Here is a 72,089-nt window from a genome sequence, read left to right as displayed (position 1 = left end):
GTCAGGGTGGGAAGGATCCAGGGGTAGGGAAAAGTGGATGTGATCATTGATTCCAAATTTTCTATTTCTCTTCCTGTTTCTGGGGGAAGGAAGAAGATAAGGGGAAAAAACATACCCAGCCTCCCCACTTCCCCAATACCTGGGGATGGGGAATAGCCACCTGTTATCCACCCAGGGTCCCAATGTGGTTCGCACTCTGAGGGCTCTGCCCAGGTGATTTCAATAGTTCTGAAATGGTATTGATCTTGCATATTCATAGATGAGGAAACCCTTCCGTTGTCCATTGGCTAACATAGTTGACCTTAGAGTCTCCACTTGTTCAGATTTTTGTTGCCTTAGTTTTGCTGGGGTAGTTGTCCAAATTACTCTGTTCTCCTTCCTCTACTGTGGTACCAGATGTCCTCTGCATGCTCCAACGGGATGCCATATCTTCCATGTGCATCAGGGCCTGACATCATTGCTCCATCTTTTCCATTTAGGAGAGCCAGTTCTCACAGGTGGACCCAAGGACCCGAGCAAGATGGCCTGGGGTCCTGCAGGACCCTAATTCCCAAGACTCACACACCCAGCACCCATTAGGCAGGTGGGGCCAAGGACCCAGGCCATGAATTTCCCCATCCCCCACTGTCCCTGGGCCAAGGACCCAAGCCATGAATATCCCCACCCCCCACTGTCCCTGGGAAGCATGAGCCTTTCTATAGACAGCTTCAAATTATACCAATGGTTGTTTTTCCTGTCTTACAGTGATGCAAATTTGTACCCATACAACTCTTCATTCATCACTTTCAGCATTGATATATCCTACCTGAAAATTAAGATAAATTTTCTGAGCACACTTAAAATAGTTTATCTTGGCCTATGATGCTTAGTAAGTTGGATATATTAAATGCATTTTAAATATTTCCAACCTACAATAAATTAAAGGAGCATGTGCATATATTGAGTTGGTCTGTTGCTGCAGTTGACACTACTTGGACTTCCAATCCCTTTCCTAGATATTCTTAACTAGAGAGGAGTTTTGAGACCATGTAACAGCCACACAGGACAAGAAATAGTTGGGAAAATTTTTCCAAAATGGCTAAGACAATTTCACCCATCTACCCCCATTGTGATCTCTGTCCTATTCACTTCAGCTTGCAAAGAAAGCAGGGAATCTAAGATATCATCAGCTGGATGAACTCATGTGTAGATGTGTGACTCACAAACATTCACCCTGATATTTACTGGAGGAGGCAGACACAGGAAAAATTACGGTTCATCAGCATTCATGGCATAGAGGTTTGGGTCCATTTCCTTTCAAATCAAGCACAGTGCTATAAGTGATCACCATCACTCTAATTCCTGTGGAGGGGAGGAAAACGTAAAAAAAAAAAAAACGGTTGATGCCCTCAAAACAAACGGAATAACATTGCCGTTTAGTGGGCTTGCTGCTGGGGGTAAGTGCTTGAACTGGCGGCAGGAATGCATGTGGGGATGCCAATCCACATGCTGAAGTGGTTCATTTTCAGCCCTGGCTTGACTTTCAGCTTGAGTTTGAGTTCCAGCTGTGACTAGTTTCCCCACAGTGCAGACCATCAGAAGCAGTGAGGACAGTTCCAGTCATTTGACTTCTGCTACCCGCCTCACATCCAGTGCCACCTCTCCCTGGCATTTTGGAAATGAACAGGTCAGTTGGATCTCTCTGTCTCTCTCTTTCTCTTGCTCTCTCCATTCTCTTTTTTCTCTCTCTCTCATCAATAAATTTGCTCAAAATATTTATTTAGTTATTTGAAAGGCAGGGGGAGTGAGAGAAATGCTCATGTGCTGGTTCACTTCCCGACTTGCACACTTGCCAGGGCCAGGCTTGAAATGTGCTCTACAATTTCTTCCAACAAGTCCCGACAAGAAGACCTCTGTCTCCGAGTTCCTGTCCCACGCTCTTGCTGCCCAAGTGTTACTATCAGAAATGGGTCCTCTTTCTCAGCCAACTTAAGTAAAAGTTTGACCTTTACGAATGCATAGGTGAGCTGTGTTTTGTTTATTATTTTATGCCATCTCTTTTCCCAGGGATATTACATTTTTCTGAGGAGCCTTAGAGTTTGTGTCAGCTTTTCAAGCTGCCAGCAGCTCCATTCCACTTCCAATGAAGCCCTTAATGTGGTCTGAATGGTGGAGCTATTTAAGTTAAAGAGCCAGACAGAAGCCAGAAGTTTCTTCCAAGTCTCCCACATAGATGGTAGTACTCAGTCATCTTCCGCTGTTTGTCCTTTGTCTTCCACTGTTTGTACATTGTCAGAGAGTTGAATCAGAAGTGGAGCAGCCAGGACTTGAACCTGCACTCATATGGGATACTGATATTACAGGTAGAAGCTTAACCCTCTGCACCACAATGCCAGCCCCAATAATTTTTTTTATACTTGTATTCTAATTAACCCATTTTTGGTGAGATCCCGGCAAAAGTATTTCAATTCTTATATGCTTCATTTTTAAAGAAATGAAGTTTGAAATTCAAAACTACTTTTGGGTGCATTATTCATTTCACATAACGGGTCTTGAGGGGAAGAGAGAGAACTGTTTCCCAGATTTTATCTGAATGTTTCATGTGTGATGACAGTTGCATACAGGGGTTATGAAAATGTAACCTCCCAGTTTAAGCAGTGAAAGGGCAAGACAGGGAGACATAAAGGAGAAAGTGAAGCCTAGTCCCCAAACCAGTTACAGAACTCAAAGGATAAGACTAAAGTGATTAAAAGTCAAAAGTGACTAAGCAGAATTTCTTGTATTTTTTTTTTCTTGAACTGAAAGCTAACATGAGATTTATCATGATCAAACATGTGAAAACCAACAGAACTGGTAAGGTGCTACAGCATTCAGTAAGCTGTTAAGACACAAAGGAGTGCTAGCAGATACATACACACACACATATTTATCATGATACATATTTACACACATAGGGATCATCCCTCCTGTCTCCTCCTCCCTTCCTAATTATTCATGGAAATCACCATCAACTGGAAATCAAAAGCCAAAATTCCAGACCCATACTGTAACCAACCTCAAATTTGACCTTGGACAAGCACCGCAGACCTTTTCTGCTGATCTGAAAAATGAGGGTATGATTTCTAATTACTTTTCCCTTCTTAATGGGTAATTCTATCCTTCAATCTGACTTGCACTTTTTCAGCAGCTGCTCCACTCCATTTAGCCTGAAGGGGACAGTAGACCAAGAGTTTGAAAACCTGATTTTTCTCCTCTGCTCTGCCACTGACCAATTGCATGACCCTGGGCAAATTTTTCAACCTCTCTCTCCCTATCTCAGGTCCCCATCCATAAAACCAGAGGGATGAACAAACGCTCCTCCTACCACTGAGGGGTGTAACCAGAGTTAATACTCTCAGCGTCCTTTGAGCTCAACAGATGAAAGGCACTAAAAAAAAGTACAAAGAATTTTTATGTGCTATTGACTTCATTTTATTTTCTGTGGGGGAGGGAGTCTGCCCCAGCTGGAAAGCTGCTTTCTCTGAATCAAAGGGCAGAAACCCAGCAAGTTTCTCAAGATTAAGAGCTGACACTGGGCTGTGTACACGGACAGTGCTAGCCAACCTCAGTTCAGTTTCCTTTCACCAGGTTGCTCCAGGCAATAACTGTGCAACTCTGCAATTTAACAATGTGTTCTTTGTCCCACAACTGTTCTCATTTCGAAACTGCCCAGGTAATACGTTTGGACCTGTAGGAAGAGTCAAGTAGTTAATGAGGGAAGGGCTTAGCATGCCCTGCATGGGTTCTTCCAGCAAGTCCCAACAAGAAAACCTTCTCTCCCAGTTCCTGACCACATGCCCAGTGTCAGTACCAGGACCAGTCCTTTTTCCCAGAAGGCTGCTGTACCAGTCTGACCTTTATGAATGCATAGGTGAGCTATGTTTTGTTTATTGTTTTATGCCATCTCTTTTCCCAGGGATATTACATTTTCTGAAGAGCTCTTGAATGTGTGTCAGCTTTTCAAGCTGCCAGCAGCACCATTCCACTTCCGATGAAGCCTTTAATATGGTCTGAATAGGGGAGCTATTAGACTAAAGAGCTATAATCGCCCCCTAAGGAAAACATCCATCACCAACCTTTATGTGGTCTCTGAACCTCAGAAAGGTGTCGCCTCTCTGGGGTGTAGCTTATGGGAGCTGACACTGGGAGATGCCAAGACAACACAGCATTCGAAGGGGCTTAGAAGGGCACTTCCTAACCATTACAAATTGCCTAGTCTAGCATCTCAATTTCATCTATGTGATGAACCTTAATTAGATTTGTCAGGATTTGATTCCTTATCCCCAGATGTGGCACTGACAGAGATTACTGACATAAATAATGCGTGCTGGAAGGACTTGCCAGGCTTGGGGCTCAGCTGGGGCAGCTGGGGCTTTGTGATTTTATTCCCAAGATATCCTAGCAGTGTTCAGCTGCCCCTTTTCTACTCTGGGACGAGAGCTCTGGGTAATATCTGTGCAAATGATGCTGATGCATCCTGACGAGCATTCCCACAGGACAGGTGTAGTACCTGCCTTCAGAGCAAGCATCCACTGTCAGCAAGAATGGTTTCATTGAACTAAAGGGATTTCTTGCACAAGTTGTGCAGCTGAAGTATTTAGATGAGGCTTCTCTTAAAACTACACACACATACACACACACACATACACACACACCCTAAAACGTTATCAAGTATTGCCTTATTTGACTATGATATTCCAGGAAACAATCCAAACAGCAAAATCTCCTGGTGACTTCCTGGTTCCTCATTCCTGGCTTATTTTCCTACTGTCAACTGGAGCCAACAGAGAGCATTCCCATTCTGCCGAATGTTAGCACATTATAGCCCAGACTGATCTCAACTGGCTCTGGTGGGTTTTCTTGTGAGAGGTGGTGCCTGAAAGCCGAAGCCAAGTCTCCACCAGGGCACTGACCACTCTGTGTTGGCTTCCACCCCAACCTTGATTTTAACTTAACCGACACCCCTATCCAAATGCTCAGAGGCTGCTGCAGGAAGCTGAAGAGTTGAAAAGCACGCAGGCAGTCAAGCCCCACAGACTTGGGCTCCAATCTGGCTCTGGGACGCGCACACTGGATGGTATCATCTGAGTCTCAATTTCCTTTCCTGTGCATCAGGGATATTTAGACTAACCTCTCTGGACAGAAGGAGGGACAGGCAAGCTCACAGTCCGTTCTGCATTTCAAGTTACTTAGCCACATCAGGACTTGTGGGGCTGCCCTGGGCTGAGTTCCCTTTAGGATGCACAAAGCATTTCTATAGCTGGCTGAGCAACAAAAGAGAAACTTTGGCAAAGCAATTACAGGACATAACAAAATCCTTGATGAAACACAAAAGCCATTTTCATTATTTTCCTGGTAGAATTCCATTTATAGAGGAGAGAGCTCTTTCACTTCATAAGCTACAAATATGACAAAAGCTAGGAAACTAATGCTTGCCTAACACCTAGAGCTGGAAAGGCAACGCTGTTTGAAAACCAGATTCTATGAGCAGCACTGAAAATCGTCCCCACCTCAGAAATGAAGAAACTGAAACTTACAAGGGGGCAAAATAACAGTTCAGAATACTTGCAGATCTAAACGATAGACCAAGAGGTCATGTACATGAGTCAGCCATTTGGGCTAATGGTGAAGAAGTTCATTGCAACACCCCTACACCACGTTGGAGGATCTGGGTTTGGCTGTAGGCTCAAACTCCTAATTCCAGCAGCTTCCTACTCATGCAGAGCTTGAGGCAACAATAAAGACTCAAGTAATTGGTTTCTATCATCCATGTGGGAAATCTGGATTGAGTTTCTACTTCTAGGCCTTTTCTCCCCATTTTTGGGCTGACATTTGGGGAGTCAACCAACAGGTGAAACACACATTCTCTATCCGTCCCTCAATCACATACGGGGCGCTTCCCTCTCCACATGTCTCTCTTGCCTCCATTAGTAGACAGGAAATCAGGATGTCTGCCAGTTGTCAACGACATAAGGAAGGTACAAGAAGCCAACTGATAACACAAAGCAAATAATCAAAATTCTAGTTCTATAACCTGCTTGCTGGCACAAAAAGGATACAGTAGCATATTCAAAGCTAAGGGCACTTGCCTTGTTAGTCTCTCCTCTTCCATCTCCTTTGTCAGCCTCTTCCTGATCCCAGGGGAAACCAGCTCCTTTTCCAAGGATTCCAGGCCTCCTGACTTCTCTTAGCCCCAATGTGCTGTCTATAAATGTCCTTTCCCTTTTTAAGTCTAGCACTTCCTATCTTGGCCTTCAGCTCACAATCCAGACCTCTGGCAAGGCTGCATGCAAAGCAATTACTGAACCTCTCTGAGCATGAAGGGAAATAATATGTCCTTCCAACAGCACTGAAAGACTGAGCAAGCATGCTCAGAGTGCAAAAAATGTAACATTGCTATTCAGAAGACACCCAAGAAACACTACTCCATTCCTTCTCCTTTCTCTGTCCCCTTAGAGAATTCTTTATGTCCACTAATTATGGTGCCAGTCACACTGTATTGAAGTCATGTGTTTGCACCCTTCTTGTTACACTATTAGTAAGCTCTTCAGAGATATGAGAGCAGCCATTTTTATCTCCATAACCCAGTGCTTAACCTGGCAGACGCTAGCCGTCCAATATACAATAAATTAAGAAGCCATAATAGAGCAGGAAGAAGTCAAGAAAATGGTTTCTTTGCATAGAACATTTTCCCCACCACTTTAAATCAGCCTTACCTAAACTGTCTGAAATTCAAGTGATTTCGAATGATAGTTCGATTGAATTGATTGAACTACCACAGAATATTCTTTCCACACCTGACAAGCATCAACACTTATATACAAAACAGAAGGGTAAAAAAGCAAGTAAAGTTCAAGACTTCTGTATCTGACAGCTCAGCATACATATGGCTAAATATTTCTTCAGCTTTGTCCAAAGTCCATGCATTACAAAATGACATGAAAGCAGGAACTAGCCAGATGGAGTGGAAATCAGGCAAAAAAAAAAAAAAAAATCTAAGACAAACGGGATGGAATAAAAGACACAGTTCTCTACTTGTTTCATATCTTTGCACCCATCCATCTTGTTGTGAATATACAAGTTCAACTGAGATCATTAAACTTGGATGAACGTAAAGCTACACATTGAACCTATTTTCATCACTTTTTCCATCAATAAAATGAGGAAGGATTGCTTTCCGTCACACAGCGGGAACAGTCTCACAATGTCAATTATCTGTGTGGATCTGTCTTCCCTGTTGAGATTCAGGTTTGAGGGATTCAAAGTAATTGCAGAATTACTTCAAAAGTGACAATGAGAAGATGTGTCATCATTGATTCCTGCACAGCTCATGAACAGGGCAAGTGTGCTGTGTACCTGGTCTTACTTCTTCACGCTGGCTTTTGTTCTGTCCTTCCCTCCTAAGATCCAATGAAGCAGGATAAAGGTGTACCACCTTTTCATGACCCAAGGATGATGAAATTGCTTCTAGAGCAGCAGAATTCTGGGAGACAAGGAATTTCTTATGGGCCATAGAATATTAGTGCTTGAAAAGATGTGTAGCATCAACATATGTTGTATGTGCACATTATGTCCATTATAATTATTTTCCAGATAAGGAAACAAACAGCAGTGTTGTCTCACTTGAGTTCACAAAAAACCTCCCTGGATTTCATGTCACCTTCTGACTTGCCTTGAGTGGAACAAATTTTAAAACAGAGTCATCTTTCAGAGAAGCTACTTTCAGGATTTCATCAGCTTTACTTTCAGATACCTTAAGATTCTAGAATTTCATTTGTCAAGTCCATCTATAAAGGCATATTTTTGAAGTCTTGTCATGTGCAGGATACGAGACTAGAAACTGGCTGGAATAAACTGATTAAAAAGTGCTACAAATCTGCAAGACAGACAAGACAATGTGAAAATCTCCTCAAGTGATGAAAACCAACATAGAAGTGCACCAATGGAATGATGGAAAAAGACATTCTGATATATTTACAATGAATATTACAGAGCAACAAAAGGAAACAAACCACTTAATGTGTTCCACAATAGGAATGAATTTCAAAACTAAATCAAGCAAAAGGAATCATACTCAAAGGTGAATAATGTATGATTCAATTTATATGAAGTTTAAGAGTAGAGATGCGTACTGCAACATAACTTATTTCCTCGTGTGCTAGTTAGTCTCTGTTAAACTATTCATCTGTGATAATATATGCACATACTCAATCACACATCTATTTATTTTGTAATTTGTATAAAGGCTGTCTTAAATCAGACAGAACATATTATATTTGGAACTGGCTTATTTCACTAAGCATGATGTTCTCCAGTCAAGACCATTTTGCTGCAAATGGTAAGGTTTTATTCTTTTTATGAGAGTAGTATTCCTTAGAGTAGATGTGCCACAGTTTCTTATTTCTTTATTTCATCAAATCACAAAGTGAATATCTTCTAATTCTACTTTCCATGAATTTTGAAGTTCTGCTTTGCTGATAAAATGTGCCCACATTTGTATGCCACCATAGGGCTTACACAGTGAAGAGCACTCTTTGCAGCACTGCCCTCCCGGTAGTCTCCCCTGCTTTCCTGAGAGCCCTTGTGCATGTAGACATGGTTGCAATAAAACAATGATTTTTGGTAAGTGACAAGTTTGTCGCTTCCTGGGTCTGAACTCGCTGGACATCAGGGACACATGATGACTCTTGCCCACATGGCTTGCATGCCCTCCTAGTGTTCAGATCACTGATCGACCTCACTGTCACGCTGTGTGTGAGTTTGCTGGATGGGGTTGTAGATGTCTGGTGGGGTCATTACTTATGCCTCACCCATAACCCTCATGAGGCTGACCTGGGTTGTTCTCAGGCCAACTATGCCAGAAGGCAAGAGATGAGGCCCACGTGGTATCTGCCAGCCAACTGCCTCCAGAACAGAGAATTGATCTCCACCACAAATGTCACAAAGCCTGCACACCAAGCATTGGCTGTTAAAGCAGGCCTCTGCAAATGGAGAATCCTTCAGCTACCAACCTGACATTAACAAGCAATTACAATGCAGCTCTTGTGTTAGCAACACTCAGAGATATCAGGATGATTGCTTCAAGTGGAGAAGGCAGAAAAAAAAAAAGCACTGTCAGTACAAAGTGTTCAGTAAATTCAGTGAGGGTGAACCCAGTTGGTGAAACAGAATGAGCACTGGATCCAGAGTCAGGGATGTAAACGTACCTATATCCAGAGATCTATATACACCTCTTTCAGCTTTCTCTCTAAAGAAATTTTTCTCATTGATGGTTGCACATCACAACCACTTGAGGGTCTTTGGCAACTCCCAGTAATAAAACAACAATGTGGACTAATTATGTCAGGGACTCTGAGCATTAAGATCCAGACAGCTATGGTTATTAAGACTCCCCTAAGGACTTCCAAGGTGCAGGTCAAGTTGTAAGCCATGAAATCATCGGAAGAGATGTGGCTGAAGTTAGTGATACTTACTAAATCTTGGCTTCCAATGGCATGAATCCTTCAGAAACAAATCAACAGAAGACCTTATTCCAGTCCAGGTTCTGACTCAAGTGGTCTGAGGTTAGGTATTTTAACAACAGAAGCAGGTGATGCAGCTGCTATACCAATCTTGACAAAACATATGGAAAACAAAGCACTACGATACTTCTGTCTCTCAAGCATTTGAAAAATCCAGACCATCACAGGCTGGTGGAATGTCCCCTAGTAATGGAAATGTTCCATACCTGTGAAAACAGGAATCACTTATACAGGGCAAGAAAGGTAGTGTCTGTTCAGGATGGAAGGTTTTTCAATTTACTTGTCTCTACTAAGGGGAAAAAAAATCTTTGTTTAGCAAGAACAAAGATGTAAGGAGGATTGATATTCCCACCTTCCTCTCCATTTAATTTCAAGAGATTCTGCATGGCAGACAGGAAAGAGACTAGGCAGGAAAATGAGCAATATGATAAATAATTGATGATAATACTGACAATGAAGACAAACAACGGTGATAAATCAGACAGCAGAACAAGGAAATGGTTCAACAATAATAACTCACTGTTGGCTCTATACTCATGCAACATAGTCTCTTCAATAATTACATCAATATCGAAGCCCTTGGATACCGGTTTTCAATGTTTTATCAACAGTGAGTTCCTGTCTGCCTGTCATTCTCTAGAGACAGAAATGATGGATTGTGATGGGCATCATGCCCTTCTCCTTTTTAAAAATATTTGTTTACTTTCATTGGAAAGGCATATACAGAGAGAAGGAGAGACATAAAGATCTTCTGTCTGCTGGTGCACTCCCCAATGCCTGCCACTTCTGGAGCAGAACCAATCCAAAGTAAGGAGCCAGGAGCTGCTTCTGGGTCTCCCATGCTGGTGCTGGATCCCAAGGCTTTGGGCCATTCGCAACTGCTTTCGAAGGCCATAGCATGGAGCTAGATGGCAAATAGAGCAGCCAGGACACAAACCAGTACCCAGACAGAATCCCGACACATGCAAGGTGAGGAGTTAGCCACTGGGCCACTGCACTGGTGCTTTCATGTTCCTTTCTTACCTAAGTATTTCCATGGAATCCCCCTGGCCACTCTCTGCTTCAATGTCTACCCCAGTGCCTGAAATGCAGTGGCATCATAAATTACTATTACTGAGCTAAAGTAAACCCAAAGCCTGATTCAATGAGTGTTTCAATTGTACCAGGTGGTCAAACAGGTCACAAAATTTAACTTGCCACTCTGTGAGGCCATGCCCTACTTTCATCTAAACAAATGCTGTGAAACAGTCTTGTCTCTAACAATGCCTGTGGGCTCATCTGGACAATAGGATGCTGGACTCTATGCTGGGTATATGCTTGCAACGAAGGAATCTCAACTGAACCTGAACTGTGGTTATACAGCAAGGTGGAGGAATCCACCATGGAGGGAGGGTTGTGGGAGGGGTGGAGGGAATCCCAATACCTATAAAACTGTTTCACATAAATCAATGTTACTAATAAAAAAAAAAAAACAATGCCTGTGGTTCAAATCCTGGTCTCAGTGCAGCAGGCATAGGCTTTTAATGGTTGTTCTATAACCAGGAAATCACAACCAAATCAAGAAGCCTGGGCTCTACATACTTACAGGGTGGCCTTTGGTGAGTCATAACTCCCTTTCTCAAACTCCAGATTTTTCAATCACAGCAGGAAGGCAACATGCAGGCACTTTCAAAATGTCCATGGAATGTACAAGTAAAATATATTTGTTTCAATGCAAACAAAATCAGAAATCCATGCATAGCCTTTAAATGATACATGTCTTCTAAAAACATTTTGATGTATTTTCAATAGATTTCGTTATGTAGGCTTCCCCTTAGATCTAAGATGATACGATGTCACTTTCCAACTAGTTGCTGCCACTAGTGAGTACTCTGCTCGAAGTATTTCTAAGGACTTTACTTGCATTTACTCAGATTTTCCCAATTTTTAAATAAATCCTGAGCCAAATATGATGATGACACTCGTGAGTTCAAGTGGTCTGTTGTATAAGTTTCCCAAAGTAGGAGACAGAAAAGCGGTTTGCTCTAATCCGAGTGCTTTTGCATCCCAGACTCAGCAAAGGGCACCTTATTTCTTGAGGATTCAGGACAAGGCAGGTGTGACATGTCACACATGGAAAAATGGAGAAGGCAGCAGTGCTCTGCCAAAGGCTTCCCAGAAACTGCACCTCTTCTGTTTTTCATATTTGCATCTTTCAATGTGTTTTTCACATTTCTCTACTCAAAAACGTATGTTTTATATGATTTTTTTAACCTGTCATCTTCTCGCTAAAGAATCTTAGAGAATAGATTAGACATCTGTGGACTCAATTTTCCCACTAAAATATATTAACAACGCTTAAAATAAAATGGGTATGAGTTAGAATAGCATTATAGTCTGTGAGGATTTTAAATAATTTTGGCCCCTGAGAACTTTATCAGCTCCATTTTTAGATCCAATATAGCCAGATATTCAAGACATGCATTGCATCTACAAGACCAGTGTGGTGCTTCATCAGGCTAATCTTTCCCCTGCAACATCTGGTATCCCATATGGATCTTGCTCCTTATATCCTGTTAAAGTAGCAGGAATGGCCCAAATCCTTGAGCCCCTAAAAATGTGCATGGATGCTAACTTTGGATAGGCTCAACTCCAGCCATTACAGCCATTTGGGGAGTGGGGAGTGAACTAGCAGATGGAAAATATTCTCTCTCCATCCCTCCCTCTCTCTCTCTTTTTTCTCTCTTTCTCCCACCCCCATTCTCCTTCCCTCCCTCCCTTCTTTGTCTATAAATCTTTCAAGTAAACAAATAAATAAATCTTTAACAAGATAACCTTTAGATTTAGAGGTTTTTATTTTTCTGTAAGAATTCCTTAGCTATGTGCTAAGTGGTATCTAGAATTCCACACCCATATATTACATTACCTACCTGTATCAACCCAGTGAGGCAAATGCACTGAATCCATTCAGCAGATGAGAACTCCAAAGAAAGAGAAATAGTTTCTCCAGCTCGTGACCAAGTAAAAGAGAGAAGAGGAATTAGAATGGAGAAGTCCAGAACCTCCTCATCACAACAAGCCTACATCACCAGTGTGCTAAGCTGCCATGGCTTATTTGAAAAGACCCACCCCCTCCCATTTATGAAAAGATCATGCTATCCAACAAACCCAGGAGCCGGCAAAACAGATGCTGTGATGAGATCCAGGCAGGCAAGACACAAGATACTCTAGACGTGCACTGTTGCCCAAAGTAGGAGCAGGCAAGTTCCTGGCAACATGACCCTGAAACTAACAATGAGAGACTGAAACTAAAAAGGAAGAGGCTTCCAAGGACCCTGTAACTGGATATTTTCTCAAGCTCCACCTATGACCAAAAATAAATCACAAAGGAGCAAAGATGCCAACCTCCAAGGGGAAATCTGGCATTAAAGATCATGTCAACATCACTGAAGACTAAAACAAACTGAAGAAAAAAAGCAAACAAAATCACTGAAAAGTTTTTTCAAGTGGATAATAGTTTTGTCACAGATGGGGAAAAAAAGAATTGTATTTTATTTGTACCTGGTCATATTCTGGTTTTCTTACTAAATATCTCATGCTTCTCAGCTCTGTAACTTCCAATGCCACCTCTAGAAGTCAGATTCGAATGATTTCCAATTTAGAGCTAAAGATACGGTGCTTCAGATTCTTCATGTGCTGCTACTGATCTTCACCCCAAGCTGTTGCACCTGGCTCACACTGTAGGCAGCAAAGGTTTATGGGCTACATTAATGAGCTACTTGCTTCTGGCTTCCAGTTGGGTTTTGTCAGTGGGAGCCCCTGGCAGGAAAATTGAAATGTAGAAGAATGGCATCTGGCCTTATTTTGTTCCTGCTCCCTTTCTGCCAGGTCTTAGGTTGGCTTCAACCTTCCATCGAATCTTGTAGTTCCCTCCAAGTAGCTCTTACCAGATTATAGTAAATGTCCCCTCCGCCCTCCCCCATTCTTCTGTGTTTATGATATTTCAAAGTAAGACTAGTTAGAGACGTTCGAGTCATAGGGCCAGAGATCTCATGATCAGTATTGCTAACTCTTTTGTCCCAAGATTAGTATTGTTAATTCCAAGTAGCAATTAGTACTAGTATTATTTATTGTCCCAAAATAAGTGCTGATTGTCCCCAAATCCATTATTTTAAGCAAGCTCATGCCTCTTGACTTGTCTCTTCTGTGCTTGCCCATGTGTCTTTTGTTGTAAGATGATGTAGCTTGAAAGTCTAGGCCAGATGCCATTGGCATTGCCCTTGGACTCCCCAGGCTCCAGAATCATGCATGATCCAAGAAAAATGACTTTTCTTTGGAAATTATCTAGTTTGCTATAACCACACAAATGGACTAATACAGAAAGCAGTTTCCAAGAACTAGGGCAGTTTTTATGCAACTAATTGAAAATGTGGAAGCAGCTTTGGAATTAGCCAGGTGGCTGAGTTGAAGTAAATACCAGAAAACACTCAGATTTCTGTGAACTAAGTGATTCTGGTGAGAGCTCAAATGGAGAAAACTGTGAAAGTCTAAAGCTTGTCAGAGCTTACCCCAACAGTTATGGTCAGGGTGTTGATGGAAATGCATACAATCAAGATCATTTTGAACCCATCCCAGGTGAAACTGAGGTGCAGTGCAATGGAATTTGAGTAAAGATCACTTTTGTTATACAGTGACAAAGAACTTTGTGGAATTATGTTGGCATACCAGGTCTTTGTGGAATGAAAACCTTGAAAGTGATTAACTAGTGCGAGTGGAAGAGAAAACTTCTCAACAGCAATGCAGTCAGACTGTTGCTGTTTGGCTAATTTATACTGTTTACAATAAAATGAAATAACAAACAGGTATCCTTAAAGATCAAATTCATGATATAAAAAAATGTAGAGAGAAAACAAATGCTGGGACACTCTGAGCCTGACTGTGTAGAGTGTAAAAATACTCTTAGTAGAGTGAAACAAGAGTGTGGCCCAGCAACCCTTTGCTAAGAAGGTTGGTGTAGATGGAAGGGATGGCCAAGCAATGGGAAAAGAGTCAGAAAACATTTTGAACATCTTTGAGATGGGACCTCCCATCACAGTGGCAGGGCTGTAGGAGGGAAGGAGGATTTCAGGATACAGACCTGGGATGCCCTTCATGGGCTTGCTGCCCAGCATGCTGCAAGTCTTTGTTCCCCACATTCCAGTGCAGTGATTCATATCTGCCCCAGCCATGATTCAGGTAAAATTTAGGTGAGCACAGGTGTGACTCAGGATTCTTTTCCAGAAGATTCATAGATTATAAACCTTGACACTTCTAAACCTTGTATTCTGCAGGAATACAGGATAGAAATAATATGACAAAGTGGTTTCTTCCACTTAACTTTCACAGTGTATCAAATTCACAGAGGTCCAAGCAGAAGCCTGACTTAGGAGCTTGGTTTCTATGTAGAGTTCCCTCTCAGGAAATGTATAGAAGGTCTGTGAACATACAATGTCAGCTGGAAAAGACAGAATTGTGGAACTTAGAGACAGTTCATCACTGGCTCAGTTCAGAGAAGCCATGAATCAGCTGTCCATGCCATTAGGAGCCCAGTTTCTGAATCAGTGTGCTCAAGATGCAGGACTCCGGGACAACAAAGTATGGTCTCCAGTTTTAAAGCAAAATGTGATCTTCACTGTTACTCAACAGATTTACTGGACACCTGTTACTCCGTCCTTCATGAAAATATCTCGTATTTGAGCAGGTTTTCCTTTGTGCTACTCCATCACCATATTTTAGAATTAAATAATTTGTTTTTATTTCATAAACTCAAAGTTGAAGGAGAAGAGCCTGAGGATGAGTTGTGCCTTGGGTCACACTCATATTCCAAACTTCGTACAGGGGATTTTTGAGTTGGTCCACCAAGAGCCAAGGATGTTATGATTGTCAGGATGTAGGAGATACATTTGCGTGTGCAACAGACATCAATATTGAGGGGCAAGAGACAGAGTTTTATAGTGTGAGCATTGGTCCTGTAGGATTTATGTGTTGAAAACTGGATTCTCCTGGTATTTCCCTTATCCCAGCCCTGATTCCCTCCCCTCACCAAGTTCCTCTATATCATTACTAAAGTATAGTTCTTCATACCCCCCTTTCATGCATGTAAAAGTTTGGGGAGAGATGTATAATGTTTAGCTTCATCGTGATTCTTCTTTTGGAAATGTAAAATAAAGCCTTGTATGTCGGTGAAGAAAAAAGGAAAAGAAAACTGGATTCTGAATGCAGCTGTTTTAGGAGGTACAGCTTGGGGGAAGGCAGAACCCTCATGAATGTATTCACATATTCACTATATGAGTGAGTGTCTGTAAAGGGATTCTATCTTTGCTTCCTCTCCTGGTCACATGTGCTATTGCCCTTCTACTGTCCCCCATGAGATATTGCAACATAAAAGCCCTTACCAGACACCATCACCTAAACTGTCAAAATTTCTCTTTGTTCTACATTGTCAGTTTGCGATATTCTGATACCCCAACAGAAAACTGACTAGATGTAAGCTTTGAGTGAAAATGGCTCTCTTCTGTCACCAGCCAGGAGTGCTTCACTATTCCTAAACACAGTTCATATCTTTTCAATACTTTCTCCATTGAATTTTCTTTAATTTCCTCCTTTCAATGTGTAAACAATATACTTTAGGTAGGATCTATGAGCAGCAGAAACAAAAAACTAATGCTAAAACTGAGACACAGAAAAATTAAGTGCATTTCTGAATATAACACAAATAATTAATAAAGCGATGCTAATTGCTGTAGGAGAGAAGCCCTAATCCTTTGTGACTTACAGTGAAAACATATTGATTCATCATCTACCTGAGTACAAAAGGTTCTTGAATGTTAAGTGATTCCAGAGAACAAACACTTCCTGGTTCCACCAAATTCAATATGTGACTTCCAAGGTCACCACACTCAAATTGCACTAAATTGAAAGGAATGACTGTAGAGAAACGGTAGAGTGACAGGCCTGCCATCCCTATTCCAATGGCCAAAGCTCAATAACATTGCAGTCCAACTGCAAATGAGGTCCAACCATGATATTTTCCGGAGGATAATGAAGAGTTTGGGTAAGTCATAGTCACCGTATCAATGGTGTGGCTGTGAAAGTACAAACCCAAAAGAATCTCAGACTCTCCAAAATCCACAGGTTGATAGTGTACATGACGTACTTAATGTGCACAGTAAATAACAAAATTCAGCCAAGTGAATTCAAGCTGGGAAGGAGATAAAGCAAGGAAAAAAATGTAACAATGTATCATATTCAACACATGTTTTTACCAAGCGAGTATCTACTCTGGAAGGAATGTAAGATGGAAAACACAGATTTCCATTGCCTTGGTTGAGCCCAGCATCCATTTACCATTTTTGATGTAAGCGCTTACTGTGCAGGACTCTAACATTTAAAAACACAGCTGCTACTTATTTTTATGTCTATATATAATTACATGCAGATATTTAATCATAAGTATCAGTGTCACAGGATTATATCAATAAAATACGCATTCTATGATTTATAATCACTTCTATAAATCCCAAGCATGATTTTGGTCATATTCCTGGTTGGTTTATTGGGTTCTTATTTACTGGATTTAGGATCTGCACCGTAGAATAGAATCTGCATTTCCACCCAACCTGGGCTGTACAGCTCTATCCTTACTGGCACTTCTGTGAGTTTCTATTACATGTGAGTCTCGCAGTGTTATACGTAATTGTTAAAAGCACAGACATAGTGAAAGTTTGTGCATCTGTATATAAATCTGATGATTCACTAAGCATTAACCTACTGACATCACTTTTTTCCACTTTTGTAACTATTTCCAATAATGCAGGAGTTTGGAGAAAGAACATATACTATAAAGTTAAATTTTCCTTCGGTGAGCAACCTGGGTAAAAATACATTGGAAAAAAAAGCACTGTTACTTTAAGATTTTAAAATGATATACAGGGCCTACGACAGTAGCCTAGCGGCTAAAGTCCTCACCTTGAATGCTCCAGGATCCCACATGGGTGGTGCTTCTAATCCCAGCAGCCATGCTTCCCATCCAGCTCTCTGCTTGTGGCCTGGGAAAGCAGTTGAGGATGACCCAAAGCCTTGGGACCCTGAGCCCCCATGGGAGACCTGGAGAAAGAAGTTTCTAGCTCCTGGCTTCAGATCAGTACAGCTCAGACCGTTGCAGGTGCTTGGGGAGTGAATCAATGAACAAATCTTCCTCTCTGTCTCTCTTCCTCTCTCTCTGTATATCTGACTTTGCAATAAAAATAAATAAATCTTTTAAAAGAAGCAATATACAGTCAGCTTTTATCTAAAGGTCCTATACTGTCTGTGTGCAAAACAGGTCCTCGTTAGATATAATTAAGCAGAGAAAGCAAAAGTTCCAGACTTCAGGGTTCATTTTAAAGATAGAGAAAGTGGTCTGATGAAGGATGCATTTGAAAGTGCAATTGTGCAAGGAAAGCTTTGAACTAGACAGCAAACCATCAGTGGGGACTCACACATACCTTACTAGGTAGGACACAAAAATAAGTTACTCCTAACTTGGGTATTGAGGATTTCTCTGCACACCCCTCCTAACAGTGTTCTGTGCCTCAACTGGTGACATATGCCTTGTTAAAGCTATAAGCTAGTTTGGACTATCCTAAAATTTGCCAAGTTCAGTAAAAATTATACTTCAATACAATAAACTGCTAAATACTAAGATGAAAATAGAGACAAGACAGCTGAATAGTATCCTATACCATTTTAAGGTGGATAGAAGCCAGTTGTGTACAAACTAAAATTGAAATGTTAATGAAGCAGTCACAGGATGTGGTTAAGAACCTGCATTTTCTAACATATCAGTCACTCAATACCATGTCAATTAACCCCATAATTTTGGAAACAGTTGTTGATGTTATGTTATATTATGGCTTTTAATTGGTCAGAACGATATTCTGCCAGCTCTGCTTTTAGCCCAGAAATTGTCTCCCCAAGAAACTGTTGAATTGAGCTGGACAATAAGATGCTGGACTCTATGCATGGCACATGCTTGCAATGAAAGAAACAAGATTGGATTTGAACGGTAATACTGCAATAAGGTGAAGTAATCCTGTTGCTACCTCTTGATGACAGTATCCTCAAGCCAGGGGGAGCACCGGCCAGGGCAGAGGGCACGGGGAGGGGTTGGGGGAACATCAGAGCCTATGAAACGATGTTGTAAAATGAAATGCAACAATAAAAAAAAAGGAAACTGCAATTGTCTAAGTCCATAGATGAAAATCACATGGCCTGTGAACAAAACACAAGAAATCCAAATGACTGCCAGGCTCAGAGCCGTGGAGAATAGGGAAGAGATGGGCTGTAGCTGTAAAGAAGGCAGCTAGGAGAGCTGTTGGGCACCAGCAATGGAAGCCCACCACTTCGCCAAGCCAAGGTTTCAAAGGATTTTTTCAATTCTAGCCAACAGGCATTGGGTGATCTTTTTAAAATCTCTTTATTTATGTTTATTTGCAAAGCAAACACAGACGGAAGGAGATACAGAGAGATAAGATGCCCTCCTGCCCTCCCCTTCCTTAACCTTTAAAAACCTGGAGTTTGTGTTGAATAAATGGACATCCCTCTCCATTTTGTCCCCAGTGGTCCTGCGGCCAAAGAACACCATTGCTTCACCCTTGGTGACCTCGGGCCTGCTGGCCAGGAAATGCCCAAGAATGGAGGCTGCTTCTGACACATACAAAGTACAAAATTATAAGTAGGTAAGAAAAACATCAAATTTAGCACAAAAATGTCCATTACATTCAAACTGTAAATTTGTTCAGCAGATACATTTATCTCCTTGGGAATCCTAAATAGCTCTGCTCACAGAGCCAACATCTACGAGTCTGCAAATCTTTGCTATTTGGATCTATAAACAATTCCTGGCACAAGCTGAAGGAGGGAAGGAAAAGGTTAATCAGATTCCAGACACACATCACATTCTTCTACCCATCATGTTTTACCAGCTTTTACCCATGCCTGGCTCCTCCTATGGGAATGGAATGTGGTCCCACTGAGTCATGGAATTCTGCCTTCAAAACAACCCAGAAGTCCAGTGAACATGGGTGTTGGAGCTGTAAATCCCAAGCAGATCCCTTCTTCATCCTTCAGCAGGCCTAGAACCTTGTCAACCTCAGAACCTCAGTCACACCACCTTCATTCTGACAGCACAGGGGTAGAAAGAAAATCTCAAACTCTAATGCAATAAGGCAAGGGAATTGATTCCTTGTAAATTGACAGTTGCCAGGAAGCCACCAATGACAGCTGTAATTAGAAAGCCAGGTGCTCAAAGCCAGCCCCGGGCCTACCTACTGCTGGCTCTTTCCTAACTCCTCACTTGGGTATCTTCCAAGATTCTGGGCTGTGAGACACATCTTTTCCCAGATGAGTAATAACTCTTGCAAGGGGCGAGGCAGAAATGTCCTGACAGGAAAGACTGGCTCCCTTCCAGGGGAACCATTCACTTTTTCCTGTCCATCTCCTGTTTCCCTTTTCCTTCTACAGGGAAAAGCTGAAGGTAGGTGTTCAGTTTAGTCACCCAGGTTAACTGTTTGGACTTGTCGCCAGTAACTACTGCTCTTTCCTAACGCTCCGTGACTGACACACAAGCACATTGTTTCAAAATCACTCCCTGAATCCTACCTGCAGAAACCCCATGTTGTCAGTGTCGCCATCAGCCTAGACACAGTCATCTGGTACAATGACAGCCTCTCCAGAGTCAGGCACATGGAGTCAGACTCTCACAGGCTCCACTTTCCAACTCCGGATGTCAGCCACGTTGCTCAGGGGGCCTTTCAGTCACCACTGTGAAGTGGAGACCTCGGTGCCCACTGTGGCTCACTGTCGTCATACCGTAGGTAGCAAGGACTTTCACCACACTCCTCAGCACAGATCAAGTATTTTTTATCAAGTATTTTTTTATTTATTTCTCAAAGGTTTTATTTTCTAATTCAAAGGAATAGTGACATATTAAGAAATAAATGCGACAAACCCTCTACTTGCTGGATCACTTCCTAAATGCTTGAATGATCAGAGCTGAGCCAAGCCAGAGACAGAAGTTTCCCATGTGAGGGACAGTGAGTCAATACGTGAGCCATCTTCCACTGCTTTCCCAGTCACATTCAAGGAAGCAGGATTGGAAGCTGAGCAGCCAGGTTCAAACCTATTGCTCTAACATTGAACATGGGATGCAAGCAATGCTCAGCCTACTGGCAGCATCAGAATACCGGCTTCTGGACGGATTTTAATATCCAGTAGAGGTAGGGCTGTATGTGTGTGTACTCAGGCCTGGATTCATAAGTACATTCAGAGTCAGTATGTTCCCCTGCTAAATGCTATGTCTTAATCTAGGTGCTGCAAACATATATTCATTGAGGGAAATTCACAAATTGCATTCTACATTCTCTAGTAGGAAGTAGACACTAACTAAATGAAGCTAGGAGGGTACTTCAAAATGTTTGTGGAAAATAGGTCCATGAGATAAATGTATAGGGGTTTTTTAAAGATCAATTTACTTTATTCAAGAGTCAGAGTTATAGGAAGAGTCAGTTATAGGTGTAAGGAAGAGACAGACACAGAGAGATCTTCTATCCCCTGGTCCACTCGCCAAATGGTCACAACGTTCAGAGCCAGGCTGATCCAAATTAGGAAGGCAGTAGTTTCTTCCAGGTGTCCCACAAGGGTGCAGAAACCTGTCCAAGGAGTTGGTCCTTACTCTGCTGCTTTCCCAAGGTATTAGAAGGGAACTGGATCAGAAGTGGGGCAGCTAGGACTTGAACCAGCACCCTATTGGGATGTCAGTGCTGTATATGGAGGATTAGCCTTCTACACCAGTGAGCTTGCCACAATAAATTTAGTTTGATTAAAAAAAAAACACTAAAATCTATGCATACAAGAGGTCCTCAAAGCGCTTTGAAATTTGTTTTTTAAAAGGTACATAATTTCAGAAATTTATCCTTTAATTCCAGTTCCTCAAACTTTTTGAAGTCAGTTTGGATACTGTGACACATGCCCAGAATAATGACAAAAATAAAAGAAATCATAGGATATGAGTAGTGAGCACTGGAAGGGCTTTGGGATTAACTTACATAGAGACGTCGGGACAGTCCCCAGAACATGTTATTGGAATGCAGACCTGAAAGGAAGGATGGAGGGAGCCATGTGGACATCTAGCGAAGGGTCTTTCAGACGGGGCAATAGCAAACTCTGAGGCTCAGAGAAGAGACAATGCCTGGCCTTCTCAGAATGATAAGGAACCCAAGAAGCTGGATCAAACAGAGCTAGAGGGCCAGTGGTAAGAGATCAGAGCACTCTCGGGGGGTGGTTCCCATGCGCTTTATGAGATGATCGACGAGCGTCCATTTTCTTCCTAGGAGGTTAGGAAGCCATCAGAAAGACAGGGACAGAGAAGGCTAGTGCTCTGTCCATGCTCATAGGGAAGCACTCGTTACGCTGTGTAGACAAGAACAGATGACTGCCAGAAGCCAATGGAATGACTGAGGTGATTCTAAGAACAGTTCAGCTGGGAAGGAGTGACAGCCTAGACCAGAATAGTAGTCAACAAGGTAGAGAGAAGGCATGGATGGAGGATACATTCTAAAGACAAAGCTGGTATTGCTGTTGGAGCAGGTGTAGTTGTGAACAAAAGAAGTCAAGGCTGACAGTTTTGATCTGAGGAACTCATGGAGTTATCTACATTGATTTCAGGAAGGCTACTATGAAGAGGAGTTCCAAAGCCCATCCATTCAATCAGCATGTTGACAAGACTGCCTCTTGCTTATGGGTTTATGCTTAGCATGGGAAATACAGCAATGAATGGACAGAAGCAGGGTCTGCACACATGAAGCTCAGGGAGCACAAACAGACAACATCTCCTGAGTCGTGTCTGGGAGCCAGGCACCAAGCTAAGTGTTCTCTATTTAATGAAGCTTACAGTCTGGTAGGAAAGACAGTCATTAAAATAATTATTCAAACATTTATTTAATTATTAGTGGAAAAATACAGAGCATATCCATGTTATAATTTGCTCTGGAGGCTGTGTAGGAAAAGGTGTGCTGGGCTAGAGTGGAGGAGGTATATTTGAGGATCTGACCAGCCTGGCAAGGCTTCTGTCCTAGATTTGAGCCTTCCTATGGTGCGGTAAGTATTTCACCTGCCCACCTAATCCTGGCAGAAGGAAGAATCTGTCTCCTGGCCAAGCTCCCATGCTCAGATTCATTCTGAAACCTTTGCTCAGGCTACTTCCTAGTAATCAGACCATTCTGTCTCCTCCTTGCCAAAGGAAATATCTGGACTACAGCAAGAAATGACTCCTCTTTCTAACCACCGTTCCACAATAAGAACCCCATTTCTGGATTCAGACTTGGCTCCTTGAGTCTGCTTGGGTGAGTTCCACTGAGGATCTTAAAATGTCTGTGTTGTGTCATTTAGAAATTTATCTTAAATATTAGAATTTATTTCCCAGCAGGACTACAATCCTTGAAGACACAGACCGTGTTTTGTATCGCTTCTGTGCTTCCAATAACACATGATCACAAAGCTGAAATCATTGAGGACTGTGATCTTGACATCATCTAAAACAAAATTCTTGGAAAGAAAATCATCTTTTCAGAACCTGGAGTTCAGTGTGACTCACATTCAGGTTACCATAAAGCCAAGAGATATCTCAGAAATTCACTTTATTAGTTTCCAATGAGGAAAGGCCAAAAGCATTAGACCAAAGCATTCAGGTTGGTCTGAATTGCTGAGTTTCCTTCCCTGGAACTCAGTTATAGGGGAGCCAAGTCATGTTTGGAATGTATTTTATTTTATTTCATTTCTATGAGAAGTCATTTTTACAGGAACCAGAAAATAATTGAGCTTCTTACAGAAGAGAGCAGTGAGAGGAATGATGGAAATATTACTACCACCTAAAATGAATGGATTTTCCCACCTGTGGAACCTCTCACCATTCCTCACATATTTTGCAGGATCCAGGTCTCTCCATATCTGGAACGGTTGTACCATCTGCCTCAGTCTATTATCAGATTAACTTCTTCAGCCTAAAAGCATGATCAGCAAGTAATATTGAACACACACTGGTTCTCTCTGCGCTGGACAGAGCCCAAAGGGGTGATTCCTGCTTCTTTTCAGTAGCAGTAGTAGCAATGGTATTGATTTTTGCTGAGAGAATATCCATAATTGCATTGATTCCTGATCCCAAAAGGAGACATTGAGGACCTGAGCATTCCAGAAGCATTCTTTATAAGTAACTAAGTCTCAGGAAGCTGGTGTCAGAGAACTATTTCCAAAAATCATGGGAAAAGTAGGATGAAAGGGGGAGTTTATTTTGGCACAAAAAAAATTATGCATGATTTTTTTTCATAACACACATTTCCCAATAACCTTTCAAAGATGCCCTCATATGCATGGACTTCAAAATTCTCCATACTAAAATCAACTTTCCTTTTCATTTCATTCCCCACAACCATTTTGAAGCACTTTCCCACCTGATAATTCGCATCATGAGGAAGTACTGAAAGCATTTAGACACAGTAATGGCAAGAAAGCCAAGATTCAACCAAAACTGTATCTGTTGAGTGCCTGGAACTATCCAGAATGAAGCATTGCCCTCTGCATAGTTCTTTACAGAAAAGTGATCTCACCAAAATTTGGTGAGAAAGAAAAACTTGTATTTGGGCTCAGGTGTGGGCTTTAGCTTTTCCATGTGTTAAGCTTAATTCCTCACCATGCTCCTGGGTATCATGAGCTTTGATTTCCAGATGAGGAAGCACCAAAGCTCAATGAAACTGGGCAGATTGCTCACTGGCAGTGGAGACAGCTATTGCAATCAGAGTGGAGGCCTCTGTGGCCAAGTTGGCCTTACAGCTCTCTCCTGGGTTACTTCATAGGCCCATGCCATCAGCAATCTGGGTTTTAGGATGCTGCTTTCATGGCTTTCAAAATGGCTCCCTTTGAAAAACATCTGTAAAGCTTGTCAGGCATGGATTTCTATGCCTTACCAGTAAGATTCTGACACAGGATACATGATGTGGACAACTGGGATGGAACCGTTGCTTCCAAGTTCTACCTAGGTGCTTGTTTTCACACAAATTTATCAGGTTTGGAACACACTGATCCTTGACACAAAGATTTATATTTAGCTCAGTTCTAGAGAATTGATGCTTTGGATATATAACACACCTTACCTGGTTTGAGAGCTTGACCATGCAATTGGAGAAGAAATCATGGAATATTAGTTGACCTTGCCATTCACTTTGCATTTAACTTCTCTGAAAGTCATGGTCTCAGGACCAACATTTGAGCTTACAGTAACTACTCTGTAGAGGTATTGTCAGGTTCAAATTCAATAATAAGTATATTGACTTTAATAGGTGCCATTTGTCAGCAGTGGAGATGAACAGCACCAGTTCTGCACCCAGAGTGCCTGAATTCACATCCTAAAGCTTCTGCTCATTGACTGTGTCAAAAAGGGCCGTTACTCACCTTCTCTCTGCCTTGGTGTGATTAGCTACAGAATGGGAAATATATCGGTGTGTGTACTCATTTATGTTCTTATATTTATCAGATCTTTAAAATAGGTACCATTAGTTTTCCTATTCTACAGTTAACACAACTGAGTCACAGTATCTTACCCTAATTCTTACAGCTAGCAAACAATGGGACTTAATTCTGAACTCAGGCAGGCTCCAAGATTTAGAAAAGTTACGCAGTATTTCCTGACAATGTCACTCAGGGTTTTGTTGTAGAAGCAATTTCTTACTTTTATTTATTCAGATGAATAAATACTTATATATGTATGTATTTATTTGTTTGAAAGGCAGGGCGGCAGAGAGCAAGAGGGTTATAGACAGAAAGAGAAATAGGGATTGATCTTCGATCCACTGGCTTACTTCCCAAATGGCCCCAAAGTTACGTCTGGACCAATCCAAAGGCAGCAGTCAGGAACTCCATTCTGATCTCCCACATAGGTAACAGGTGCCAAAGTACTTGAGCCATCTTCCAAGAAGCTGAAATGGATTCAGAGTATCCAGGAGTTGAACCAAGGCTCTACTATGTGCTAGTACATTGCAAGCAACAACTTAACCTGCTGTGCCAAAATTCTGACCTCTTGAATAACTCTTAATGCATTATATTCCTTGTCTCCTTCCATCTATAGATCCCTGAAATGGTGAAAACTAATCATATTGCTTCCTATGCCTTTTGTACAGGATCCAGCTCCTGCTAGAAGATGAGATAAAACAGTTAGAAAGGTAAGAAGGATGGCACCTGAATTTTTGGCAAATTGTTCTTGAAATTCTGATCTGAAAGAATAGAGGAGCACCTGGCCAGCCATGGGTCCTGCTTTGCACACTTGCTTGACCATGCTGTTGGATTCTTCCCCAGGCTCAGCTGGAATATGCCTGTGCATAACTCTGTGAAGGAATATTGTACTGTGCTTTACACCCAGCTGTTAAAGACTGGTAATAAATTCTCTGCTCTTTAGAAGCAAGATTGTACTCCATGGAAATAAGTCGCTAGTGTAAGTACAATGACACTTGAGCACATTTAGCAGGATGATCTTAAGCTTGAGAAAGATTATATGTGGAAACCACTTTGCAACTCTAAAAATTGAAAAGTTCAGCCTGATCCCAATAAAGCAAAGCCCAGAGATATCTCAAGGTGACATGATGATCACCTAAGTCCCCATTGCTGTCCTCTGGGCTCTAAACTTCCGAACTATAGAAGGACCCTTCTTCATCCTACCCTCGCCCATTACAACATCTTGGCAGGCTCCCTCAAAAACTGGCCTTCCCAACGCCTAGTTTTATACTCGATGCCCTATTTCATAGGGATTTCTTTGAGACAGGGCCAGCCCTTCCAGTAAGCACATATAATAGCACAGTGATTTTCAGAGAATGGTGCCTAGTGGGAACGAAATCCAGACATGTAAAATTTGACACCTTAGCTGACAGAAGTGCCCACAGTCCCTTCCAGTTCCTGCTCCCTGCTTCAGCCCCACTTTCAACATGCCTATGATTTCATTCCGGGGGAAAAACGACAACCAGTGCTTACAACCAGTGGCCAAATCCTCTGGCAACACTCTTGCTGTTAAAAGGGAGACATAAAAAATATAGTCCAGACCTGTGGGGTTTCCCAACACATTACAAGGGCTCCCAAAATGCTGTAACACCAACTATAATAATATCCTTTTCTTTAGGGGACTTATTAATTGGTTCCATGCAAGAGACTCACAGGTAATGAGTTTTAAATAAATAAAAGTGTTCCACCACCCTGACTGGGCAGGAATGTCTGTGCTCCTTGCACTCCCATTCAGTAAGTGTGGCAATGGGAAAGAGACCTCTGAAAATTTGGGCCTCACTGTGAAAGAACTCAATCCTTGTACTGAGATACTATCAATTCCGGTTTAGTTTCAGCAATTGCGTGGAAAGTAAAGCTGGGAACTGGTTAGATAAGAATGATAGGCAGTACTGTTGAGTGCCCAGAATCATTATATTTAACAAAATGAGAATCAATACATAAGCGCATCAGTAGTAAATAGAATGTTTATTTGGGCTTCCATTTTTCTCAACCACTTGCATTTCCAAACAAGGCATGACTTTCTGGGCTGCAAGCTCTTCCCACTGCATATCTCTAGCCACCACAAGCTGTCTGATTCTCTTCCTTACAAACAGTTCCCTACGTTTGGAATTCAGTAACCACAGTGGGTTTTGTTCAAGTTTTTATTTCCTAATAACACTTGTATAATCCATGTTAAATGAATAGGTAAACAAATGGTATGAGACTTGGAGTCAACATATATGATTTTCCTCAATAACTTGGACTATTTCAAGGCTACTGCGATATAGTGAAATAAGATTTACACTGTAAAGGCGTGGTTCACTGGGTATTATTTCCTGCCATAGCCGTTTACCTGCTTCTAAGAGGATACAAAGTACAGTGTCTCACAGTCAAGATGTGACCATCAATGAATAGAGGGGACACTAAGGAATAGATGCCATGAGCAGTGTCATTCGTAAAAAAAAAAAAAAAAAACAGTCAAATTTAAATTAGTCTGACTGGATAGGAATAGTCTAGATTGGCCTACATTGAGTTGAATCAAACTGGACTGAAATAAAATGAGCTGAATATAGTTCAATGACAATGATTCAATGAATCTAAAGAATTCTTTAAAAGCAGATGTTTTATCTGTATTGTGTTGTATCGTCTCCTACATCTGGCAAAGGGGATGCTGAAAGAGTATGGACAAATAAACAGGTAAACAAATTAAGGAAAAATCAGAAATGTAATCGTGGGCCCAGCACGGTGGTCTACTGGCTAAAGTCCTCACCTTGAACACACTGGGATCCCATATGGGCACCAGTTCTAATCCTAGCAGCTCCACTTCCCACCCAGTTCCCTGCTTGTGGCTTGGGAAAGCAATCAAGGACGGCCCAAAGCCTTGGAACCCTGAACTTGTGTGGGAGACCTGGAGGAAGCTGCTGGCTCCTGGCTTCAGATTGGTGCAGCACCGGCCATTGTGGTCACCTGGGGAGAGAATCATCTGACATAAGATCTCCCTTTCTGTCTCCCCTACTTTGCAACAATTAAACAGATCTAACAACTTCTAGGCTATGTCTTCATCATAGAACAAATAGTTCTCCATTTTCCAAAGCTTTGAGAGTCTCACAGTAAACAGAGATGTGCAACATTTAGTTATTTTGCCAAAGTAAAGTTCAGTTTTCCACCATGATGATCTTTCCCAGAACCCATTCAAGCTGTTGGAACTTCCCAGGGTTTCCAAGTGGGAGGCATACTGCTCAGCTCTTAGATGAATGCTGATGTCAGTGGCAGCTTAGAGGTGTGCGTTCTTCCCTAGAGATGGAAATAGAGGATAGGTTTATTCTGTAGCAAATGCTGATTCTCACTTGAACGGAAGCAATAATTTACTAAGCATCCATATTACTGAGAATAATATAACTATTCCATTTCTATTCCAGAACTGAATTGTCATACCATCATGGATGAGTTACAAGCTCATGGAATTTTAGAACTGAGGGAAGCATCAAACACAAAGTAACTGTTCTCTTTCCCTATAGAGATTTTGTAAATGAGGTGATGCCTAGGGAAGGGAGCAGCCCAAGGCAACAACTGGCCAATGGAGGCTTTGAGATATGACTTAACTTTTCCTAACCAGCAGGCCAGATGGCATTTGTGGTCCACTAACTGAGGGTGTCATTAACCACTCCAGATTGTCCCATGCTGACCTTCAAAAAACCTGCACATCAGGCACTTTCATGAGGGGTTAACTTAGTGGTGGTAAGATAAATGTCTATGAAAGGAAAACTGCAGAGTTGAAAGATGCTAAACACTTGATCCAGAAGAATTCCTTTAGTGAGGTTCTTGTGTTCATAATTACCGCATTAAATTCAGAAAGATACAATTCAGAATCAAGGCACAGTTCCCTACAAACACGGCAAAATAAGGGCCAGCATACCAAAATTTGTGAGGTCAGAATATGGCATCTTTGTTGATATAATTAAAATGAAAGCCTTTAAGGCACTTACACTCCAGCCACTACAGGCATTTTGGGAGTTTAAGAGCAGTGCTATCATTCAATCACCCCACAAACTATGAAACCAAAGAGGGAGATAATTTAACAAGCTTATACTGAGAGGAAAAAGAAAAGTCTAAACTCAAACCTCAATCTGTTCCAATGCCAGAACTAAGCCCCCACCCCACCAGCAACTAACTCATACTTCAGATGGGAGTGTGGGCCCTAAAAGACTGAATCTCTTAGGAAATGTTCAGGTTCAGAACAATGAAACAATGAACACCTAGCACTGTTCATGGAGAGTGGAAACCTAAAGCCACATTTCAAAACTAGACCTTGCTACCCAGGCTGTCTATTACAGGTAGAATTGTACTTCTCAAAAAAAAAAAAAGCCATGTAGTAATCCCTGATACCACTTAGTATGCTACTTTATCTTGCAAAAGGAGTTTTGATGATATAATTAAACAACGTGTCTTAAGATAGAAAAGTATCTTAGCTTATATAGGCGAACCTAATACTCAGTCACAAGGATCTTTTTAGCAGAAAACATGACAGTAGAATTAGAGATGGAGAATGCCAAGGTAAAAGAGATAGAGTAGACCAAGAGCCACCTGATGCAGATGAGCTCCAGAGGCCTGGAAAGGACAAGAATATGTGTCATTTCCCAGAGTCCCACAAGTAACGTGGTTCTGCAGGCACCTTGATGGATCCCAGAGAAACTGCTTTCAGATTTGACCTCCAGAACTACAAAGATAATGCATACGTGCAGTTTTTAGGCACTAAGTGTTTATAACTTGCTATGGAAGTGTCAAATAAATTGATATCATAGGATTGTCCCGTAACATGCAGAACACCCTATTAAACCAGAATTTCAGATTTATAGAAAGTAATTTCATAGCATCAGTATGTTCCATACAATATTTGTGTGTTCTCTACTTTCATTTGTTGAAACGGGTGGCCCTAACCAACATCCTTCTCTATGCATGCCCTTGGGTCCCTATAAGCCCTTTTCCACTCAGTCACAGTGGTATTATTACAATACCTGTTATGCAGGGTCAGGTTATGACTCAAACAGAGTGAGACTGTTAAGGCTTCAGACAAATAGCTCTGAGGGAAAGTTATTATTCCATATCATTGCCTATCAATTATTTATAGTTTATAATGCAGTGCTATTTGTAATGGGTAATATGTTTCTCTATTGTGCAGTAATATCCTACAACTCATCAGAACAACCATTGAAGAGATGGATTGGCTTGGTGCAAATAACAATGCTTAAAAAAAAGCATGTGCATTTTGAACTTGAAAATAACCACTGTTTTAGATAAGGAAAAAGAAACTCTTCTTTGAATTCAAAGTAAAGAATAGAACCCACTTTGTCTAACAAATTGATTTTTGGAAATAAGGCAATAGCCAGTCTAAGGCCAGTGTGTTCGTTAGTACATAAAAATCTAGGAAACCTCTAAGTTAGGGCTGCCAATCCTGTACTTGCATGAGAATGAGTGGGGTTTATTCTTATTATTTTTCCACCTTGAAAGGTTCACTTCCTTTACTCTAGTCTTTCATATCAAGCATGAACAAAAGCCAGAATTAATGTGGTCTCTTCTGATGGACATTAGAAAACAGGCTCCTAAAGATGTGGTCAGGGCAGGCTGCAGTTGGCAGAGGAACTGCAGCAGACTTGGTGGCTGCTGCGGTCCCTCTGCACCTGTTTCCCACTAGGCTGCAGTCAGATTGCTGAATTTTGCTCTTCAGATGCAGCACTGGGGCCAGGCCATGTGCTGACTGAATTAAACACGTCAGCATATTTACGTTTTTTTCCTGGCTTCCATGGGTGGATACTTAACTTGGACCTAATCTAATCAATAGAGGCTATAGTCCTGACCAAAGTAATTAGCTATAGATACAGTACAATGGGCAGAGTGAAATTCATAACTTTAGGCTAGTGGATTAAGAAAACAATCCTCTTTCTTCTGAAAGGCTTAGAATAAAATAGAAGGTCTTGTAGAGCAATAGCCATTTCATCATAATGAGAAATAGTAGATTGAGGAATTTAGCAGTCTATATAGACGCATAATGCTAAGACAATTGGTGGAGGAAGTCTCTTCATCAAATCTCACTCCGATGACCCACACAGAACTCCATGACATGAGCTGATGAGTTCAGACCAATGTGTAATCAGTCCAAGTTTGAATATCCAATTACCGGGAGCCAGCATCATGATATAAGAGGGTAAGCCTCTGCTTACAGAACCAGCACCCCACACGTCCCAGCTTCTGATCCAGCTCCAAACATACTGCCTGGGAAAGCAGTGGAGTACGGCCCAAGACCTTGCACTCCTGCACCCACATGGGAGATCTGAAGCTCTTGTGTCCCAGCTTCAGACTGGCACAGCTTTTGGCCACATCAGCCATTTTGGGAGTGAACCAGGGGATGGAAGATTTCTTCTTTCTCTCTCTCTCTTTAATTCTGACTTTCAAATGAAAAAAAGAATATTTTTAAAAAGATTCAATTATTTGCCAGGTAGATTCCTAATGGGCTTTCAAACAATCACAATAAGATGGCGTAATTCTGGAACAGAACTTCCAGTGGCTAGTGGGAATGTGTGCTCTCTGCTGTTCCAGGACTCACATGTGGCTGTAATGCCTGAAATTTGTCCAATTCAACTGAAGTACTTATGGTTTATATTAGTTTGAATTTCAATGGTCCTATATGATTTGTGCTATTCTCCACACTTTTCACCTACATCTCAGTGGCTGGTCCTCCAGGAAGTCTCTCCCGGTCCCTACTTCTCCCCAGAGTTGGTGAGGATCACCTCTGCTGTGGCCCCAAAGCCAATGGGCCTGGCCTTGCCATCACTTGGATCTCTTTCAGAAGGGTGGCCAGCTCATGTGTCTATCTCTCTCCACACAAGCACCACCCACAGTTTCAGACGAGACAAAACTAAGGAGATGCAAGGGTCTTCACCTCCCCGGGTCTATGTGAAGAAAGACAGCAGCACCGAGTGGTCTACAGTACCATTTCCAATTTAATGTTGTGAACTTGTGGCTGAGATTTGGAGGAATAAAGCTGTAACAATATAAATAATAAAGAGAAGGGGGAAAGGAGGGAAGAAGGCAGAGGAAAGGGGGCAGAAAGAAAGGGAAGAGAAAGAGAGGAAAATGTAGGAAAGAGACAGAGAATGCAAAAACTCCTTATTACAATGAGAACTACTGCTTGAGACTCCAAAAATAGCAAGAGAAAAGCGTGTTAACAGCAAGCCCTCAAGTAAACGCTGGGCACAGAACAGCCTCTTCCACCTTCTCACTTCCTGATCCTCATCCTATCAGCATCTCTGAGAAAGACAACCCTAAGAGGCAAATCAGTGGGCATCTGTCTGCTCTTCTCCTGTCCCTCCAATCTATTTCCAACTATCCTGTCTTGAGATGCATTCCCATGCATTCTCCAGGCTGAGTACATCCTTGGCCTTCAGTGAAGCCTCGTGCATCTTGAGCAGCTAAGCAGGTAACCTGGGGCAGCCTGAGCACCCACATCCTCATTCCCAGGATCCAGCCTGAATGTCAATGACCCAAATCCCATTACCAGCTTTCTGCTTCACTCATTACCATGAGCTTTTCATTTCTTCTGGTGTTCAGGAAAATATCATTTCCACTTTCAGGAGAAACAACATTGCTTTACACCAGAGAATTTACCAGGCATTGATATTTATTATTGCTGCAAACTTAGTCTTGTATTGCATTTTATTCAGGAATTTTAAAATGCCTTTTGAGTGTAGCTTGCATTGGGAGAAATATCTGCGTAAGAAAGTAGAGAACTGTAAAGGCTTCAAAATTCTGAAAAGTTTCTACAGAGCAGAAGAGTCTCTTCCATACGGGGTTTGTATTCTCGGCGGGGAGGACCATGGCACAGCCTCAGAGAGGGGAGGACCATGGCACAGCCTCAGAGAGGGGAGGACCATGGCACAGCCTCAGAGAGGGGAGGATCATGGCACAGCCTCAGAGAGGGGAGGACCATGGCACAGCCTCAGAGAGGGGAGGACCATGGCACAGCCTCAGAGAGACATGATAGAGAAGTGATAACAAGAAGAACGTGTGTGTCAAAGGAGCACCTGGGGATCAGCACTGCCTGTTCTTTCAGGCTGGACCTGAACACTTGGGATAAGATGCAGGGAAGTCTGGCTGTGCCTTATGATGCCTCAACTCCCCTGCCAAGGCCAGGGAGAGGCATGAAGTTACCTGGGAATGTGCTTGGAGACAAGGTAGCGATTGAGTCAAAGGACTTGCTGTAGCCCTCCTGTTCTCAGCTAGGGATGGCAGCCTCATTTGGGGGTTCAGGAAACAGAGGTTGGTTAACCCCAGCTCCACCGCCTCCATCAGCAGGCTAGAAATCTAGGAGAAGCTGTTTTTCCTGTTTCATTTTTCTTCTTTTTCAGCCTATGTATCTGATCCTCTGTGAGCCTGGACTGCTTTCTGATTGGGAACACAATGAATTTAGGAAGCGTGCAGTCTACGTAGTACTGATAATAAGAATAATCATAGTTTCTATGTGAGGAGTTCATTTAGGCCTTTGCAGGCTTATTTTTCCATTTCATTCTTTCAGCAACATCATGAAATTAATATCACATCCCCTCCATATGGATAAAGGAACTAAGGACTGAAATTCCAGGCACTACAGCATGCAGGCAAGGATACCCACCTCAATGTTAGAGGTTACTCCAGCGTCACAAACACTATAATTCAGTTCCTTGCCACATCCCAACTTTGTGATTTCACATAAAATACATATTTTCCCCAAAATCTGATATAACTGCAGGAAAGAACTTCCTGTCTCAATCATACCTGACGAGTATTCATCCTACACCCCCTGTGTTCCAGCCTTTAGACACACAATTAACAAAACTCCAAATCCCCAGTGGAAGAAGACAGAAAATGAACTAGACTGTGTTTGAAGATGATAAATGCAGAGACAAATAAATCTTAAAAAAAAAATTGAAAGTGTGATTAGCAGGGTTTCATTAAAAAAAAAAAAAGACAGATAGTTGGAGAGAACCTCAGCTGAGAGGCATTCACTGAAGACCTCAAAAAGGGAGAAGAGTGTAAGCCTTACAGTCATCTGAAAGAAAAATTTACCAGACTTAAAAAAAATGCAGACCCAGGCACAAGCAGTTGGGAGGAGAGCCCCGTGCTCCAGGACCAGGCAGCCACATAGCCGCACGGGAGTGAACAAAGGAGAACAGAGTGGTAGGGGCAGTCAGAGGTGTGACTGGAGGTGCAGAGCTTGGAGTCCAAGTTAGACAACACTTTGTGAGACCGTGGCAGAGACTTGGATTATTCTCTACAAGGGCAAAACAAAGAGTCATTGGAAGCTTTTTTTAAAGATTTATTTATATTGATTGCAAAGTCAGATATATAGAGAGGAGGAGAGACAGAGAGGAAGATTTTCCATCAGATGATTTACTTCCCAAGTGAATGTAATGGCTGGAGCTGAGCTAACCCAAAGCCAGGAGCCAGGAGCTTCTTCCGGGTATCCCACATGGGTGCAGGAATGTCCTGAACTTTGGGCTGTCCTCAACTGATTTCCCAGGCCACAAGCAGGGAGCTGGTTGGGAAGCGGGGCTGCTGGGATTAGAACTGGCCCCACATGGGATTCTGACGTGCAAGGCGAGAGTTTAGCCACTGGGCCACCGTGCTGGGCCCCATTGGTGGCTTTTGACATAGGTGGGCCGTACCTGACTGCGCTGTTTCCCAAATTACTCAATCTACTGTATGAAGTCAGGACTGAACGTTAGTTAGATCAGGTTGTGTTCATCTAGGAAGAGGGTAACGGTTTGTATTCCAGCTTTAATAACAGAGATGGTGAAAATGTCAGGCATCAGGATTCAGCTTGAATCAGAGGCAATGGGACTTTCTGCTGGACCATATATAGATGGGACAAAGGGAGTTAGACATGGACCATAATTTTCCGGTCTATCTACCTAGAAGGAAAAGATTATGCGCATGCAAAAGGCAGTATAGGAGGAGCAGCACTGAGAAGGTGAAGAGGAACTGAGAAATCAATGCACATTTTCTCCTGGTTACAGTGTCTGGCACAGTGTGTGTTCTACTAACATTCTTGTTTCCCATTACTTGGTGAAATATTTCTGTTGGTCTGTGCCTTCCATGCAGGCATCTTCAGAAAAGACAGAGCTAGGCTATGTTCAATCAGCAAATGGAATGCAGAATAATAAAACCAATTCGTGGTCTTCAAAGACACCTCGTGACCACTGAAAGCTCATTTGGCCCAATATACATTCTCTTGGATCACCATGTGCCGTACCTTGTCCACACCACCCTCCCTTCTTCCAGATTCTCCGCATAATATACCGACAAAAGCATCCAATGGAAATCAACACAGATTTAATCTTTAGGGATGCCCATAGAGCATCCCCTTAGAGCCCAGAAAATAAATCCCATGTTTCAAAGACGCAAGCCGAGCAGAAAGATAACATAACTTTCAGCACCCCATCTATTTGAAGAGGAAATCCAATTTGTCCGATAAAGAAATTCAACAATTCCCAGGAATTCTCCTGCAACTCACATGCTTCAAGCTTTGTGGCCAACAGAATGAAATGAAAAGCAATCCTAACAACAATTAAACATCCAGGATTCATCCATGATTCCTGTTTCTCACATTATCTTCCTCTGAGCCAGCACCAACATGTTCTTCTGACTACACTTTGAAAATAGATTTTACTGTCTCCTTCTGTCCATGGTTCCGACACTACCTTAGAAGATACCTTCACAGTTTTTTAATTGAACAGCTACAGCAACCTTTCTCTTTTTTAAGATTTATTTATTTTTATTGGAAAGACAGCTATACAGAAAGGAGAAGATACAGAGAGGAAGATCTTCCCTCCAATGATTCACCCCCACCAAGTGACTGCAATGGCTGGAGCTGAGCCAACCCAAAGCCAGGAGCCTGGAGCCTCCTCCAGGTCTCCCAGACGGGTGCAGGATGCCAAAGATTTGTGCCATCCTTGACTGCTTTCCTAGGCTACAAGCAGGGAGCTGGATGGGAAGCAGGGCCACTGGGAAAAGAACTGGTGCCCATATGGGATCCCAGTGTGTTCAAGGCAAGGACTTTAGCCATTACACTTTCGCTCTGGACCCTACAGTAGCCTTTCTGTACTTGGCTTCTCCCCTCTTTAACTACCCTGCTGCATGTGACAGTCTGAGAGATCTGTTTAGAATTTAAACCAGATATATTTACTTCTTTAGCCAAAAATCTCCCACTCTATTTTTCCTTGGCCTAGTAAGTCCTCCCTAACACAATGCCCACCTCCCTCTTTAAAATCTCTTGCACCGCCGGTTCTAATCCCGGCAGCTCCGCTTCCCTTCCAGCTCCCTGCCTGTGGCCTGGGAAAGCAGTCGAGGACAGCCCAAAGCTTTGAGAACCTGCACCCGCGTGGGAGACCCAGAAGAGGCTCCTGGCTTCGGATCGGCATAGTATCGGCCCGTTGCGCTCACTTGGGGAGTGAATCATCGGACGGAAGATCTTCCTCTCTGTCTCTCCTCTCTGTATATCCGCCTTTCCAATAAAAAAAATAATAATAAAATAAAAAAAAAAATCTCTTGCACCACATGTTGCTTTCAGAAAGTTGAGGCTGTCCAGCTTTTTGTCTCTTCTGAGCATTTTACATTAAAAATTACCATCTTTTCCTGTTTCCCATAGTAGTTAGGCTCCTAAAATGGATCCAAATTATTCTCACTTCCTCATATGCACACCTGGTGTAACCATTCTGTTCTGTGTATGAACTGTACCTTCTAAAGAACAGAAAAGGGGCCAGTGTTGTAGCTCAACAGGTAAAGACACCACCTTTGATGCCAGCAGCTCATATGGACTCCAGTTATTCTCCCAGTTGCTCTACTTCTGATCAGTTCCCTGTTAATGGACTGGGAAAGGAAGCAGATGATGGCTCAAGTGTTTGGACCGCTATATACAATGGAAAAATTTAAAAGGAACTCCTGTTTTTGTTCTGGTTAAGCCTTGGCTGCTGCAGCCATCTAGGGAGTGAATCAGAGGATGAACAATCTCAAATTCTTTCTCTGTATTTCTGACTTCTAAATAAATAAATAGATAAATGGAAGGAAGGAAGGAAGGAAGGAAGGAAGGAAGGAAGGAAGGAAGGAAGGAAGGAAGGAAGGAAGGAAGGAAGGAAAAGAAAGAAAAAGAAAGAAAGAAAGAAAGAAAGAAAGAAAGAAAGAAAGAAAGAAAGAAAGAAAGAAAGGAAGGAAGGAAGGAAGGAAGGAAGGAAGGAAGGAAGGAAGGAAGGAAGAAAGAAAGAAAGAAAAGAAAGAAAGAAAAGAAAGAAAGAAAGAAAGAAAGAAAGAAAGAAAGAAAGGAAGGAAGGAAGGAAGAAAGAAAGGAAGAAAGAAAGAAAGAAAGAAAGAAAGAAAGAAAGAAAGAAAGAAAGAAAGGAAGAAAGAAAGGAAGAAAGAAAGAAAAGGGAAACAGAAAAAGCCAAAGTGATGGAATGTCCATTCATGATTAGTTTACAGAAAGCTACCATCTTGCATCTTGTTGGTGATCCACTCTCACTCTTGTGAAGCAAGTTTCTATCTTGCCAGCTGCCCTATGGAAAGGTTAATGTGTTAGGAAGTCAGGATTGGCTTTCAGCCAGCAAGAAACAAAGAATGGAGGCCCTAAGTCCAACAGCCGGGAGAAACTAGATTGTACCATCAACCACACGAGTAAAAACGGAAGCCATTCCAAGCACAGAGCAGCCGTAAATGACGACAGCCGTGGGCAACACCTCAATTGTATCTTGCGAGACCATGAACCAGAAGATCTAAGTTATGCCTAGATCCTGACCCATATAAATGTTTATTGCTATAAACCATTAAGTTTGGGAGTAATATGTCACATAGCAATAGACAACTGAAACCACTTATGAACATTTTCCTTTCCTTTTGTCGGCCAGGACTTCTCTTTCCGCATAGATCTTCCAGTGCCTGACTTCACTGTCAGCCTCGCAGCTTTCACATGCATGCTCACCATTTCTTCTTTGACCAACCTCACATTCAGTCCATTATTCTGTCTCACTAATTTCTTTTGGGACCCTCTCAAAAAACGGGTATTGAATAGAACAATGAAACAACAGAAGTTGTGGAAATGTTGGGGGGACTACAGAAGTCCTGACACACCTGTCTTAGGCTGTTATATAAGCTGCTATTTTCAAACCTCCTCCCATATGTCTGCTTGAGAGTATTCAAATCATGAAGAGACATGGGGTTGTTTGTTTATTTCAAACATCTCTTCATTCCCTCAAGGTACCTGCTTAAACTTCCTGCAGATTTCAGCTAAACTCAGGGTGTCGCAAACCCACATCCTCTTCCTCCTAGCTCCCCCACTCTTTTTTTCTGCAACTCAGAAACAAGAAAAGTATATAAAACACTGTAAAGCTTATCGAACTTAAATAATACTATGTTTGTGTTTGTTAAGTGCCAATGACTCAAAAGTAGATTACTCCCTCTTGAAATTCATGTGGTTTTATATTAGAGAGAAAGTTCTAGGCTCAGGGCAAATTACAGAGTTGTAAAACTGTGCCATGTACTTTTCATAGTGCTCTGTTTCACTCCTTCACACAGTTAGTCATAGCTTGAAGCAGTGAACTGGGGTGTATTCCTACCAGTCACACTGAAAACAGAGTAAAGCATCTTCTCTTTTTTAAGGGTAGCTCCGAGGGAATAACTTAAAAATTTATAACTACTTTATTCTTGAAGGCAACTTATAAATGAAGACATACAAAGCATCAGCAACACATCTATCAAAAGGCAAACACTATCAGGAAAGGAACCAAAGCAAAATTTTCCCTCAACCATTCCAAGACATCCGTCTATATAAAGTTACAACAGATACAATCCATAATATTTACCACAAAATGGTTGAATTAGCTGAAATTTTATTTTGACCTAAATGTCCAACAAAGGAGGATGCATACGTGCTCTGGTATGTTTCAATGGGGCAGCATACGTATGTTAAGTATCATAGTCTCTACAGCCTTGAGAAAAAATGCCCCAATGCAGTGGGCGGTGGGATTCATTGCAGCACAGCACAAAGCCAACCTACACGCTCGTGTTCATTACTCTCTACCTTCCAAGGTCAGCCTTTGCATGCTCTCTCTCCCTCTTATGTCTACCTCCTGCTCCCCATTCTGTGGATTCCCTACAAAGGGAGTCTATCTCATTCTCGCCAGCCACAATTTCTGACATTTTTGCAAGCTGAGATCATGGTAAGAAACTGAGATGGAAAAGCAGAAAAACTGGACTAAGTTCTTTCTTGCTGGGTGTGGTTGACATTCTCCTGTATTAAGGAGATTATAGGGAGTGAGCAGAGAAAAAAAAAAAAGCTGTTGAAGAAGACCAAGGAAAATTGCACCAGAGTATACCCAAAAGAAGCTTGGAAGAAGAAGAGAAAGGATTATGGGGCAGATATAAGCTAAAGATGATCAAGATGAAGGGGATGTGGAGCTGGAGAATCTGGATGCTCCTGCTTAGATACTAAATGTGTAAAACTAGGACAGTAACAGATACTGAAGGAAAAGGAAGTTTCACATAGAGTTAACTTGAAGCCAATTTAGCAATATTTAAAGGTCTTAGATATTCCCCTCAATTATCAATGACTAACGAAGTGATGACACTTTTAGTGTAGTATTAACACTGAATAATGCAGACCTTGCTTATATTAAGTGCATAAAAAAGATACTTTGGTCCTGGGAAAAGTCATGGCAAGCCAAAGTAGTAACTGTCTCTCTGCCATGTGAGCACTGCTAATTTATATTTTATTCATCATATTTTCCTAAACTTCCTTATGTAGTAAATTGTGTTATTTATATCATCAGAGAAAATGCATTAGTAGTAAGCACACACACATATACGTACGGGAGTATATGGGTTCAAGTCCTGGCTCCACTCCTGACTGAATGCATACCTTGGGGGAATCAGGTAATAGCCCAAGATGTTGGGTCACCACTACCCGTATGTGAGATCTAGGTTGAATTTCTGGCTCCCAGTTTCAGCCTTGCCCAGCTCCACCATCACAGGCAACAGGGAGAGATCCAGGGAAGGGGTTCTCTGTCTCTCTCTCTCTCTCTCTCTCTCTCACACACACACACACACACACACACTTTCTCATTCTTTCTTTCACTCACTAAATAAATAAATAGAAATTAACAGGTGATTTCTTTTAAATTATTTTGTTCTTTTCAAATGATTATATATGAAACACTTATGGGGCATAACATAAAATCTTCAGTGTTGCTCTTTTGTCCTCAAAAGGTAAAATACATACTCCCTGGCTCTCTGCAGGGATATCATGGAGCTCTCTGCTCTGGAGTGTCTTACTCACAGCGAGCTGTTGCCTCCCAAACCTGGAAGTCATGGATGTAAGAACACAGTCCGAATGCCACAGCAAGGCAGTCATTTGCTACCATCCAATGCAACAGCATCATTACACGTTTCTGTTACGGCAGGTACTTCTAAGTTAGGTGTGGCACTGCACATAGGCATGGCTGTCTACCAGAGGCCTCTAATAACCAGAGGATAGAGTGACCCTAATACCTAAGATAAGTGCTTAGACAAACAGATTAGTGGAAAACCTCAGACCCAGCAATCCCGAATGAGTGAAGTCCATTGAGAAGTGAACAAGATGAGCAAGCACCTTGTGGAAATTGCTCTTTTGACTTGATGTCTGGGCGGCAGCTGCCTTTCAGGAGCAACAGCAACGGCCACTGCTGCATTTTGAGTCCAAAATATGAAACGTGGTCTCCAACCGCAGTAGCAGTTATGGGGTCTTTGGAGCCTTCTCATGATAAGTGCAGATACAATCCATACACAGTACCAGCAAGCGTGTCAAGTTTGCCCTCTTAGAGGTCTGGAATGCTGGTAAGTTCTCTTTTTCTCCATAAACCTGCTGAAATAATGTGGCTTATACTGTTCTGGTAATAATGAACAAAAAATGCTCACAGTGTGTCAGATCAGAAAGAGATGGGTTTACATTAAGTTATAGCTCATTCACTGACTCATACCAATCATCTTATTTTGGAATGAGAACAACTTGGATGTTAACATAGCAAAATACTCTAGTACGCAGTGCATTAAAAAAAAAAGAGAGAGAGAGAGACACATATGGAATTGTGCCACAAAATTCAAAATTAAAAAAGGTTTCAACTAAAAAAAAAAGAGCCACAATACTAAATAACTTTATCAGCAGCAAAAGAAAGAAATGAAATGAACAAACAAAAACCCTGTTCTCAGACCTACACAGTATTCAGGGTACTCACTGAGTCATGAGTTTTCCCCTGGCTGTTGACAGGACCTATCTGCTTCTGTCTCTATTTTGCAGGCACAAGAAATTGGGATTGTAAGCCCTCCTTACTCCTTTCACATCAAATTATAAGGGAAAGAAAGAGGATAAAAGGGTGAATAGAGAAACAACACATTCATAAAGATTTTAAAGCCAGCTTGTCTTTGAGCTACTTTCCAACGTTACTTTAAGTGCCTCTGATGCTCAGTTTGCTCACTGCCTGCTCTATCAAGGCAAGGACGAGAGGTGGCTCATATAAGGTGCACTGCTTTCATTGTTTTCTTATTTTGTTTGTTTGTTTGCTGCTCTGGTGGAAGTCCAATGCTGCTGCCTTTTCCACTCCACAGATTTTTGTTTTGGGGAGAGAAAAAAAAATGTGAGGCTCTAACAGGATTAGAGTCATAGCAAAATCATGATTTATCGTTTACCTAGGTTTCATATGCACTATATACTTGCTTTTTAAATAAATATTTTTTGAAAGTCAGAGAAGGACAGGTAGAAATAGAAAGCAACATTTTCCCCTACTGATTTACTCCCCGAAGGGTCACCACAGCAAAGGCTCAGGCCAAATGCAGAAGCCAGGATCTTCATCCAGATCTCCCACATGGATGCAGCTGCCCAAGTACTTGGGCCACCATCCATTTCTTTTCCAAGTACATTAGCAGAAAGCAGAATTGGAGATAGATCCACCAGGATTCAAGCCACCACCCTTATGGGATGCTGGTATCATGTGAGGCAGCTTCAGTCATTATATCATAATCCAGCCCACATCAAGTGCTTTCATTGCATTGCCTCTAGTCTCCATTGCAGATAATGTTTAGAGATTCAACAGCCAGTGCTCTTGGAATATGGACAATTAGCCCAAAGTCCTACAGAAATACCTTAGTAGAGTCTATCTGGACTCATCCACTTCTAGCTCTATCAGGATTCCAACACCATGCTTCAAACCATCTGTATATATGAACAGAAAGAGCATGCTCTGAATCAGAGGATATGGACAGTCACCATCAGCAATGTTTGATAATAGTGTAGATCGGTTATGGCTTACCAAATAAAATTCGACTTCTTATTGGCCTTCTCACTAAACAGACAACCGAATGAATGTGTATTATGTATATACTCATTTCCCTTTCCTAAGCCCTAATTTCTGAATCTATATAACAAAGATATTAGGTTGAAAGTCTTGTAGGATTTTTCCAAATAATCCCTTGAAAGCTTCTCTAGCTGCTCCAAGACTTGTTGCTGATCCTGTCCATATTTTATTACCAGACACAAATTCAAGCACACCCAGGTGGAAGCATCAAGATTTGCCTAAAGTTTTTACATTAATCAATATAAAAATATTTCCTCTTTCCCTGAGGAATTGGTACAAAGACCCTATCTATAACAATGATCTCTTTTGCCTCATCGGAACCAAAAATAAGAAGAGAGGCAGAAAAAGTTAATTATGTTATATTGTATTTGTTTTTTCCAAGTATTTACTCTTCCCATCATATATATATATATATATACACATATATACATATATGAGGATTATCTCCCACTACCTATTGGCACTTAACCTGCTATTTCTCCATGGGGGTAAAAGAACCTGTCTTTTGTCTCATTGTCACTGATAATCCACCTCTTGGCTTTGTCAACAGAGTGCATATGGACATAGAGATGTGATCACTAGCCAAAGCCCTGAAATGATTGCTGGTTCATATCTCTCCTAATTTTTGCCTCAGAGTTGAAACTAGAATGCCCTGCTTAGATGCTGGTCTCAGCTTTATCACTTGTTAAGAAGGAACAGTCAGAAAGGTTATACCTGATCTACACTTGACCTAGGAGAACAATGAGAAACTGCTGAAATAGGGGACCTGTTTGTTACTGCAATGCAACCTGTCAAGGACTGACTGCTAAAGGAATTGTTTTCCACACAGAGTCAGTACTGATTAGTCTTAGTATTTATGTTCAATGGAATGACCAGTATTGTCCCTAGTAAAATATGAAATGAGGTTCTTACGAGCTTTCAACCAGAACATTGGTCAGCCAAAAGATGCAACTTTATTTGTGTTTCCATTTATAAACATCATATTTAATATTGATTATTGACTTGTTAATATAAAAATGTGACTAATGGCACTAAAACGCATGTCTAGTTGAACTCTTATACTATTTCATCCTCCATAGGATACATGGAAGCCTTCTTGCAGTTACAAACTAGATAGCACCATTACTGGGGATCATTTCACAGCAAATCACCAACAAATAGCATAAAAATGAGGAAGGGAAGTCAACAAATAGACTGAGAACATATGTTTGTGATGTGAGAATTAAAACAAGAAGGCAGAATGGCCAAAACAACCAGGCGTTTTGATTTGCATGACACCAGTACATTGAAACAATTAAGTGATTTCACAAAAACGGGAACCATGGATAATTAAGATCGGCTGTGTTCACATGTGCTTTGTCACCTAATTCTCATAATAATCCGTTACAGTAAGTATTTTTATCAAGATTTCAGAAAAGTCCAAACTGGCATTCTGAAGATAAAATAACCTGTCTACATATTACAGCTACTTGATAGTAAAGCTAAGATGGACGCCCGGAGCTGGCTGACACCTGCATCAAGGTTTCTGATGCAGTCCCTCTTCACCTGAGATTTTGATTCCTATTGTCTCACTTATTCACAGATCAAAACAGTCCAACAAAAATTATACATTTCAGAAACAAGTCATTTCCAGGTTTTAAGTTGTGTGTCTTTCTGAGTAGAATAATGAAATGCCACATCAACCTACTCCATTCCACCAGGGATTGATCCACTCCTTTTTCCAGCATGTCTATACTGCATATATTACCTGCCTGTTCATCACAAAAGCAATCTGGTTATCAGATAGATTGCTGTAGCAGCCCATGATTTGGTGTAATCTGTGGATTCATGTAGCCGGCGAGAGCCCCGAGATGCATCCCTTGCTTGTACGGCACTGATTTTCACATTTCCAGCTAGATTTCTGTCCCTGCCTCACTTCCCTATCCCTTTCCTAGATTTCCCTGTCAACACCTTCAGTCCTCATCAATATCCTCACTTCTGGTATACAAACCATTTCCTGTTGTGCTGAGCAAACGTTTTTAGTTCTATTTCCAAATCTAAAAGCTCTACAGTCAGGCACCCGGTCCGTATGACTAAAGGATGGTTTGAGAACTTGAAGATACCCAGTCCAATCTCACGGCTTTCAATTCAGACTAAATGAAGGACAGTGTTTACTTCATGCGAAATAGAGGCAGTTGGTAATTGAACCCAGATTTACTGATCTTTAGCCTCCTTAATCCTTACCTGACTCCTGCAGAACATTTAGCTCTGGTACCAGAGCAAGCAAATGTGGTGAAGGAGAACAGATAGCAACAGTGAAAAGAAAAGCAGTAGCACTCCAAGCTGCTTTCAAATCATTTCTAAGGACCTTTTACAATGGAGACAGCTGGCAACAAGTCACCAAGCATTAATGGCGTAAAGCTCATGCCTTTGAATTTATACCACACCTTTCATCTCTAAGGCTCTGGCCTCTTTCCAGACATTATCTCATTCTGCTTTCCAGAACACCAGCAGAGAATAGCTGTGAGCATTATACCCATTTTGTTGCTAGGAAAGTTTAACCTCAAAGGCAGTAAAGGATTTTAACAGAACCAGGCAAATCAAGAACCTCCTTTGCAGAGTCAGCATCAGAGAATTCAACATCAAGAGTGAACCCTCTCCGTTCTCACCTCAAATCAAAGCTGTTGTCTCAAGGGGAGACTGAACAGGTGGCATACACCAGAAACAGAAGATAAAGAAGGCAAATCCTCATTAAAGCCTACTCAAATAAGAAAAGAAGCACAGGAACAAGAATTCCTTCATGGAGAACTTCCTGTGTGCTAGGCTCTGCATTCAATGACAGGAATTTATAGGGGCGAAAGACAGCATTTGCTTTACTTAATTCACAAGGCATGATTGCCACTGTCATCCAAGGAACCCTGTGTAAGGGCAGTCTTGGCGGAAGAGGTAGGATTTTTACCCCATTTGTTTTATCCAAAATTTGATGCATACAAAATGCCAAAGTTTATTTGGATATGACTGTATGTTTCCTTATAATTCAAGAGGTAAGCCATTTGTCTGTACGTTTCAGGATGCTGACCATTGCTGCAAAACATAAAACAACTCCTAACACACCAAAACTGTTACCACTAAGATATATCAACCCGGATTACGAGTGCCTGGCCAGTCATCACAGTCCAATTCCATTAAGGGTACTTTGATTTGATGTCTTTAATACCTATTATGTGCTATCAAGGATTGTGCTAAGAGCTGGAGAATAACAATGCAAAAAAAAATTGGAAAGAGAAGACAAGCACAAATGATTTCTATCCAGTAGAGTTCCAACCATCCCCAAAATAACCACAGGGGATGGAGGGAAGGAAAAGAGACACAACAGCCTCAATAGATAAATCAATAGATAAATTCAAAGTCCTCATCATATTTGCACATAAGCATACAATGAATGTTTTGGGCTAGTACAGTCACATTCATTTTGCTTAATCTCACAAAATACTTACCCCTTGCTGAGCATGTCATTTCATCAGCTTTATAGCCCATGTGAGGGCACAGACAGGAAGAGCTGCTCTCTGGCCTCAGGTGTCTGACATTGTCTCTCTGCATGCCAGCCCAGTCTGCCATTCATTCCTGGCCCTGACCTTGTGCATTGGATGTATCCTGTGGCAGCACCTACAGCAAAGGTCTCTGTCTTCTTCCCCAAGCAAAGAGATTTTCTCACGCTGTGATTTATGGCTTCCCTGCTCTTGATTTCCCTGGGAGTTAATCCTATTACTTTCTGGGTTGGACTGACAATTGCTGAAGAAGGATTTCCTTGTGCCCTTGGGAAATAGACCCACTGGCTAATGCCTCTTTCTACACTGCTACAGCCTGACAAATTTAAAAAGAAGCAAATGAATCATCACATTCTCTCTGCATCCAAAGCTTTGCTTTCTTCCCTACCTGTTTGTGGACTGAGCCAGAAACCTCAGTCCTCCTACTCTTTCTGCTGTCATGTATGTTCATATTCAGCTATCAATCGTGGAGAACCTACTATGTGTCCCTCGTGCTTACAGATATTACTTAATTGCTTTCCCCAAATAGCCCTGGGAGGCAGATTACAGTTGACATTTTTAGAGGCAGGTTTCCTAAGGCTTAAAAGCTATGTTACTAGCCCAGATACTAACTGATGTTGAAGTGTCCATCCCTCCAACCCCAATTTTCAGACTCTTATTCTTGTGCCTATCCTGTTTGGTGGCATTGCACGGACTTTCAGATGACCTGTAAAAACGACTGATAAATGGAAAGAAGAGGAGGGAGGAGAGCAACAAGAGAGAAAGGAGGGTGTGAGGAAGAGATTCTTGCCGCTTCATTTAAGAGACCCACCCAAAAGTTACTGAATCAGAATCCCCGGAGGTTCTTTGCAACTAGCCCAGCTGTTTCTGCCAAGTGGAATTTATGAGCCACCACAGGACACCACGTGCAGTTCTCTTCTGAAACAAACCCTTTTAAACCACACAGAGTGGGCAACCATATGTGGAATGCACAAGATCGAGTATTCTTGCATAAAATGCCCTCTTTTTTGTCCTCCGTGAGTGTCCTTTGCAAAGGCAGGAATCGCAAGATGCAGGCGCATGCATTATATGTCTCTGACAAGAGGCTTAAGAAATGAGAGTTTGCACTACTACACGTCAAACCCTGATGATAATGCTTGTTGCAAAAATGGAACCATTCTGGATCCATGGAAGTAATAATAATTATCACACTTATCATAGTAGGACTGAAGCTGGGGAAGGGTCAATGGAGAGAGATGTAGAAGATCCTATGAAGGAGAGGGAGAAAGCTGTTGCTGAATAGGAGCAAACACCTGTTTGCGTTCTTCAGCATGGAGCACAGGGAGTTCTGAAAGGGAAAAGAGTGTAAGAACAAAGATTTTGCAAAATTCTTAGCCTTGATTTTTTTTTATGCTGCAAGAAGACATTAACTGAATACAAGATTTGTTACACAGACTTTGATAGACCAAGATGTGTTTGTTGTATGCTTACTCATAACGTTCTCAGTGATTTGGTGCTGTTCTTCAGTCTATTCCATCAGTCAATTGGATCACAAAGTCATGTTGGACTGATTGACTCATCCTCAGGTAACTCCAAAATCATGAAACTGGTTCCAATAAATGCCTGCCCCATTCAAGAGCCAGTGTGAGTCCCTGCAGAACACTTGAAATGAATGCTAAGTCTCCACTAGTCACAATGATGACCCCAACAATTGCCAAGTGTAAGTTTGTTTCCTCCTAATCCTCAGCCTGCTTCTTTCCCCACTCAAGACTTTTTGACTCTCCAGTTTGTGTTTTAAGTTGAATAGAATCTTCATCCAAAAGCATCCTTTTATCTCACTATCTGATTCCAATGACCCCCATTCCTCCACCAAACAGCATCCAGATGGCATCCATCATTATTAGCTCTCTCTCTTCTAGTTCACCTGCAACCAAAAACTTCATTCTGTAAATTTACCTTGCCATTCTCTGATTTGCCACCTTCTATCTGCTTCCCTTGCTGGCACACATTGTCATCCTCAACTTGAAAAAAAACACTTGGCCCTGCACCATCCATGTCTTTTCCACTTGTGAAAAGTCCACATAGTTGTTGAGTATTGTGTAATCAGTTTCCACACCTTTCTCTGTTTGAAGCAGGATTCCTTGTTTAACAGTAAGAGTTCTACTGAAAGCTTGGATCTGTGATAGCTATCTTATTCCACTTACTTCCCTGGTTCTGTGCTCAACACCTATCAGATCAACAGATCCTTAAAATATGTGCTGAACGGACTAAGCAGGAGAGGATGACTAGCTCCTTGCAGAGCTGGGGGTGCACTGGTAGACCCCCGGAAGCAGGGGCAGGTGGTTTCTTTCCTGTACAGCTTGTCTCAATTCCACATATATCACTTTCTCCCTCTCACCTTCAGGAGATTCCAGATTTTACACCTTCATTTTGAGCTTCCTACCTGAAACATCCTTCTAGATCTTATAGCCAACTACAGCCACATTCTCAAGAAAATCCTTCCTGTCCTCTCAGATCGTAAACTCTTTCTTTCACAATGAAAATGAAGATAATCATTTCTGAGGGCTAGCATGAATCTTAGGTGCTTGGTACACTATGAAATGTGCACATTTCTATGATCTTGTGCACAGAATTTGCAAAGAAAAACAATGAGCCACAAATAGGCTAAATACCTGTCTTAAATCAGAGCAACCACCCAGTAGATACAGATGGCCATTTTAACTCAGCCGTTATCCACTCACTTATTCGTTCTTCCATTCATTCATCCAATGAGGAAATATTGTTGGAGTGTCTAAAGGAATTATTTCCAGGTTTTGACATTTGGTAGCTGAACCATTTTTTTTGGGGGGGGGGTTGCAAATTTAACCAACTTTTTTGACACCATGTAGGCAGACAAAAGAAGAGAGAGGCAGGAGGGATTATGGAATAATTGACTCCGAATCAAAGGCAGGGAAAGGAAAGGAGACAGTTTCAGTTTCAGGTGAGATCTCTGAAAGCAAACACTCTCTTAGGGAGTAGCTTCCCTCATCCAGGGCTGCACGTTGAATGAATTCCCTGAACTTAGGAACAAATGTTGAGACTTGTTTTATTGGTATTTACAAAAGTAGGTTTTAAAGGATCAGCGATTTGCAGATTCCATTTGAGTGTGTCACAGCCAGCTTTCATTCATCACGTTTACGAGAGCAGGGAAAGCAAAGGCACAGACTTTGGAAGCTTAGCAAGTCAGGAAGGGATGTTCTGGAATTCCAGCAGATATTTTTTTCTAGCATGAAGGCAGTAGCAGTGCCCTTACGCAGGGGCGGGCGGTATCTGTCTCTTCTGTTTTCCGGGACTCAGGTGTCTGTCCGTTAACTCTTTCAGTCTCTGCTCAGTCAAGATGAGTACTTAGCAAACATCAACACTATTTGGAATGACTGTTTCACCTGCAAGTCCTTTTCAGTGGGTTGCCAGCTCTTCCAACCTGGGGGCTACATTACTCAAACTCCATCTCCCTCAGTGCCCAACATGTCACCTTGCAGGATGGTAAGTAAGGAGCAGAAGAGAGAGAGGAAAAGTAAAGAAAATGAAGCCAGAACAGAGGATGTATATTGAACAGAACAAGGTCAGATGGATGACATACTCTTAAATCAAGTTGTAGATGAAGTTCCAGTCTTGACAGGCCATCCACTATTAGTCACTTGGACCATTCCAATGCTCAATCTCAATTTCTTATTCTGGGAAATAAATGTTATGCCTACTTCATTAAGACCTTAGGTAAGTTACATAAGATAATGTGCTAGACAACATTTGCTAAAATTGTCATAATGGCTTAATAATAAATGTTCTTCAAAACTTTCAAAAATTGCTGTCAGAAGTTGAAACGGGCTTTTGTTGGGATATTGTCAGTATGGGAGTCCTGCTGTCTTTCACAAACTCAGGCAATCAGCAGACATACTTTCAATGATTCATATTTGAATAAAATGCTAGGATATCAAGGAGAAAAATTCATCCTTCCATCATCAGCAGTTACAATGGCTGGGTTTGACAGTGATTGATTCTATAACTCTATCAACATTTATTGAACACTTACTGTGTGCAAGGCCTTTTGACACAAACTGATAAGGAACAAAGAGCAAAGATAATTCAGATTCATTTCTTCCTCCAGGATGTATGGTGTGTGTTGCTTCCCCAAGCCAGTTTCTCTATCACACAGGAGGCTTTGAGAATCGGTCACCAAGGTAAGTCCCACTGTTACGTTTTGTGTTTCATGACTGTCTAATGCCAATATTCAAAGAGAAACTTTAATGACCTCTTTCCAGATGATTCTTCCAAGGAAAAGCTCTCTGTTAGTTAACCTAATGGAGATACTATACCCAAAGACAATCCAAAGAATACTTGTACTCCATGAATTCCAAATTAGTGTCACTCTAAATCAATGATATTTATTCAATTCCCAAAACACTGTTTAATTCAATTGCTGATTCGTTCCACGTGATTATATTATGGGCTAGTAATATTAGGTCCATTTTGCCAGAGAGATAAATGAGTCTTAAAAGAAATTACCTGAGAGAGGGCATAAACCATATTTTCCATTTCAAAAGCAGAACTTGTCCTTCCCTCTGTGTACTGAAAGAGCATTCACAAATAATAAATGTGCATGTATTGGCTAAGCAAAACTGAATTTCACCTAAGACATGGATAGGAACATTCCAAAAACTCATAGCTGCCTCTACAGCTCCAGAGAGCCTCAGAATGGGTTAAACCCTCCCTGGCTCAGTCCCAACAGACATTAAATTCACCTGTGCTGGCTCAGAAATAAATCAGTGTCCCTTTCTGCTCTGCTGTTGTCTGGAAATAATGCAAATGCAATGGGCCTGCACTGACATTGTGCTTCCCTGGAAGGATACACATAATAAATTGTCCCTTAATGCTGTTAAAGAGACATTTTCCTCTTACTCAGGAGCTTTTGAGGTTGGACCAGGCTACTCACTCAGCAAACAGGACATGCATCTTGTCACTCGGACTGGTTATTCATGTGTCCTCCTGTTGCTGCTTGGCTCGCAGCATTTCAAAGTTCAAGGATGCCTTTCCAGTCTTCCCTGTCGAGTCAAAGGACTTGCTGGTAACCTAGATTGGTTTCCTCATTGGTAGTGCAAATGCATTATATTTTGTGCATTTCTATGTTTATTTATTTGGATGCTCGGGGGCAAAGGAAATTGGTGCTCCCAGTTCATACATACATCATTTGGAAGAATGCCAAAGTGTTTCCACGGAAGGCAGAAGGCATTGGTCGCCCCTGCAGGAAGTCACTACTGCTCCTTAATTGTTTGCTAGAGGAAGAATCAAGGGTAACATTTAAAGTAAATGGTTGGCCAAGTCGTGCTAATTCATCAAAGCATGTTTCAAGTCAGTAGTCAGAGCATGCATCAGCCCCTGGCGCCACCACCTTCCATGAGAGTGGAAAAGCTAGCAGACCTCCAAGCAGATGAAATCATTAGGAGGTATTCAGTGGTGCTTGAAAAACAGAGAGAGAGGAAGCAGGGATTTCTGTGTGCTCTCCCGTTTGCCCCCTGGGAAATAGTGGTTATGGGTGACCTAGTTATCTGAGAGAGGAAGCAGGGCAGAGGATCCACAAAACTGCTACATGGGAACTTCATTCTCCAAGGTACCCTGGGTGCTGAGAAAACAATTAGCGTCTCCTAGCTTGATTCCATGCCTTTGGTGTAGAAATTCCTTTGAGTGATTAAGACAAAGCCATTTAGAGCAGTTTAAGGATATGGAGATTTTTTTAGGACTAGACCATGAGCAGGAAGTAGAGGTCATACACATGAGAGTGGATATGGAAATGGGAAAGGCTTTAGGAAATCTGTCAGCTTCTCAAATCTCCCAATCTTGCTGTTGCTCTCGCTCTCACTTGTTCTCATTAAACAATGCTTTCTCCCACTTCCCTATGAAAATCACTCATCTGTTTTAAAATCCTGCATTCAGTCACTCAGTAAGCATTTATTGAATTCTATCGTGTGACTGGCATAATTCAAAATGCCAAAATATACTAACAATCAAAATAACCAAAATCCCTGCCCTTATGAAATGTACATTTCAGTAGAAGCTGTGGAGATTAAGCAAGATAAAACAGGAAGCAATTCAACGTGTCAAAGCAACGAGTGCATAGAAAGGAAAAAAGGAAGGGGAAATGAAAGCTTGGGATGATAGTTGAACTCTGAATAGGATGGTCACAAAAGATGCCACTGAGGAGTTTTTGGAAAAAAATGACCAAAGAAGAGCATGCAAGGCAGGAGAGTAGTAGTGCAAAGAACCCAAAGATGTTCAGGAAGTGAACATGAAAGTCAGCAGAATGGAGCAAAGCCGAGCAAACGAGAACAAGTTAAGGAGGAAAGCATAGGTCTGGGGGCAGACGGCAAAAGCGAGCTAAACTCAGTATGGTATTTTGCTTTTACTTAGAGTGAAATGAGAAGATCCCAGAATCACCTAAGACACCACATGGTTCACCCAGTAGTGCGGTCATTCTTAATGCCAACTCATCAGAAAGGCCAAATCTCTTCACTGCAAAAATAAGGGATCCAAGCAACAATGACCTGGACCCAGTCTGCTTCTAGAGCCATTCTGAGTTCTCAAGATTTACCCAAATATCACCCAACTAACTAGTTAGCTTAACACACTTGAGGAGAAGTGCGGGGTGCCAGAAGAGGACTCGCTTCTGAGATGTACTCCCCAAGCCCTCACACGGAACCTCTGCCACACAGATGCATTGGTCAGTGCTAGTGAGGGTGCCACTACCCTCCAAAACAAGATTTCCCATGTACATCCTGATTCTCCAAGATTTCACGTAAGACTGTCACAAAAAGACGGAAACAGTATGTGCATTGTCTCAGAATTCCCTTATTCAGAAAGTTTTTCAATGTGGCAGAAGGATCCAAAGGGATGTCGGGAGCAGCTGTGAGAGGTTGACAGTCGATGTTACTATCAATAATCCATTAAGCACCAAGAGAATAAATGAAACTTGGGGCCCACGATTTCATTAGTCTCCCTTTCAAGCAATCCAGCACGCTTCTGTGATCAAGAGGGAAGGAAGAGGGCAGCAAACGATATCAGAGCCTCATGGAAGTAGAGTTATCTCCCTGCAAGAACTCCTCTCCCGTTTGTGGTTCTTGATGGAACCACCGTGAAAGTCTCTTCCAGAGGAACCACTTTTTGTTCCAGATGCCTGCCACAAGGCCAGGATTTCCTAAGACTTTGTTCCCACTCTAAGAACACTGAACTGCACTCATGCTACTGGCCAAACAGATAATGTTTTACTCATAAGGACAATTTCAGAATGTTTGAGATGCCATTCTCATAATTATATTCAAAAAAGTTGCCATCTGTAGTTCAGCTATGGCTCTTAACATGAAAGAGGAAATGACAGATTTTGTGAATGCACAAATATGTACAATTACTTGATAGACAATTTTGGTTCTTATATTTCTAATATTTAACACATTTGTAAATGTTTAATTCATTTTTACCAGGTTGATTGAACAGTTTTAAAATTATCCCAAGCCTTCTTAAAAACCATATAGAGTATTTCTGGTATATCCATGCATCAGGGTGTGGCTAAATGGTTTGGCTAACATTAACTGACTAAATGATGATTTTCTTCGAACATATAGAAAAAGGTGCAAGTCAATTTTTTTTTTGCACCTTGCTATGACATAGAGCAATTGCACTGACTTAACAGATGTCCAGCAATGGCATACAGTGCCTTTGATTTGGCATTCCTGCTGCCTCACCTCACCTCCTATTGCCCTGACTCTTGTTACTCAGCCACACATAACAAGTTGCACCTTAGAGAACCCGTATTAGCCTTTTTTTTGTCCCACCATCTTATTCCAAACACATCAAGACTGTTCTATTACCACTAAATTAGTTTAAAAAACAAAGAAAGGAAAGGAAAAAAAAAAGATTGATTTGCTTTAAAAGCAGGAGGACACGGAGAAGGGAGAAACAGAGAGTATGAGATGTTGCATATGCAAGTTCACCCTGAATCTCCACAGCTTGTGCTGGAGTAAGTTGAAGCCAGGAACCAGCAATTCCATCTGACTTGCTCATGTGAGTAGCAGTCACATCAGAGCCCAGAGCAACTGGGACTTGAACAGCCACTCAGAAGGAGGATGCAAGCATCCCAACAAGCATGCTTAACTCACTTTACCACTACACCTAGACCAATGAGCTCTACATTAATACACCATTTAAAAGTAGCATAGCAGTCCCGATCATCTAAAATCAATTGTATTTCCTTATACTTTTCTCCATAGCTCTCACCAGTCACATATAATTTCAATTATTTAAGAATGTTACTTATAGTTTATAACATGTATATACCTAAAATTACTATGTGACTGTGACTGTAGGGACTGGTTCCCCATACACTAAAAAGCAAGAATGTATTTTTTGCTCGTTGAAGCATTCCAAACAATACAAAGGGAGTTAGCACTTAATGAGTGATCAATAGACATTGGAAGGAAGGGGGGAAAGACAGGAGGGAGGAAAGGAATGAATGTATGTAACAGACCTGTATTCAATATACCATGGAAATAAGGCAAGGTCAGAATGGTAGAAGGGGTCCCCAAGTAGGTGTGAAGCCCAAAGGCAAAATATCAAAGCACTGCGTCACTCTTTAGAGGAAAGTTGCTAGCTCTGTTATCATCTCTGCTGTTCAGGTCTTGCCTTATTTACATAGCTTACTGAATCCATGTCGCTTGAATTTCCTCATTCCCTCCCTCCCTCTCTTCTTGCTTTCCTTCCCTCCAGTGTCTATCTATAAACTGCAAGATCCCTTGTAGGATGTGGGTTGTTTCAATAAGAAAAACATAATTTTTTTGCTTGGGGGTTTTCATCTTAGTGAATCGGGACCCAGATACTATAGTGAATGAAGGCACCCACAACGTAAATCATCAACGTAATTAAGCAAATGAAATTATGTAGGAGAAGTTATGGCAATGTAAAAATAAAAATCTAAAAATAGAAATAAAAAATGGGCATGTTGAAATCTCCTGCAGAAAGTGATCTGAAAAGTAAGTGGAAAAGTATCTATGTGTTACGGCACGGGAGAAGTTAAAAAGGAATAGAAGGCTTCTGATTCCAGCAGATTTTTTAGGGTGATCCCTATCTAGAAACTGCTCATGTTCAAACAAGATCCAAGAGAAGCAAAAGAAAAGACAGTGTAGCAGGGCAGTGCAAAAAGCACTTCAGCATGCCAGCAGTACAGCAGCCATGCTATATGTTAAAAGCCCTATAGAATACTGCATCTTCTTGGAGTAAAATTTTGCATACAAATAGCAATGACAAATAGGACAAGAAGTCATCACAACTATAGAAAATCAGTAACTGAAGACACCAGAGCCAAAGTGCACACTTTAAGAAGTTCGTAACAACTCAAATTATACTATGACAAAGTGAGAATTAAACCAGTACATCAACACAAAATCTAGATATAAGTGTAGAATAGGAGCATTATAATGATTTAAAAATATACCTTGTCTGGCTATTCCTTAATGTCTTCAGCCAAAGCCAAAATAAACAAATTAAAATTACAGAAAACGAAGAAACCTTTGCACATCAAAAAACAAAAAAACAAAAAACGATGAACAAAGCGAAGAAGCAACCAAGAGAATGGAAGAGAATCTCTGCTCACTACACAATCGATAGGGCACTAATATCCAGGATTTACGAAGAGCTTCAAAAACTCAGTGACAGCAAAACAACAACGTGCAAAGAAATGAGCAGACTTTCCCCAAAAGAATAAATTCACATGGGTAACATACATATTTTAAAATGCTCAGGCTCCTTAGCCATTAGGGATATGCAAATAGAAACCACACTGAGTTTCAAATTAACCCCAATGAGATCAGTCTACATTCAGAACTCATTAACCAACAGCATGTGCTAGCATGAATGGGGGGAGAAAGGTAACCTATTCCACCGTTGTGGGAGTGTCCACTGGTGCAGTCACTATGAAAGTCAACATGGAGAATACTAAGACTAAGGAAAACTGACCTAGCCTACGACCCAGCTGTCCAATCCCTAGATTATATTCAAAGGAAATGAAATTTGTGTATAAGAAGGTTACCTGTAATCCTATGCTCTTAGTAGCACAATCATCAATAGTGAAGACATGAAAACAACCTAGATGCCTGTCAAAAGAGGAGTGGATAAAGAAGCTGTGGTACATCTACACCGTGGAATACTACTCAGCCATTAAAAAGAATAAAATGTTACCACTTGCAACCAAATGGTCGCAACTAAAGACTATTATGCTCAGTGAAATAAGCTAATTCTAAAAGGACAAATGTCATATATTATTTCTTATAAAAATGACCTTCATGCAAAATACAAGGTAAAGAGATATATGGGCACATGTGTTTTACATATATTCACTAGAGGAACTGTATAATGGAGACTAGCATGCCAGAAAGCGAAGCTACATTGCAGTATGCATCTCTACTCTCAAATAAAGGAGGACTGCCAATGAGACTGTCAAATGCCCTTTGACAATTTGATTCTAGATTTTCCATCATTACCTATACCTACAATGGCATGATATACTAAAATAGCCTTGTGACTGTTGTTGAAGAACAGTACAATTGTAATAATGTAGAGGGAATAGTGGGAAGGTTGGAATGAAGAGGGAGGAAGGGGAAGTAGAATGGATAATCCCCATACCTACCAAACTGTATCATGGAGAGTAATAATAACAAAGTGTAGAATAGAAAAAAACATACGCAACTGAAGAAGACAATGTGAAAATAACAGATGGGAAACAATATCAAAAGAGGAGTCCAACCAGAGTTAGAGAAGAAATAGCTTCCAGTCATCCTGTTTGTGGATGGCATCAGTGCTTTAGTAAATGAAGTAAGTAGTAATTATCAGAACCACACTTTAGTTATAAATGACTAGTACTTATACTTGTCATAAATACACGTAACTGTTTAAAGGGAGGTTCAGTGAACTGCAAATAGCGTGGGTTAAGTTGTGCACAGCTAATCCTATATGCCATAATTATGAAGTCTCAAGTAAATGCAAACCCTTCAATTATCAGAACTAGATATCTGAACCAAGTGGAACCAACTGAGAGCAGTCAACTAAGTACTTTTCTCAAACATATTGGGGCATAGAAGTACTTTACAATCCGCAGTAGCATTATAAACTAGCTAAAAGGAAAACTCACTTCTGGAAAGCAATTTTAAAATTGTATCCCAAATACTGTAGGAAATACTCATAGTATTTATTATTCTGTACTGCCCCAACTGCCCCAGTGCTGCAGCTTCTGAAGTATGATGGTAGCGATAACACGGATTCTAGAGATGACTGCTACCTGCTCGCAGGTCACTTACGATCACACAACTGCTGATGCTGAAAAAGAAAATGACCTAGGAGGCTTCAAAACTGCCTTTCACTGTTTTTAATTTAATTTTCTAGGAAGATGCTGAAGTTTCTTTATATTTAGTTATTGCAAATATAATTGCAGATACCTTGAGATTTTCATTTTTGTTAAACTGAATATATGGTGGTATGACTAACATAGAGCTTTATATGAGGGAACTTCAAAAAGATTGTGAAACTTGAGCTAACAGATCTGATTTTTGATGCCTAATAATTTTAAAATCCTTGCATACTTTTCATAGTATGCATCTTCCTTGAACTTTTTAAAGACCACTTACATATCTGGGGAAAAAAAGTTGCAGTCATATGTACATCACTATCGAGATCTCATCTAAATGTTAATGTTCCTTGGGTGTAGTTCCTCATTCAAAATTTTCTTAATCCTTTCCAGGATAACTGATTTTGTTTTTCAGTGAATCCTGGATATCCTGCATTACCAGATCCCGAGTCTCATTTCAATCTGTTTTAGCAGACTTCTACTGATAACAAGCCCGAAGGAGAAAGAAATCACCACTAGCTCATTACTGTTACAGCTCCAAGTCCATATACACCATGTATTGTTTCCTGATGCACAAAACACAGAGTTTAGATTGCAAAAAAAAAAAGGGGGGATAGTAAATAATAAATTTAGGTTCTTCCAGACAATGAATGATACTCAGTAAACATTTGGATCAATGTCAAGTATATCTTGCTTAGTAAAAATTCTGTTCATCAGGTAATACCAAAGGGAAAGAATCAAATCCATGGATTCCTAGGGGGTGAGGGAAGGGTTTTGACTGCTGGAGAGAAGTTTTAGGTAATACAAGTGTAACCATTTGCATTGCTGCTAGGTCACATGTAAGATCAGCTCATCCATAGGTCCCTGTTAATACCAGCTTAGCTAATGGTGGGTGTGGGTGATGAAACACAGCGGCAGGTCAGTGGGTAAGGGGGTGCCTTAATTATTACCGTCAGTGTGAAGGTCTTCCCTGATACTGCCCCAATGAGAAAGTTGGGACACTTCCTTATAACTTAGTGAGGATAAAAGTCTCAGCTTCTCCTGAAGCTTTGGTTTATAAGATGAACTGGACCTACTGAATTTTTTCTTTTCTTTGTTGTAACGGATGCCTAATTCATTTCTTTCTTAGTAATGCGTATTTAGTCTAGAAGTTAAGATACCCTTAGCCCACACTGGAGTACATGGATTCAGTCCCTAGCTCTGCTTCCTGACACTGGCTCCCTGTGACTGCAGACCCTGGGAAAGTAGTGATGACTCAAGTAACTAGGTTCCTGCCACACTAGATAGGGTTCTCATCTCCAGGTTACCAGCTTGAGTTCTTCCCATCCATCTGAAACACCTGGGTAGTCCTCCTGTCTCCTAGCTTCAGACCTGCCTGCCCACATCCCATCTCTTACAGGCATTTGGACAATGAACCAGCAGAAGGAAGTGTTTCTCTCTCATCTCCTTCTCTCCTCTATCCTTTCATCTCCATCTCTCTGCCTCTCAAATAAGTAAAATTCAACTTGATTTTTTATTAGGTGATCTATTTTTGTCCTATGACTAGAACTAGAAATCATACTTGCAATGTTTTTGTTTGTGTTTATTTCAATTTGCTACATAACTAGTTTCTTCATGATTCAATCTGAGTATGTGAGACCAAAACAAGATCAGGATCTCACTGCCACGTGATTCAACAAGTCTCAAAGTCCTCAGCCATCCCGTCTTCGCTCTCCACTTTTCAGAGACTCCTCCTGTTCGTCTCATAGACAATGTGCAGAATCTTTAGCTATACTTCTTGGATGGAATGGGGAAGAGTACTCTGTGATTCCATTTCATAGGGAATTGATGAACCTACGTTAGAGTATAGAACAAACATCATAAGATTAATCATGGAAGAAAGATTCAGAACTTTCTCCTCACCATGGCTACTACTATTTAAAGAAAAAGACAAAAAGGATATTTCCCAAATGTTAATGGGTTTTAACTCGGTAAAACAAGGATAATGCATTTCTCTATTTTCCAGTGTTTCATATGATGGTATTATTACATGCAGCGTATAAATAAGAGTGAAAACACTGACTCATTCCATCAAGTCAGACAAGCGAGTCTCGTAAAATGGGTTCTGCAATGACCTCCCTTCCCAGATGACTGCGCAGCCCACTCAGGACTGCATCATGAATCTCACACTTTATGAAGTACGTAAGGGATATGTATTGTGCTTGAAGTTCAGCAAATCCTACAGGTAAAGTCATACAGCCAGTGAAAGTACTTTCATAGGCAGAGAGAAGAGATTCGTACTATAAAAGAGCTTATTCTCAGACACAAGCCCACAGTGAACTGAAACAGATACCAACAGTTGGCTCAAAAATAATCAGCTACAAATGCATTCAACACAGACACTCTCTCTCGCACAGGACCACAAAGCCTGTTCGGCAGTTCCTAACCGCTCTTTAGAAGTCTCCAGATGTAGTTCAAGCTAAAATAACATAGTAAGGTACAAGTTAATTACACAGTTACCAGCAAAATTACACACTTTTTTTTTGCAATAATAATGTGGTAAATAAATACTCGCTCACTCCTTGGGAAATAGTGGCAATTATTCAGAGCACATGTTCACACCGTCACACTGCTTACTGATAATTGTGCAATTAACCAATGGAAGCTTGCAAAAGTGGGTGTTTGAGGTTCTCTGAGTTTTGCATGCTGTGTGGTATGCATGTGAAAACCATGCATGAGGGCTTTCAAGTGCAAGCCTCAGTGTGTGAGCATTCTTGGTGGTTAAATCCCAACCCCAAGTACCCTCAGAATGAGCCTTGTGCTTTTCCACAAAGTTTGTCTATTTTTAAACAATTGCCCAGCGTATAATGAATACTCAATAAACTATTTGTTAAAGAAATTCATAAAAAGTAATGTAAGACATGCATGGTGTGAGGAAACCAAAAGGGAAAACGAAATGTGGGTTATGTGGTGTTGGTGTTTCAGAAAAGACCTCTGGACTTGAACCCAGTAGTCCCTCACTCAAATATTAGATATACCTATTACTAATCAAAGAATTTCAATCAAATTACTTTCAGTCTTTGAATTTCAGCTTTCTCAACTATAAAAGGGATGCAAAGAAGTTTATTACCTAGTTTAAATGAGATAATGTGTGTGAAAAAGCTTGTAAACTAAACAAGCTCCTAATCCACAGGAAACGTTCTTACTAAGGTGTGTGTTTTCAACAGCAGCAATCTAGACACGTCTTCAAAGAACTCTAGGTAAGGACCTCGCACTGGAAGCAAGAGGGAGTCAGCGCAATTATTAGTCAGGAGAATACAAGGAGTGGCTCCAGAGGTACATGAATACACGGTTTGCGGAGTGAACAATCCCAGACACATTTAGAACTCAGTGGCTCGAGTCCAGACCCTACCCTCTTGGAGGAAGTTCTAAAACTAGAAAAGCAGCAGGAATTTTGTGAACTTTGATGTTTCTACAGACATATGCATTGGCTCAACTTATTTATTTCTTTCATTTCAATTGACTCATTTGGGAAGAACAATACATTTTCCAATAATCAGAACAAAGAAAAAATAAACAGCTGGAAATTGCCCACTCATCGAGAATTTCCACATTTCACCAAATGTCTGTTCAGTGTCATCAAATAAAACACACCGATCTTTAAGGTGAATAACATTGTAGGAAAATATGTCACATACAGAAGGCCTTTTCATAAGCTAGAATAACTACAACTACATGTATTTCTTATTTACTATAATTCCTTGAGTCAATAGAACTCTTTTACTTAATATCTATGAATGGAAAAAGTTGATTGGATAAATGAAAAATGTTAAAATGGAGTAGAAAATATTTAAAATTTTTTATGTAGTTTGAAATCTTAAAGTCTCAGTTTGCCTTCCAATTATGGGTTTGCTGAATAGGGTCCAAATTGTGTTTCCTATGTAAAATATTCTAGTGGCTATGCCCTTTGCTAGGAAGCCTGAATCGTATTTCATTGCGCCTATGCTTAAACCTCTGGGTCCAGCTCCTTATTCCAGGTTCCTACTAGTGGGAACCCCAAGTAGTTGCTACCCACACTAGGTCCGAGAGTTGAATTCTTACCTCAGTCTTTGGTCTGGCCCTGAATCAGATCTTGTAATCCTTTGGTGAATGAAGCAACAAATAGGAGCTCTCTCTATCTCTTTCTCCCTCTCTCCTTCACCCTCTTCCTCTCTCTCTCTGACACTCTGCCTCTCTATCTCCCTTTTTCTCTCTCATTCTCCCTCTCACTCTTCCTCTTTCACTCTTCTCCCTCTGTCTCTCTCTTCCTCTCTTTCCTTCACCCTCTGCCTCTGCCTCCCCTTCTCTCTCCCTCTTTTCCCTCTTCTTTCTCACTTCACCCTTCTTCTCTCCAGCTCTCCCTTTTTACCTCCTTACCTCCACCTCTCCAAAAAGTGTTTATAAACATTATGCATTATCCAAAAGTCCTAATATTTCTCTATAATTATTAAAAACAGCAGCTAGAGTACAGATTTTAACTGTGAGTATAGATTTCGATAAATAATTTTCCCAATCATTTACATTTGTCTCACCGACTCACTCCCAAATCAACATAAATTTTGTTAGAAAAATGTCTTTACAGGGTCTTTCTAGAGCATTTGGCTTAAATTCAAAGATATATTAACTCTCTCTTTTGTATTTGCCTATCATTCTATACGATAAGTGTTACAATCACAAAAACAATAGCAAGGCAGCTGACACAAACAAATTCATCTGCAAACAAAGCTAAAGTGCAGGATGAGTCTTGAGTTTCAACCCCGCCATTGCACACAGGCAGAAAAACACTGAAGAGATTGGGGAATTTCTGCATTTTGAAAATTCTATCAACCTCCACCATTTCATGCCAAAATGTCCCCCATGCTTATCACTGCAATGGAAGCTGGAGTCTGCTCTTTTTCTCTCCACCCCACAAGATGGTTGGCTTTATTTTGCTTCTCTAGGAGCCATGTGATATTGCTTTATGGTAAAGGCATTCGCTGGTTGGGGCTAGCCATTTGGCAAATAACCTTTGTTATGATAGTAAAAGCCCCATGAGAGTTCAGGGTCCACACATGTCCCACAACAGGATTTCCTTATTTTTAACAGCATCTGATTTTTTGAAGAAAGAAAATTATCTCCCATTTTGTAGATGTTCTCAAACATGCATTCCTGTTGTAGCACTGTCATGTTTTTTATTCCACTGCATCAATACATGCAACAGCTACTGCAGGTGCATGTATGCTTATTATTGTACTACTTATACCCCAGGAAAAGCCCCTGATTTACATCTGGGGAAAGAGTCACGCATCCTACACTCTTTGCATTCAGTTCTTACACATTCAGTTCTTGGCATTCCTCATTCACTGTGAACTGTCTGTTTCACCTGTTGTCCTGAGACGATCATCAGTAGAGTTTCCTTTCACCAACAAACGTGCAAATGTTTACGTATCAGCTTAAAGAATTTTGTTTTTGTTAGGTGGTGATACAATTCCCAATGAAGGCACTGAGTATATGTATGACAGTGCCATTTCCGCAGCTTCAGGAATTGATAAATATCCTTAGATGAGTTTAAAGCCATTTGACAGTGAAGTGCCAGTTGTTCTGTTCCTGACCACAGCCCATGGTTTCAATAAACAACTATTTCTGTTGGAACATGTTAAGTTCTTTTATGAATAACTTTTATGGACACAACTGGAATGCTTCCTTACAGGAGGCACCTGAGCCTGGAAGGGAGAGAGGAGAAAAGGCATTTCAGAAACTAAAGGATTGTCGTGGAGACAGAAGTGGAGGGAGAGGGAAACCATTGGACAGGGAAGGTGGTGAAGAAGGGGGAGTATTGGGCCCACATTGTGTGGCCTGCATGGGGACTTATACTTATTGCTATGGACTATGATGAGGACAACATAGCTTCAACCATAAAGATCACTCTGCCTGCATGGGAAGCAGAGAAAACAGATCTGAAGGCAGGAAGCTAATTCAGGAAGTCGTAGTGAGATCTTGAGTTGAGGCCCTATAAACAACAAGGAGGAATGAGCGTGATGGAGATACACACTTATGGCTCTCACACATCCAGTTTGCATTCTTCTCAACACAGATCATTTTCTAAGCCTTGTCTCATTTTCCTAAACAGACTAACACAACTAAACTGGTGCCTGCATCACAAATTTGCGCAAATAAGCTCTTATTCAGTTAATGAACAAGTTTATGAACAGTTCAATAATTCAGCAGAATTGGTGATTCAAACTTCCAGTGTGAATACACCTTTTCCATCTAAACTTCAACCTGACGTTAAGTCCTTATTGTGACATAAAAGAAGGGAATTTAATATGATTATGTTATTCATAAGTGACTCGGGAGATGATTAGGATTCAATAAGGTCAGGATAGAGCTCTAATGGTTGAATACTGGTGAATGCATTAGGAAAAGGAGAAATTCAATAACATTATTATATGCTTGCTGTTTGTCCACCACCTGACATGCTCTGGTCACAATGCCATAGACAATCCAGCATGGCAAAGGGGGCCCTAAACAGATCTGGAATCACAATGTTTAGACTTTCCACCTCCAAAACACTAAGGTGACCAAATTTCTTTACTTATAAAAGAACTCTCCTTTAAAGTATTCAATTATAGTAAGAGAAAATGAATATGCAAGTTACCTCCAAATAATCTAGCAAAGATTTTGTCTTGGTTCCTGGGTTTTTCATTCACGTCAAGGAAGTTATCAAGCATTATAAACTTCAGTGTGGTAATGTCAGTTTTCTTGGGCAAAAGCAGAAGGCATGCCTCTAAAACTTTTCAGTCAGTGTTGTTCTCTTGCCCTTCAAACAACAGATAATCAGTAAAGTTTTGTTTTTTTTTGGTTTTTTGTTTTTTGTTGTTGTTTTTTGGTCCTGTTGATATTGGATCAAGCCATTGACTTCCCTCCTCTTTTATGGTGCTATAAACCATGTTGTACTGAAATAAAGGTTTATTTTGCAACTGAGAATTCATAGGCAAGATTTCCTGCTGACTCCTCACATCCCTGGACAATCCAGGCTCCGCTTTTATTGATGGAGGTATTTTTAGGACCTATTAACTATCCCTTTCAGAAGATTGTTTGGATGATAATTGGCTTTCTATATGTGTACAGTCACATGCATGTGCTTCAGGAGACGGACTACACCGTGTATATGTGAGTAATTAGGTTTCTGCTAAATCAAACAGTTGTCCAAGACAGTCTGTACTGAGGCTACTTCCTTTCTGCCAACTTCTGCTCACAGTAGTCATTGACCATAAAACGATTTTGCTTTCTTATTCCACGGATGTTAGAGATGTTTATTTCTTTGAACAGAGGAAGGAACCGGTGCCAAGTTCCTACTGTGCCAAGGTCAGAGCATATCACCAAGTCTGTTCCAAAAAGATGTTCAGAAAAAAAAAATTACTCAAGACTTGTACTTTGTGGCTCTTATTCCTCAGATTAAAAACCAAGTGTCTGTGTTCCACTGTCATGAGATTGGGAAGGATGAAGGATTCTTTGGGCCAGCTGGACAGAGAGTGTCCTGAGAAACAGAGAAGATTCTTCAGTCAGACCTTCCAGTTTTAATACTATTACTTCCTGGCTGTGTCATTGTCAGTAAGGTCTTCTGTCTTCTTGAGCCTTGTTTGTCACACATGTAAACTGGAGGAAGTAAGTGTTCAGGATAATAACGATATTATCTTCACTTTGATTGTAGGGATGATCATATGAGAGAGTGATATTAAAAGGTGTCTATAAACTGTGAAGAATTAAAATATATATTGTTTATTCCATGTTTCCCCTTTTTAATCTATAAAGAAGAAGAACTTGCCAAAGGCACCAGGCTTACTGCCTTACTGCCACTCAGCTCCCCATGCAGGAGTCTTCCATATCTGCACGTGACCTCTGGGCTCCCAAGCCCATTCCTGGAGGACTATGTTCATCTAATGAGCCACACTCAATTCCAGGGAGGGCTCTGTGCTTGCTAGTTCAGCAGCACAGAGAAATACTGAGAATCTAGGCTTATCATTTTCTGTTTTACATCAAATCCTTTAGCTGAGGAATAGGAGCATTTCATTCTAAACCACATGGTTCTTAAAATCACAATTACTGATCTCTCCCAAGGTGTCCAAGCACTTGCAGCATACTGAGACTCTCCATCCTTTAACATCACAAACCCCCAATCCCAGGAATCTCCTTAACCCCAACAGTTTTAACCCCAAAGTGTTAGCCAGCCTGAATTTCAACATCAATGTATATCTACAATATTCCAAACATAGATAAGCTCTTTATTCTAATATTTCACCTGTTCATTGTAGCATGTAGGTGATAATGGTATGAGTGTGTTCAGTTTACAAAGACAGGAAACCCAGTTCCAAATGATCCAATACTTTGCCCTCAGTCATACAGACAGTCTGTCCTGTTACAAAGCAGTACATGGTGCTGGCTTTAAAACTGTGAGCAGTCATTAGACGAGAAGGAGCAAACTTCTTTCCGCTTGGATTGTTTTCTAACCTGACAATGCTATTGTCTGTATACTGAGTGCACAATTCCAGTATTAACGTAAAAGTCAGTGTGTTATTGATCATTCATGTTGTTTAACCCCATGGTATTATACAATTTTTAAATTACAATGTTTGGCCATTGGGGCGAAAGGAGCCCTCTGCAGTGTGGCAGCTGTGGGGGTGGGGGCTGCCCAAGCCAGGTCGGACCCAATGCTGGGGAATCAGGACATGGTCGCTGCCACCACGTGGTGAGCGAGTCATAGCATTTGGGTGGCCAGTGACCCTACTGGGCACCAGGCTCTGCCTGCTGACCTCCTGGCAGTGAGCTCTGGGGCTCTAGTGTATGTAATTGCTGCTTGGGAACACCCATGGAAGGCTAATGTGAGTGTAGGTGAGGGATGAATCCTGTGTGACTCCCAGCGATGGGGTCATGGAACTTGCTGGCAAATGTGGGAACTGAGACCTGGTGGTTTGGAGGGGAAAGTCCATAACATCTATTTGGGCCAGACTGATTCTCCAGCCTACATGGAAGTCCTGAGATGCACTGTTAGTGTTGAGCATTGCTGACTGCCACATGCCAGTCCACACAAAGCTATGGCTGGGAGCCTAGCTGGCAGCACTAGGTGCCAGTGTCTGACTGAATGTTGGAACACAGGGCAGGTCACATTAGGCAGGGTCATGACACTAACCAGGTTTGGGGTGTAGAATCTGTTGGGGATGTGTGGGCCTATGGAAACACAAGTCGCACTACTTAGCTCAAGAGTTGGGGTGAAGCTAAGCACAATGGCCTAGTGGCTTAAGTCCTCACCTTGAACTATATGGGTGCTGGTATTAATCTCGGCAGCTCCACTTCCCTCCTAGCTCCCTGCTTGTGGCTGGGGAAAGCAGTCAAGGACAGCCCAAAGCCTTGGGTCTCTGTACCCACGTGGGAGACCTGGAGGAAGTTCCTGGCTCCTGGCTTCGGATTGGTGCAGCACTGGCCATTGCGGTCACTTGGGGAGTGAATCATTGGAAGGAAGATATTCCTCTCTGCCTCTCCTCATCTCTGTTTATCTGACTTTGCTATAAAAATAAAATAAATATTAAAAAAAAAACAGTTGGTGTGGTGATGGGCTAAGCTAGGTGTGACCGTGGAACTTACCATCATTCACAGGAAAAGGAACTGACAACAGTCTGCAGGTCAAGGCAGCAGCAACCTAATGTGCATCCTAAAACAGAGGGTGGGGTGGGCTGGGCTGCAACTTTTACCAGCTCATATAAGGCCAAAATGAAAGGGCAGATTATGCCAGGCACTTGCCTAATATCCACTGGCAAATATGAGATCTGGGCCAACTGGGGGAACTTGGGAAATTCCCCTAGTGGGTACAACTCTCACTGATGATCACATGGTCCAGGCCTGGGTGTTGGGCAAGCTGGGCAAAGTAGCTCCAATGGCTGGCTAATGTGTGGGTTAGTTATGGAAGGGGGTGGACTGGGCAAGCTGGAGCAAACCTTAGCTCACAAACAAGAACAGAAATCAGGCTGGAGTGCAGGTCATGCCGAGCTAGGCTCTTATACTGGCTGGTTTGCATGAGCCAGGAGTACCAGGCCACAGCATCAAAGGCAAAGGCCAAGACAGGTGAGGGGCTATGCCAAGGTGGGTCAGAGCAACAACTGGCACATGCACAAGGTATGGCTGAGAACAGGCCTAGAGGAGGAGCTAAAAGGACCCCCTAGCTGGATTGGGGTTCCAGATGGTGAGTGCAGGGGCTGGAGTGGGGGTGCATTCTGGTCTGGATATGGCTGCAGTGTCCCTTGGCACAAGTGTGAAGTATTGCTGGGGCACTGAGCTGGGCTAGGCTCCAGCACCATCTGGTGCTCTGAAGGACCAAGGTAGTTGTAAGACAGACTAGGCTAAGTCTCCGCCCCTACTGAGCCATGTGTGAGCTGTGCCTGGTTATGGATGAGCCTTGGCAGGGCTGAACCATTCAACAATAAGAACCAGAATGGGTTGAAGGCCAGTCAGGAAGGCCACCATTCCTGCCAGGACAGGAGGTGGACTAAGTAGGGCTGGCCCTTGAACCCACCGGTATGTGCAAAATCTGGCATAGGGAGGAGCTTGGGAAACTCCTTTGTCGGGACACAGTCCCTGCAGGTGAGCACAAGAACCACGATAAGGAGTAGCCCAGACCAGGCCAGGGAAATGCACCCACTGGCATACATTTGGCGTAGGTTGGGGGCAGACCAAGCTGAACCAGTTCTCATCACCTGCTGGCAAATCTGAGCACCAGAACAGACTGTGGGTCATGCCAGGCTCGGTTGCAACACATACCAGTACACATTACAGCTGGGACAGGAAGCTGGCTGGACTGACCTAGGCTGTAATCCCACCAGCAGGAGCTAGAATTGGGGTGGGCTGTGCCAAGCTACAACGCCCACTGACAAATGCCAAGGCAAGGTGGGCCATGCCAGACTGGGCCGCAGCACCCAAACAGCACAAGTGAGAACCAACACGGCAGGGGGCAAAGCCAGTAGGGGGAATGTGGAGGGCTCCACTGCCTGACTACCACTCCCACCAGAGAGCGTGAGTTGGGGTGGGGCAGACCAAACCAGACAGGGCTACAACACCTGTGGGTCTCATGTGAGCTGGATCAGGGAAAAACCAGGCTGGGCTGACTGTTCCTCCCTGTACAAGCAAAAAATCAGAGTGGGTGAGGGTTAGTTAGGCTTTGCCATAGCATCAGCTGGCAGTGGCTGGTACTGGGAGCTAATTCTGTCAAGTTAAACTGCAGAACCACCTGGAGAGTGCATGATCCAAGAGTGGAAGTGACCCAGTAGGGAAATAGTGGGCATCTCCCTCATGGGTTACCACTCCCAATGGAGAGCATGAAAACCAGGACTAGGCAGGGGTGGCTAGACAGAGAATGGTACCCACCAGCATGTGTGTGGTCTGGATAGTGAAGCTGGTTGGGTTGAACTAGGCTTCAATGCCTACTGACATGTACGGGAGCTAAATGGGATATGGGACAGACTGAACAAGTCTGCTGTACATACTAGCAAGCATGGGAACCAGGGTAGGGTGCAGGCCTGGTGGGGGTTATGGGGAGTCGCCCTGACTAGGCTGCAGCTCCCACTGGTTTGTGTGAGGGCCGAGTGTGAAGTGGGCAGGATCGGGCTGGACTGCAACACCCATTGGTTCGTGTAGAAGACAGGGCTAGAAACAAAACTGACCCAGCAATTGCAACCACCGGCATGTGCATAAGCTGATTGGGGCAATGGACTATGCCAGACCCTGTACACACAAGATTCACACACAACAATCAAGTCTGGGGTCACCTCAGATGAGGTTTCTTTGGGGATCCCTCCAACTGTACTGCTGATGTAGAATCCCAATTATGAAGAGAACTCCAGGTTCCATGATCTGACCATGGAGTGCATGTGTTGGAGCTGAGCCTCGGAGGCTCAGATGGAACAAGTAGACAGTATATCAAAGCGCACATGGCAGAAATGGCAGTCAACTGGATGGCAGTCTTTCTGCCAAGGACTCCTGGTACCACAACAGATGACCCTAAGGTAGACTATGTCAGTCAGTGGACTCTAGATTTCATCATGGTTGGAATGGCAAGATTAGCAGCAATTCAGAACTGTTGAACTATCAAAACCACTTGAGCAGTGCCCTCAGAGCATGCGCCATGTCAGGGATCCTGGGATGGGGTGGGAGGTTTGTCTCCCTCCTTACTCCAGATACACACACACACACACACACACAAATGTGGAAACAATGGTTTACCCATTTTCCTGTAACCCTTGACCCTTTGTTCCCTAATTATCAAAATTAAAATTTAAAAAATTGTTTAACTTGAACCCGTTGTTGATTTTGTTTTATGACTTTTCATCTAAGGGACTGTTTAGTAACTGTGTAATAGAGACTATCATATCCAGATGTGAAGATGCAATGCAATATGCATCTCTACTTACAAATCAAGGATGGATTCCCAATGAAACTGTTAGATATATCTTGAATAGGATGCTGGACTCTCCACCATTGTTCATACCTGCAATGTCAAGATACACCTACATAGCAGAATGATGGACTTAGGACTGTGAAAGACCATACTGTTGTAATAATGTGGGGGAAGTCAGTAGTGGGGAGGAAATTTGGAGAGGGGGTAATGGAAATCCCAGAGCCTATGGAATTATATCATGAAGTAATGATTTTTTAAAGTCAGTATATTACTGAAAAGAGCAATGCGAGAAAGGAGTATTAACTCCACTGCTATTCTTATCACCATGTTTCCTGACCTCACCCCTCAAAGCCTTTTGTCCAAATCATATGAAATAAATATAATAAGACATAACATCAAACTGGTGCTATGAGACTAGAATAAGCTGCTGTGAAATGCTTTTTAATGTGGAAAATCTAGAATGTCCATAAAGTGAGTTTCATTTATTCACATTAGACTAGTTAAATTATTGAGGCTATAAAGCCTCAATAAATTAATAGTGCTACTCCACAAATTAAAGAGTCTCTACTTCTTATTCCCAAAATTGATTCCCACAGAGGGTATCATCCAAACACCCCAAATCAGATATTCTGCTATTCCTATTTTGAACAGAAACGTTACTCCCCAGCGGGACCATCGTTATGTCCCCATTTACAGCTGTAGCTGGTGAGCACCTGAGCCAATATGTGTCACAGGGATATTTGTTACAGTTCCATGAAACAGAAGTTCCTGCCATCATCCATGAGAAAATGCACTTTGTCACCACTGAATGTGAGCAAAAGTGGTCGAAGCCATCAAAGCCATCGGTGATGGACGGTGGCACTTCAAATAAAGAAAGAGAGAAGAAGAAGCATCCCATGGAACAAAAGCATGGAAAGAGAAAGGGGGCATTGTTCATATAAATTAACCTTAAATGAAGTAATATGCACATTTCATACACATGCCTCATTTACCCCTTTGTGGCCAAGTGCCCTTGGACAAGGGCATTAACTCCTCCAAGTTTTTGTCATCCCATCTGCACATTGGTAATACCAAGTAGTCCTCATCGTGATACGGCAAATGTTGACTTGTTTAAAAGTTGGGAAATGTCTACAGAAGGAATTCCAATAGGAAGAGATCAGTGATGACCAACTTTCCCTCATTGCCCTGTCATCCAAGGGGAGGACTAGACATGGACAACAGAGGATGGAATCAAAAATGATTCTTTGAGGTCTGAAAAGACTCCAAGAATCTTGCTTATGCCACATTGGATAATACAGCACCTGAATAAAAGTGAGAAAGCGTAACTTTTCTCTTTGAAATAAACCCTAATGCAGGTGAGTATGTGTATGCATGTGTGTGGGTTAAACACAGAAGTAGACTTGAAGAAAGTTCAGTCATCCCCAATTAACATCTAGCTAGAAAACACAATTTCTCTGGTGACAGTTGTCTTCAGCATCTTCATTCCCTTAGGCTACAGCTCATTTCAATAGAAAATACAGTACAGTCCTGGTGTCCCTCAGCCTAGGATTATCTACTTTTAATATAAACTTGAAAGAGAGGAGAGAGACGCAGAGATCTATATTTATTTTTAAAGGAGAATAGATCCTCCTTTGCTGCTCAGATGTATCTTGGCAAGCATGGGCCCAGTTGTATATTCTTTCACAACAACAGTACACCAAGAAGCATCTCTGGACCATCTGAATACCATCCCAAAGAAAATCTGTTATCCAGAAAACTCTAGAACCAACAGAAGACAGGGTAATGGGGCAGCTACATGTACTGCAAGCACACAAAATCAGCACTTTAAGCCAAGTTGCCTGCAAAATGTATTTTCCTTCCCTGTGCCCCAGAATTCCCATCTGTAAAATGAATCACTAGCAATCATAAGGAATTAAGAAATCATGTCAACTTTAGACCAATGGCTTTGAAGATAATCATACAAATATATGCCCTAGACTTAGGGGATAATGAAGCAAGAGTCCGATGAATGCTAATGATCCTTCAAAAACTTCCTTTTCATTCACAGAATCTTGCTTTCAGAGTAGAATCCTTATCACCTTGTAGGTTCAGCTTGAATGTCTTCTCTTCTGTGGCCCTTTGCACCAGCCATCGTTTTGTCAAACTCCATTGTTCTCTTCCCCAAGTTTCATATTCCCCAGGGCACAAGACCCTAAAAGATCC

This window comes from Ochotona curzoniae, unplaced genomic scaffold, assembly GCF_017591425.1.
Source record: "Ochotona curzoniae isolate NIBS_2020 unplaced genomic scaffold, NIBS_Ocur_1.0 contig_3190, whole genome shotgun sequence".
NCBI classification, from domain to species: domain Eukaryota; kingdom Metazoa; phylum Chordata; class Mammalia; order Lagomorpha; family Ochotonidae; genus Ochotona; species Ochotona curzoniae.
The sequence above is the reverse complement of the archived record's forward strand: the minus strand, read 5'-3'. Positions refer to the sequence as shown.